Source organism: Theropithecus gelada, chromosome X (genome assembly GCF_003255815.1).
Source record: "Theropithecus gelada isolate Dixy chromosome X, Tgel_1.0, whole genome shotgun sequence".
Classification (NCBI taxonomy): domain Eukaryota; kingdom Metazoa; phylum Chordata; class Mammalia; order Primates; family Cercopithecidae; genus Theropithecus; species Theropithecus gelada.
The window spans coordinates 6,324,478-6,396,566 of record NC_037689.1 but is presented as its reverse complement, the minus strand read 5'-3'; the positions used below and the strand labels follow the sequence as shown (position 1 = coordinate 6,396,566).

At 42.7% G+C, this 72,089-nt stretch overlaps 1 long non-coding RNA gene, 1 other non-coding gene and 1 pseudogene across 4 annotated transcripts in view; 2 read left to right on the top strand and 1 right to left on the bottom strand.

The window, feature by feature from the left end:
- Positions 1-29,791, top strand: part of LOC112616030 — a 30,664-nt gene extending 873 nt beyond the window's left edge. Inside the window, exons 3-5 of one of the 3 annotated variants that reach the window (XR_003117537.1) lie at positions 4,127-4,244; positions 4,857-4,994; positions 28,141-29,791. This is a non-coding gene — a long non-coding RNA (uncharacterized LOC112616030). The remainder of the gene's footprint in view (positions 1-4,126; positions 4,245-4,856; positions 4,995-28,140) is intronic. The other 2 variants (XR_003117538.1, XR_003117539.1) reach the window with 2 other exon arrangements.
- A 5,375-nt stretch (positions 29,792-35,166) lies between these two features.
- Positions 35,167-35,227, top strand: LOC112616714. The gene has a single exon (XR_003117744.1). It is a non-coding gene; the product is annotated as a U7 small nuclear RNA (small nuclear RNA).
- Positions 35,228-46,574: 11,347 nt separating this feature from the next.
- Positions 46,575-47,689, bottom strand: LOC112616289 (annotated as a pseudogene).
- Positions 47,690-72,089: the final 24,400 nt, after the last annotated feature.

Here is a 72,089-nt window from a genome sequence, read left to right as displayed (position 1 = left end):
TTTACCCCCGAGGACATGAGCTTAGCCTGGGGCTCCGACCTGTTTTGTGGGTTAAAAAATGGAACCTGGCTTTGGGTTGCTTCTGGTCTCATTGAAGAGAGAACTATTTGCTCCCCAGCCTACTCTGTTAAACAAGTAGAGACACCCAAAGTGGGGAGCAACTTAGATTAAAAACCACTTTTTAATAACCCCTTATCCTATATGTTAGTCACCAGAAGAAGCCCACAGATCTCCTGGTTACATCTCCATACAGCCCTGGACATCCTATTTTCTATTTTCATCCTGAAATCCTTTGACCAGGCCTTAAGGAACTCACCTTCAGTTATCAGCAAAATTCCCTCCATTCTCATCCTGGCTTCTGAATACTCCCTTTATTTTCTTGCTATGCTTTGGTCGTTCTCATACTTGTTGGACCCAGCATTGCTTTTTTAAAAATAAGGTATATTTTGAAATGCTTCACTTTTCTAAAATGAAATGGATAGAAAATAGAATCTGTCTACACACATAATTCCCTGAAAACCAATATAATGCCTTAATTGTAATATAGAGAGTAGTAAAGGAAGAGTAATGTATATTACATTATACATATATATGCAAAGACTGGGATATGACTCCACTAGAAGACATAATGAAATGGTCTTACACTTAAAGATAGTGACAGCTACGAGTGTGTTGATGGGTGATTCAGAAGCCACAGGTAGAGTGATACAGTTTTCCTAAACAATGAACAGTTCTTCACAAAGTTCTAAACAAAATAATGTGGAATAGTTTCTTAGTTTATATGGTTGTTAAATTTCTGGAAAAATCAATATATATTCATATCCATGATCAGACCCTCTTAATCTCCCTGACCTTATCTCCCACCGCTCTCCCTGCCTTGCTCACTCTATCCACCCATGCTGGCCGCGTTACTATTACTTGAACACCTTACGCATACTTCCACCTCAGGGGTTTTGCATTCCGTGTATCAGGAATGCTTTTTCCTCAAATACCCACGAGACTGAGGCCCTTGCTTCCTTCAGGCCTCTACTCAGCTGTCACTTTCTCAGAGGGCCCCCCTGACCATCCTGTTTAAAATTGCAGCTCTCCCCTAATATGCCCCTGCTCTGTCTGTTACATGGTATTCTACACCTTTTTCACAGTGCAGCATTAACTGCTTAGTATGTTTGCTGTTTTTTGTCTGACTCTCCCACTCAGTTATAAGCTCCAGAAGGGCAGGGATTTTTGTCTTTTTTGTTCTATGATATATTCCTATTACCTAAAATAGTGCTTGACACCTAGTAGACTTTCTCAATGAATGTTTGTTGAATGAATAAAAGAACAAATGAGGCCGGGCGCGGTGGCTCAAGCCTGTAATCCCAGCACTTTGGGAGGCCGAGACGGGCGGATCACGAGGTCAGGAGATCGAGACCATCCTGGCTAACACGGTGAAACCCCGTCTCTACTAAAAATACAAAAAACTAGCCGGGCGAGGTGGCGGGCGCCTGTAGTCCCAGCCACTCGGGAGGCTGAGGCAGGAGAATGGCGTAAACCCGGGAGGCGGAGCTTGCAGTGAGCTGAGATCCGGCCACTGCACTCCAGCCCGGGTGACAGAGCGAGACTCCGTCTCAAAAAAAAAAAAAAAAAAAAAAAAAAAAGAACAAATGAACAGATTTTTCACCTACATGACTGGTGAGATATTCTAAAGTTGTATGAGATGTGGTATGATTCTTTGTGGTGTGGAGCTGTCCTGTACACTGCAGAGGGCTGAGCATCCCTGGTCCATAGCCGGGGTTGTCACTGATGATCTCCAATTATTGTCACAGTCAAAAATGCCCCCAAACAGGACCGGGTGTGATGGCTCACGCCTGTAATCCCGGCACTTTGGGAGGCCAAGGTGGGCAGATCACTTGAGTCCAGGAGTTCGAGACCAGCCTGGCCAACATGATGAAACTCCGTCTCTACAAAAAATACAGAAATTAGCCAGGTGTTGTGGTGCACGCCTGTAGTCCCAGCTACTCGGGAGGCTGAGATGGGAGGATTGCTTGAGCCCAGAAGGCGGAGGTTACAGTGGGCCAGGATTGCACCACTGCACTCCAGCCTGGGTGACAGCAAGACCCTGTCTCAAAAAAAAAAAAAAGAAAAAAGAAAAAAAAAAAAACAATAAAAAATGGGTCGGGCACATGGCTCAAACAATAAAAAATGGGTCTGGCACTGTGGCTCACACCTGTAATCCCAGCACTTTGGGAGGCCGAGGTGGGTGGATCACCTGAGGTCAGGAGTTCGAGACTGGCCTGGCCAACATGGTAAAACCCCATCTCTACTAATAATACAAAAATTAGCCAGGCTGACGTGATGGCGCATGCCTGTAATCCCAGCTCCTGGGAAGGCTGAGGCAGGAGAATAGCTTGAACCCAGGAGGTGGAGGTTGCAGTGAGCCAGCCTGGGCAACAAGAGTGAAACTTCGTCTCAAGAAAAAGAAAAAAAGAAAGAATGAGTGTCCCAAAACACCCTTTAATTGTCCAGCCCCCACCTTTCAGTGAGAACCACTGCTTAAGTAACAGCCTGGCTTTCCCCTGAACACTCTCTCCTCCCGGCAGCCCTCTCATACCCCTCTTACCGGGACACTGGGTGGTGAGGGTGAGGGTGGGTGTGCTTGCTTCTAGTTACCCTTTCCAGACATTCTCCCTCCTTAAACAACTCTTTTTTCATTTAAGTTTTTTTTTTTAGACGGAATCTGACTCTGTCACTCAGGCTAGAGTGCAGTGGCACAATCTTGGCTCACTGCAGCCTCCGCCTCCTGGGTTCAAGTGATTCTCCTGCCTCAGCCTCCCAAGTAGCTGGGACTACAGGCATGCACCACCACGCCTGGCTAATTTTTGTAGTTTTAGTAGAGACAGGGTTTCACCATGTTGGCCAGGCTGGTGTTGAACTCCTAACCTCAAGTGATCCGCCCACCTCGGCTTCCCAAAGTGCTGGGATTACAGGTGTGAGCCACCGGGCCCGACCAAGAATTCTTAAACCTAAAATAATTTCAAACTTAAAAAGCTTCAAAAATTTTACAAGAATTCTCATATATTCTTCACTTAGATTCCCCACATGTTAAGAAATTATATAATTACAGCCTGGGCGCGGTGGCTCACGCCTGTAATCCCAGCACTTTGGGAGGCCGAGGTGGGTGGATCACCTGAGGTCGGGAGTTTGAGACCAGCCTGGGCAACACAGTGAAACCCCGTCTCTACTAAAAATACAAAAATTAGTAGGGTGTGGTGGCGCACGCCTGTAGTCCCAGCTACTTGGGAGGCTGAGGCAGGAGAATTGCTTGAACACAGGAGGCGGAGGTTGCAGTGAGCCGATATCATACCACCGCACTCCATCCTGGGTGAGTTGCAGCGAGCCGAGATCGTACCACTGCACTCCATCCTGGGTGACAGAGCGAGACTCTCTCAAAAAAAAAAAGAAAAGAAAAGAAATAAATTATATAATTACAGTTTAACTATCAAAACTAGAAAATTAACATTGGTACATACAGGCATATCACAGGTTCAGTTCCAGACCAACACAATAAAGCAAGTCAGATGAAGTTTTTGGTTTCCCAGTGCATATAAAAGTTGTGTTTACACTGTACCATAGTCTATTAAGTGTACAATAGCATTGTATCAAAAAAAGTATTTACCTTAATTTAAAAATACTATATTGCTAAAAAATGCTAAAGATCATCCCAGCTTTCAGCAAGTTGTAATTTTTTGCTGATGGAGGGTCTTACCTCGATGTTGATGGTTGCTGACTGAGCAGGGTGGTGGTTGCTGGTTGGGGTGGCTGTGGCAAATTCTTAAAATAAGATATCAATGAAGTTTGGCACGTTGACTCTTCCTTTCACAAAAGGTTTCTCTGTAGCGTGTGATGCTGTTTAATAGCATTTTACCCGCAGTAGAACGTCTTTCAAAACTGGAGTCAGTTCTCTCAAACCCTGCTACTACTTCGTTAACTAAGTTTATGTAATAGTCTAAATCCTTTGTTGTCATTTCCACAGTGTTCACAGCATCTTCACCAGGAGTAGATTCCATCCCAGGAAATCACTATTTTGCTCATCCATAAGAAGCAACTCCTCATCCACTAACTTTTTTCTTTTTTTTTTCTGAGACAGGGTCTTGCTCTGTCACCCAGGCCAGAGTGTAGTGGTGCGATCACAGCTCACTGCAGCCTCGACCTCCCAGGCTCAAGTAATCCTCCCACCTCAGCCTCCCAGGTAGTTGGGACAATAGGTGCATGCCACCACGCCCAGCCAGTTTTTGAAATTTTGCAAAGGTGGGGTCTTGTTGTGTTGTCCAGGCTAGTCTCGAACTCCTGGCCTCAAGCAGTCCTCCTGCCTCAGCCTCCAGAGTAGTGGGGACCACAGGTATGTGCCACCATGCCCAGCTATTTATTTTTTTTTAATTTTTGTAGAGACAGGGTCTCACTTTGTTGCCCAGGCTCCATTAAAGTTTCATCATGGTCCTGGCACGGTGGCTCATACCTGTAATCCCAGCACTTTGGGAGGCCAAGTCTGGTGAATTGCCTGAGGTCAGGAGTTTGAGACCAGCCTGGCCGGCATGGTGAAACCTTGTCTCTACTAGATATACAAAAAAATTAGCCAGGCATGGTGGCGGGCACCTGTAGTCCCAGCTCTTCAGGAGACTGAGGCAGGAGAATCCCTTGAACCTGGGAGGCGGAGGTTGCAGTGAGCTGAGGTCGCGCCACTGCACTCCAGCCTGGGCAACAGAGTGAGACTCCATCTCAAAAAAAAAAAGTTTGATCATTAGATGGCAGCAATTCAGTCATTTCTTCAGCCTCCACTTCTAATTCTGATTCTCTTGTTATTTCTACCATCTCTGCAGTTGCTTCCTCTACTGAAGTCTTGAAACCCCTGAAAGTCATCCCTGAGGGTTGGAGTTAACTTCTTCTACACTCCTGTTAATGTTGATATTTTGACTTCCTCCCATGAATCACAAATGTTCTTAATGGCATCTAGAATGGTGAGTCCTTTCCAGAAGATTTTCAATTTACTTTTCCTGGATCCATCAGAGGAATCACTGTCTATCTATGGCAACTATAGACTTATGAAATGTATTTCCTAAATAATAAGACCTGAAAGTCAATATTACTCCTTGATCCATGGGCTGCAGAATGGATGTTGTGTTAGCAGGCATGAAAACAGCATGAATCTCCTTGTACATCTCCATCAGAGCTCTTAGGTGATCAGATGCATTTTCAATGAGCAGTAATATTTTGAATGGAATCTTTTTTTATTTTTATTTTTATTTTTTTTGAGACGGTGTCTCGCTCTGTTGCCCAGGCTGGAGTGCAGTGGCCGGATCTCAGCTCACTGCAAGCTCCACCTCCCGGGTTCACGCCATTCTCCTGCCTCAGCCTCCCCAGTAGCTGGGACTACAGGCGCCCGCCACCTCGCCCAGCTAGTTTTTTGTATTTTTTAGTAGAGACGGGGTTTCACCGTGTTAGCCAGGATGGTCTCGATCTCCTGACCTCGTGATCCGCCTGTCTCGGCCTCCCAAAGTGCTGGGATTACAGGCTTGAGCCACCGCGCCCGGCCCGAATGGAATCTTTTTATCTGAGTAGCAGGTCTCAACAGTAGGTTTAAAATATTTAATAAACTAGGCTATAAACAGATTTGCTATCATCCAGGCTTTGTTGCTCCGTTTATAGAGCACAGAGTATATTTAGCATAGTTCTTAAGGATCCTAGGATTTTCAGAATGGTAAAATGAACACTGGCTTCAAGTTAAAAGTCACCAGTTCCGTGAGCCTCTAACAAGAGAGTCATCCTGTCTTTTGATGCTTTGAAGCCAGGTATTGACTTCTTTCTAGCTATAAAAGTACTAGATGGCATATTCTCCCCGTATAAGACTGTTTCAGCTACACTGAAAATCTGTTGGCCAGGTGCAATGGCTCACGCCTGTAATCCCAGCACTTTGGGAGGCTAAGACGGGCGGATCACCTGAGGTTGGCAGTTCGGGACTAGCCTAACCAACATGGAGAAACCCCGCCTCTACTAAAAATACAAAATTAGCTGGGCATAGTGGCGCATGCCTATAACCCCAGCTACTCGAGAGGCTGAGGCAGGAGAATCACTTGAACCCAGGAGGCAGAGGTTGCGGTGAGCTGAGATCATGCCATTGCACGCCAGCCTGGGCGACAGAGCAAGACTCCGTCTCAAAAAAAAAAAAAGAAAAGAAAGAAAAGGAAGATCTGTTGACCGGGTATGGTGGCTCACGCCTGTAATTCCAGCACTTTGGGAGGCAAAGGTGGGCGGATCATGAGGTCAGGAGTTTGAGACCAGCCTGGCCAACATAGTGAAACCCCGTCTCTACTAAAAATACAAAAATTAGCCAGGTGTGGTGGCGGGCACCTGTAATCCCAGCTACTCGAGAGGCTGAGGCAGGAGAATCAGTTGAAACCCAAAGGCAGAGACTGCAGTGAGCCGAGATCGCGCCACTGCATTCCAGCCTGGGCAACAAGAGCGAAACTCTGTCTCAAAAAAAAAGAAAAAGAAAATCTGGGCCGGGCGCGGTGGCTCAAGCCTGTAATCCCAGCACTTTGGGAGGCCGAGACGGGCGGATCACGAGGTCAGGAGATCGAGACCATCCTGGCTAACACGGTGAAACCCCGTCTCTACTAAAAAATACAAAAACTAGCCGGGCGAAGTGGCGGGCGCCTGTGGTCCCAGCTACTCGGGAGGCTGAGGCAGGAGAATGGCGTGAACCCGGGAGGCGGAGCTTGCAGTGAGCTGAGATCCGGCCACCGCACTCCAGCCTGGGCGACAGAGCCAGACTCAGTCTCAAAAAAAAAAAAAAAAAAAAAAGAAAATCTGTTGTTCACCAACTATCTTAGGTAGATTTTTCTAGATAACTTCCTGCAGCTTCTGCATCAGCACTTGCAGCTTCACCTTGCACTTTTATGTTACGGAGATGGCTTCTCTCCTTAAACCTCATGAACCGACTTTTGCTAGCTTCCAACTTTTCTTCCATAGTTTCCTCACCTTTCTCAGCCTTCATAGAATTGAAAAGAGTTAGGGCCTTGCTCTGAATTAGACTTTGGCTTAAGGAAATGTTGTGGCTGATTTGATTGTCTAGCCAGACCACCCAAACTTTCTCAATATCCATAATAACACAGTTTCACTGTCTTATCACTCATGTGTTCACTGGAGTAGCACTTTTTATTTCCTTCAAAAACTTCTCCTTTGCATTCACAACTTGGCTAACTGTTCAGCACAAGAAGCCCAGACTTCGGCCTTTCTCAGCTTTCAACATGCCTTCCTCACAAAGCTTAATTATTTCTAGCCTTTGATTTAAAGTGAGAGCTATTGAAGGCTGGGCGCAATGGCTCACGGCTGTAATCCCAGCACTTTGGGAGGCTGAGGCGGGAGGATTGTGTGAGCTGAGGAGTTCGAGACCAGCCTGGGCAACATGGCAAGACACTGTCTCTAAAAAAATGAAAAATAAAGTGAGAGACGTTGAGACACTTCCTTTCACTTGAATACTTAGAAGGCATTGTGGGGTTATTAATTGACCTAATTTCAATATTGTTGTGTCTCGGACAGGGAGGCCTGAGGAGAGGGAGAGAGATGGAGGAATAGCCAGTCATTGGAGCAGCCAGAACATACGTATTTGTCAGTTCAGGTTGCCATCTTACATGGGTACAGTTCATGGTACCCTAAAACACTTACAAATAGTTACACCAAAGATCACTGATCTAGGCAGGGTGCAGTAGCTCACGCCTGTAATCCCAGCACTTTGGGAGGCCAAGGCAAGTGGATTGCTTGACCTCAGGAGTTGAAGACCCCAGCGTAGGCAAGATGGTGAAACTCCATCTCTACAAAAGATACAAAAATTAAGCTGGGCCCCATGGCGTGTGCCGCTAGTCCCAGCTACTCAGGGAGGCTGAGGCAGGAGAATCGCTTGAGCCCAGGAGGCAAAGGCTGCAGTGAACTGAGATAACGCCACTGCACTCCAGCCTGGGTGACAGGAGTGAAACCCTGTCTCAAAAAAAAAAAAAAAAAAAAAAAAAATCACTGATCAAAGATCACCATAACAGATAAAAGAAGATTTGAAATGTGAAAATTACCAAAATGTAAGACAGAGACACTAAGTGAGCACATGCTGTTGGAAAAATGGCATTAATAGATTTACTCAATACAACTTTGCCACAAACCTTCAATTAGTAAAACACACAGTATCTGTGAAGTGCAATAAAGTGCAGCACGATAAAATGAGGTATTGCCTGTACTCTTAACGAAACTACAGAGTTTCTTTAGATTACATCAGTTTTTCACTAGTGCCACTTTTCAAGGATTCAGTTCAGGCTCCCACATTACCTTTAGTTATCATGCCTCCTTAGGCTCTTCCAATATGGAACAGTTCTTGAGTCTTTGTCTTTTATGATTTTGATCATTTGGAAGACTCCTGGACAGTTATTTCATAGAATTGGGGTTTGTTTCTAGTTTCACTGTGATTATATTCAAGTTATGTAATTCTGGTGAGAATACCGCAGAAGAGAAGTTATGTCTTCAGTGCTTCCTATCAGGAGGCATGTGATGTCATTTTGTCCTGATACTGGTTTTGTTCACTTTGAGTCCTTGTTTAAAGTGTTTAAGGTGGTGTCTGTCAGGTTTTTCCCCTATAGTTCCCCTTTTTTCCTTCATAATTAATAAGTGATTTAATATGTTGGGATTATATAAATATCAACAACCCTGTTGTAAATCTCTTATCATCAGAATATACCATCAACTACCACTTTGTATCATCATATACAGACATACACACATATCTGCCCCTGTCATTACCATTTCTAGATGAGTTTAGCTAAGATCTCACTGTCATTCTCTTTAACACTGGTCCAATCCTAATTCTTGGTGACTTTAATATCTTTGTAGCTGATCCTTCTAATATTTTCATCTGTTAGTTCTGTGATTTGCCACCCTACAATGATCCTGCCTTTTAACCCCACCTCAGCTACCTACTCCAATAGTCTGACCCTTGTTTTTTCTTTGAGATGGAGTCACCAGGCTGGAGTGCAGTAGTGCGATCTCAGCTCACTGCAGCCTCCGCCTCCTGGGTTCAAATGATTTTCCTGCCTCAGCCTCCAGAGTAGCTGAGATTACAGGTGCCTGCCACCACGGTCAGCTAAATTTTGTGAGACGGCATTTCACCATGTTGGCCAGGCTGGTCTCGAACTCCTGACCTCAAGTGATCTACCCGCCTGGGCCTCCCAAAGTGCTGGGATTACAGGTGTGACCCACTGCGCCAAGCCTGACCCTTGTTCTTGTCAGTACCTGTGACTGCATTGTTTCCATATGCTCAGTTTCAGGCATCCTCTTCTCTAGCCAGTGCCTCCTATTTTTCTAGCTCACACCTACTGGTACTCCAACTCCAGCAATCCCTCAATCCCACTGGCACTGAACACTTTCACTCCCCTTCACTTCCTCCATGCTCCCATGTCCCTCCTTTAATCAGCTTAGATTCCATGGCCCACCGTTACAGTCATTCCTGGGTGGACAGTCTCACTTCCCTCCACCTTCTGTCACTTCAGCGTACTTACCATCCACTTTACCAGGCACAGCCTTAGCCCTGGTTAAATCCAGCTCTCTACCTGCTCCATTGCATTTCCTCTCCTACCCTCCTAGATGATGATTGTTTTGTACCTTCTCTGCTGAAATCCTCAACATTTCCTTTCCTGTCCTTACACTCAGGCTTCCTACTTGACTGAAAACATGAAAACCATTGGAATAAAACATCTGCATATTCCCACCACCACATCCAACTACCACATAGCATCTGTATCCACATACTCTGCCTTCTCTCTGTTCTGGATAAGGTGCTCCTACTGTCATCAAAATCCAGTCTCTCCACTTTGGCACTCAATCCCATCCTCTCTCACCTACTTGAGGGCATGGTTCCTCCAGTTTTCCCCTTTCTCTACAAGATCATTCTCATTAGCACACAGACATTCTATTACTTCATCCATCTTTTCGTTGTAACTTCATTGAGATACATGTCACATACCATCTAATTCACCTTTTATTTATTTATTTTTGAGACAGGATCTTACTATATTGCCCAGGCTGGACTTGAACTCCTGGGCTCATGTGATCCTCTGGCCTCAACCTCCAGAGTAAAATTCACCCTTTTAAAGGGTACTGTTAAAATAATAATAAATAATATTATAAATAAATAAAAGTATACCATTCAGTAGTTTTATTTATTTATTTTTATTTTTTGAGACAGACTCTCGCTCTGTCACCCAAGCTGGAGTGCAGTGGTACAATCTCAGCTCACTGCAGCTTCTGTTTGCTGGGTTCAAGTGATTTTCCTGCCTCAGCCTCCCAAGTAACTGGGATTACAGGTGCACACCACTATGCCTGGCTAATTTTTGTATTTTTAGTAGAGACGGGGTTTTACCATGTTGGCCAGGGTGGTCTCAAACTCCTGACCTCAAGTGATCTACCCGCCTCAACCTCCCAATCGTGATCAATTTTAGAACATTTTCAACCCCGCACCCCCACCAAAGACGCTTCATACTCATTAGCAGTCACTTCCCATTAGTCTTCTCCCCAGTCCTAGCCACCTACTGTCTAGAGATTTGACTATTCTAGATATTCCATATAAATGAGATCATACAAGATACTGGTCTTGATGGCTGGCTTCTTTTGCTTAGCATAATGTTTTGAGGTCCATCCATGCTATTGCATGTATCATTCCTTCCTATTGTCATAATATTCTGTTGTATGGATCTACCTCCACTCCCCAGTTGGTCAGTTCAGTTGCTTTCATGTTGGCTAATATGACTAATGTTTCTCTGAATGTGGAGTGGAATTACTGTCATATGGTGGCTCTATGTTTAACTTTTTTTTTTCTTTTTGAGACAAGGTCTCACTCTGTCGCCCAGATTGGAATACAGTGTCCCAATCTTGGCTCACTGCAACCTCTGCCTCCTGGGCTCAAGTGATCCTCCCACTTCAGCCTCCTGAGTGGCTGGGACCATGGGCACATGCCACCACATGTGGCTAATTTTTGTATTTTTTGTAGCGATGGGGTTTTGCCACATTGCCCAGGCTGGTCTTGAACTCCTGGGCTCAAGTGATCTGCCTTCCTCGGCCTCCCAAAGTGCTGGGATTATAGGTATGAGCCGTGGTGCCCCGCCTTATGTTTAACTTTTTGAGGAGCTATCAAACTGTTTGCACAAGTGGCTATGCCATTTTACAGTCCTATCAGCAATGTATGAAGGTTCTAACTTCTCCATATCCTCATCAGCACTTTTCGTTTGTCTTTTTTATTATAGCCATCCTAGTGGGTATGAAAGTGGTGTCTCATTATAGTTTTGATTTTCATTTCCCTAATAACTCATGATACTGAATGTCCTTTTATATGCTTGTATATCTTTGGAGAAATGTCTGTTCAAATTCTTAGCCTATTTTTAATTGGATTATGTGTCTTTTTATTATTGAGTTGCAGGACTTCTTTTTTTTGGAGACGGAGTCTCACTCTGTCACCCAGGCTGGAATGCAGTGGCGTGATCTCGGCTTACTGCAACCTCCGCCTCCTGGGTTCAAGCAGTTCTCCTGCCTCAGCCTCCCTCAGCTGGGACTACTGTAGTCCTCAGCTGGGACTACAGGCACACAATGCCACACCCGGCTAATTTTTTTTTTTCTTTTGTATTTTCATAGAGATGGGGTTTCACTGTGTTGCCCAGACTGGTCTCGAACTCCTGAACTCAGGCAGTCCGCCTGCCTTGGCCTCCCAAAGTGCTAGGATTACAGGCATGAGCCACCACGCCTGGCCAGGACTTCTTTATGTGTCTGGATATAAGTCCTTTGTCAGATAATATGAATTGTAAATATTTTCTCCCATTCTGTGGGTTCTTTTCATTTTATTGATAGTATCTTTTGATGTACAGTAGGTTTTAATTTCAGTAATGTCCAGCTTACCTATTTTGTTGTCACTTGGGCATTTGGTGTTATATCCAATAAATCATCCCCTAACTCAGGGTGACGAAGATTTATTCCTATGTTTTCTTCTAGGAATTTTATCGTTTTAGCTCTTACATTTAGGACAGTGATCCATTTTGAGTTATTTTTGTTTCAAGACAGGGTCTCATTCTGTCACCCAGGCTAGAATGCAGTGGCACAATCACAGCTCACTGCAGCCTTGACCTCTTAGGCTCAAGTGATACCCCCACCTCAGCCTCCTGAGTAGCTGACACTACAGGTGTGAGCCATCACACACAGCTAATTTTTGTATTTTTTGTAGAGATGAGGTCTCCCTATCTGCCCATGCTGGTCTCGAGCTCCTGGGCTCAAGTGATTCTCTTACCTTAGCCTCCCAAAGTGCTGGGATTACAGACATACTGTACCCAGCCCATTGCGAGTTAATATTTGTGTATAGTGTGAGAGTAGGGGTACAGGTTTATTCTTCTGACATGGATATCTAGTTTTCTCAGCACCTTTTGTTGAAAAATATTCTTTTTACCGTTGGATTGTCTTGGCAACCTTGTCAAAAATCAGTTGACCATAGACTGAGTATGGTGACACCCATCTGTAGTCCCAGATACTAGAGAGGCTGAAGCAGGAGGATCACTTTAGCCCAGGAGTTCAGGGCCAGCCTGGGCAACATAGTGACACCCCATCTCTGAAAAAAATAAAGAATTGACCATAAAACATAAACATAAAGGTTAACTTCTGGACTCTTAATTCTGTTCCATTGATTTGCATGTCTGTCACTATGCTAGACCACACTGTCTTAATTACTGTAGTTGTAGCAAGTTTTGAAATCAAGAAGTGAGAGTCTTCCAACTTTGTTCTTTTTCAAGATTGTTTTGGCTATCCTTGCATTTTCATACGAATTTTAGGATCAGCTTTCCAATTTCTTTCTTTTTTTTTTCTTTTACAGATAGGATCTTTCTCTGTTGCCCAGGCTGGAGTGCAATGGTGTGATTATACTTCACTGCAGCCTTGAACTCCTGGGCTCAAGTGATCCTCTTTGCTTTTTTTTTCTTTTTTTTTTTTATCTTTGTAGAGACAGAGTCTTGCTTTGTAGCTCAGGCTGATACCAAACTTCAAACAATCCTCCTGCCTCATCCTCCCAAAGTGCTGGGATTACAGGCATGATCTACCAAACTCAGCAGCTTGTCAATTTCTTAAAAAAAAAAAAAAAATAGCAATAACAGCTGAAATTGTCATAGAGATTATGTTGAATCTATGTATCAACTTGGGGAGTATTGCCATTTAACAATATTGTCTTCTAGTCTGTGAACATGGGATTTATTTAGATCTTTAATTTCTTTCAGGAGTGTTTTATAGTTTTCAGTGTACAAGTCTTACAGTTCCTTTGTTAAATTTATTCCTAGGCATTTTATTCTTTTTGATACTACTTTAAAATGGGATTTTTTTAATTAAAAAAAATTTTTAATCTCCTCATGCTTTTATCTCAGAGTCAGGGGTTTGTTTTTTAGAGACAAAGTCTTGCTCTGTTGCTCAAACTAGAGTGCAGTGGCTCCATCATAGCCCACTACAGCCTTGAACTCATGGGATTACAGGTGTGAACCACTGCACCTAGCTGGACTTTTTCTTTTTTTTCTTTTTTTTGAGACGGAGTCACTCTGTCGCCCAGGCTGGGAGTGCAGTGGTGTGCTCTCGGCTCATTGCAACCTCCGCCTTCCGGGTTCAAGTGATTCTCCTGCCTCAGCCTCTGGAGTATCTGGGATTACAGACACCCAGTACTACACCCAGCTAATTTTTTGTATTTTTAGTAGAGATGGGGTTGCACCATGTTGGCCAGGCTGGTCTCAAACTCCTGATCTGCCCGCCTCGGCCTCCCAAAGTGCTGGGATTACAGGCATGAGCCACTGCGCCCGGCTATTCCTAAGTATTTTACCTTTTTTTCTGTAGCTATTATAAATGGAATTGCTTTCTTGATTTCTTTTTCAGATAGTTGGTTGTTAGTGTATAGAAATGCTACTGATTTTTGTATGTTGATTTTGTATCCTGCAACTTCACTGAATTTATTTGTTCTAACGGTTTTCTTTTTCTTTTCTTTTTTTTTTTTTGAAACAGAGTCTCACTGTATCACCCAAGCTGGAGTGCAGTGGCATGTTCTCAGCTCACTGCACCCCTGTCTCCTGGGTTCAAGCAGTCCTCATGCCTCAGCCTCCTGAGTAGCTGGGACTATAGGCATGTGCCACCATGGCTGGCTAAGTTTTATATTTTAGTAGAGACAGGGTTTCACCATGTTGGCCAGGATAGTCTCGAACTCCTGACCTCAAGCCATCTGCCTGCCTCAGCCTCCCAAAGTGCTGGGATTACAGGCATGAGCCACTGCACCCGGGCTTGTTCTAACAGTTTTTTGCTGGAGTCTTTAGCGTTTTCTATATTTAAGATTGTGTCATCTGCAAATGGGAACAATTTTACTTCTTCCTGTCCAATTTGGGTGCCTTTTATTTCTTTCTCTTGACTTATTCCTCTGGCTGGAACTTCTAGTATCCTGTAGAAAAGAAGTGACAGGAGTTCCTCATCTTAAAGGAAAGGCTTTCAACTTTTCACCATTGAGTATGATGGTAGCTGTGGGTTTGTTATATATGGTATTTATTTATTTATTTATTTATTTATTTATTTTTTTTTTTTTTGAGACGGAGTCTCGCTCTGTCCCCCGGGCTGGAGTGCAGTGGCCGGACCTCAGCTCACTGCAAGCTCCGCCTCCCGGGTTCACGCCATTCTCCTGCCTCAGCCTCCCGAGTAGCTGGGACTACAGGCGCCCACCTCTGCGCCCGGCTAATTTTTTGTATTTTTTAGTAGAGACGGGGTTTCACCGTGTTAGCCAGGATGGTCTCGATCTCCTGACCTCGTGATCCACCCGTCTCGGCCTCCCAAAGTGCTGGGATTACAGGCTTGAGCCACCGCGCCCGGCCAAGGTATTTATTATGTTGAGGTACATTTCTCCTATATCTAGTTTTTTGAGTTTCTATCATGCAGGGATGTTGAATTTTGCCAAATGCTTTTTCTGCATCTATTGATGTACGATTTTTATCCTTCATTCTGCTAATTCGCATGGTTGAACCAACCTTGCATCCTTGTGATAAATCCTACTTGATCATAGTAAATGATCCATTTAACATACTGTTAAATATGGTTTTCAGTACTTTGTTGAGGATTTTTGCTTCTGTTTTCATCAGGGATATTGGCCTGTAATTTTCTTTTCCTCTAGTGTCATTGTCTGGCTTTGGTATCGGGGTAATGCTGGCCTAATAAAAAGAGTTTGGGGTCAGGCGCAGTTGCTCACACCTGTAATCCCAGCACTTTGGGAGGCCAAGGCGGGTGGATCACAAGGTCAGAAGTTTGAGACCAGCCTGACCAACATGGTGAAACCCCATCTCTACTAAAAATACAAAAATTAGCCGGGCGTGGTGGCATGCGCCTGTAATCCCAGCTACTCAGGAGGCTGAGGCAGGAGAATTGCTTGCATCCGGGAGGTGAAGGTTGCAGTGAGCCAAGATTGCGCCACTGCACTCCAACCTGAGTGACAGAGCAAGACAATGTCTCAAAAAAAAAAAAAAGAGTTTGGAAGTATGCCTTCTTCAGTTTTTTGGAAGAGTTCGAGAATGACTGATATTACTTCTTTATTTTATACATTTTATTTATTTATTTATTTTTGAGACAGAGTCTTGCTCTGTCACCCAGGCTGGAATGCAGTGGTGCAATCACAGCCCACCGCCTCAACCTTCTGGGCTTAAGCAGTCCTCCTGCCTCAGCCTCCTGAAGAGCTGCAACTAGAGGCATGCAACAACCTTACCCGGCTAAGTTAAAATTTTTTTTTTTTTTTTTTTAGAGATGGGGTCTTGCTATGTTACCCAGGCTGGTCTCAAACTCCTGGCTTGAACTCAAGCAGTCCTCCTGCCTTGGCCTCCTAAAGTGCTAGGAGTACAGGCCTGAGTCACGACACCCGGCCTAAAACATCTTGTAACTGGCTATTTTAAGCTGTTAAGAACTTAACTTTGAGTGCATTAAAAAACTCTACACTTTCACTCCACCCCCTCACCACATTTTATGGTTTTGATGGTATAATTTATTTCTTTTTGTAATGTGTATCTGTTAACAAATTATTGTAGATATTATTTTAATAATTTTACCTCTTAACCTGTATACTACATGTATAAGCAATCTACACACCACCATTACAGTATTACAGTGTTCCAAATTTGACTGTATACTTACTTTTACCAGGAAGTTTTATACTTTCATATGTTTTCGTGTTACTAATTAGCATTCTTTTCTTGCAGCTTGAAAAACTCTCTTTAGCACAGAGGTGTCCAAGGGAACAAATACAGTCGTGAGTTCTTAGTTTCTGTTTCTAGTTGAGCCAGTAAAGCCCCTTCCTCATCCCTTTTTTCTGCTTATCACTAGACACAGAAACTAAAAACCATGGCTTCAGGCTGCTAAAAACTTAAAACAAAACAGAACAACAACAACAAAATAAGGCGGGTTAGACAAGCTAACTTTAGCATTTCTTGTAAGACAGATCTGGTGGCGATGAACTCCCTCAGCTTTTGTTTGTCTTGGAAAGTCTCTTGTCTCTCCTTCATTTCTTGCTTTTTAATTATTATTTTTTAAATTTCAGTTGGTTTTTGGGGAACAGGTGGTGATTGCCTACATGGGTAAATTCTTTAGTGGTGATTTCTGAGATTTTGGTGTACCCATCACCCAAGCAGTATACACTATACCCAATGTGTAGTCTTTTATCCCTCACCCCCTCCCACCCTTTCCCCCGAGTGCCCAAAGCCCATTGTGTCATTCTTATGCCTTTCCATCCTCATAGCTTAGCTCCCACTTGTGATTGAGAACATACAATGTTTGGTTTTCCATTCCTGAGTTACTTCACTTAAAATAATGGTCTCCGATTCCATCCAGGTTGCTGCAAATGCCATTATTTCATTCCTTTTTATGGCTGAGTAGTATTCCATGGTATATATATTACCACAGTTTCCTTATCCACTTGTTAGCTGATGGGCATTTGGGCTGGTGCCATGTTTTTGCAGTTGTGAATTGTGCTGCTATAAACATGCGTGTGCAAGTGTCTTTTTCATATAATGACTTTTCCTCTCCTTCATTTCTGAAGGGCGGCTTTGCTGGTGCAGTCTTTTTGGTTGAAAGGTTTTTTTCCTTCAGCACACTGAATAGATTATTTTACTTTTTCATGGCCTATAAAGTGTCCACTGAGAAATCTGCTGCTAGCCTTATTAGAACTCCTGTACCTGTTATTTGCTTCTTTTCTCTTGCTACTTTCAAGGATCCTCTGCTTGTCCTTGATTTTTGACAGTTTGATTACATGTTTTTGTATAGTCTTGTTTGAATTTAATTTGATTGGAGAACTTTGACCTATGCCTGGATATTTTGTATCTTTCTCCAAACTTGGAAAACTTTCTGCTATTACTTTTTAAAGTAAGCTTTCTGTTCATTTGTCTTTTTCTTCTCCTTCATGAACTCTATAATTCAAAAATTTGAAGCTGTCCTATAAATCCCATAAGCTGTCTTATTTCTTTTTCATTTTTCCCCCTATGACTGTATGTTTTCAAATAATGTGTCTTCAGGTTCACAGATTCTTTTTTCTGCTTTATCAGTTCTGAGTGGGATATCCCACTCGGGGATATCAACAGAGTACCTTGTGAGCATGAGATGATTATAACTATGAACTTTAACAAGACTTTATCTTTGACCTTTTGGCAATCTTCTTCTTGCCCATGGGCAGCTGTCATTTGCAGGGATAGCAATCAATTCCAGCCACCAGAGCATGGCTGTAGGGGTGCCCTTATCAACATTCTTCATGGTGACAGCTTTGTGTCCAGAGTAGCATTCAGCCAGGACCAGTACCACTTTCCCACATTTCATGAACTTGCCCATTTCAACAGCAACCAACCAAGCCTATAGCAGAAAACACAAAAAAACCAAAAAAAACCTAATTTTTAAAATAATTTCAGTCTCTCTGTTAAATGTTTCATTTTATTCATGTTTTCATGATACCATTGAATTGTCCCTGCATATTTTCTTGAAGTTTTGAGCTTCCTTTATATAATTATTTTGAATTCTTTGTAAGCCATTTCATAAGTCTCCTCTTTTTAGGGTCAGTTACTGGTGCTTTCTTTTGTTCCTTTGGTGGTGGTGTGTTTCCCTTTCCCTGATTGTTCTTTTTTTTTTTTTTTTTGAAGCAGAGTCTTGCTCTGTCACCCACCCACTCCAGGCTGGAGTGCAGTGGCGTGATCTCAGCTCACTGCAACCTCTGGCTCCCTGGTTCAAGCTATTCTCATGCCTCAGCCTCCCGAGTAGCTGGGATTACAGGCATGTGCCACCATGCCCATCTAATTTTTGTATTTTTAGTAGAGATGGGATTTCACCATGTTAGCCAGGCTGGTCTCGAACTCCTGACCTCAAGGGATCTGCCCGCCTCAGCCTCCCAAAGTGCTGGGATTACAGGTGTGAGCCACTGCACCCAGTTGATTGTTCTTTTTAAAAACAAAACAAAACAAAACAAGATTTATTTTGAGACAGAGTCTCACTCTGTCACCCAGGCTGGAGTGCAGTGGCACAACCTCGGCTCACTGCAACCTCTGCCTCCCAGTCTCAAATGACCCTCCTGCCTCAGCCTTCCAAGTAACTGGGACCACAGACATGCGCCACTACATCCAGCTAATTTTTTTGTATTTTTTGTACAGACGGGGTTTCGCCACGTTGCCCAGGCTGGTCTCGAACTCCTGAGCTCAAGCAATCCACCTGCCTCGGCCTCCCAAGGTGTTGGGATTACAGGCGTTGAGCCACCACGCCAGGTTAAAAATTTTTTTTCCTTAAAAAATAGAGACAGGGTCTGGCTATGTTGCCCAGGCTGGTCTCAAACTCCTCGGCTCAAGCAGTCTGCCTGCCTCGGCCTCCCAGAGTGCTTGGGATTATAGACCTGAGCCACCATGCTTGGCCTCCCTGATTGTTCTTGATCCCTGTGGCTGTGCATTGGTGTCTGCACATCTGAAGAAGTGAAAACTCATTCAAGTCTTTGCAGACTGGCTTTGTCTGGGAAAGCCCCTCACCAGTCAGCCTGTCCAGAGGTTCTGGACTGGCCATCTGGCATGTTCTGCGGGTGGGCTTGCTGCTGGAGTCCTCACGCAGGCTGGTCTGGTGTCTGGGTTAGCAGGTGGGTGGACCCGATGTCTGGGTCCATGGGGTTTGGCCTGGAGCCTGGATCCAAACAGATGGGCCTGTTGATTGGGTATGTGGCGGTGGGCCTGGAGCCTGGGTCCACAAGGGCACAGCTGGTTCCTGGATCTGTGGGAGCCAACTTCATGTCTGGGTCCACAGGGGCTGACATGGTGCTGAGGTGGACCTGGAGCCTAAATCTGCAGTGTCAAGCCTGGGTTCTGGGTCCATGGGGGCTGGCCTGGATCCTGGGTCTGCAAGGGTGGTCCTAAAGTCTCAGTCCACGAGAGTTGGTTTGGCACCAGAGCTTACTAGGGTGGGCCTGAACCCTGGGTCAGCTAGAGCCTTTGACCATGAGGACCAGCCTGGAGCCTGGGAACTGTGTGGTGCTGGGGCAGGTGTGGAGCCTGGATTCACTAGACCCAGCCCAGTACTGGGATCTACTGGGATAGGTCTGGACCCTGGGTCTGTTGGAGCGTGGGGCTGCAGGGACCAGCCTGAAGGGTGGGGCCACAGAGATCAGCCCACCACTGGGCAGGCCTAGAGTCTGTGTCTGTGCGTGCCAGCCTGGTACTTCAATCTAGAAGTGCTCTCCTGGTGCTGGGGCAGGCCTGCAGCCTAGGGCTATGTAGGTCGACCTGGTTCTGGGCTGGGCTGGAACCTAAGGTGGGCCTGGAGCCTGAGACCACATGGCCTGGCCTGGCACTGGGTGGGCCTGGAACCTGTGTCCACAAGGTCTTGTTGGATGCTGAGTCTGCAGGTGCTGGCCTGATGACTAGTGCTGTGGGGGCTGGCCTGGTGCTGGGGTGTGCCTGAAACCTGGGGCCATGGGGACCAGCCCCATGCTGGGGGTGGTCTGGGACCCATGGCCACCTGGGCTGGCCTGGCCCTGGAATATGCCTGGTACCTGAGTCTGTGGGGGCTGTCCTGGCACTGGAGTGAGTCTGGAGACAGACTGCCAGGCAGGCCTGGAGTGTGAGGCAGTGGAATCTGGTCTGGTGCTGGGGCAGGCCTGGAGGCTTGGTCTACAGGTACCAGCCTAGAGGCTTGGGCTGTGGTTGCCTGCCCGGTGCTGGATTTGACTGGGGCAGGCCTGGTGTTGGAGTCCAAGGGAAAGCCCAGTGCTTACTTCCTTTCTCTTCCGGCGAAAAAAAGTGTCTTCTTTCCCACTGCACTGCCTGGGGTTGGGGGAGGGGTGGCATGGATAATGTGTAACTGTTTTTCCTACCCTCTTCAATGTGTCTTTTCTTATTTCTGTGCTACACCCAGGTGCTGTCAACTCTCACCTGGTTTCCTTAGCTCTCGTGAAGTATTTTCGTGTATGGATTGTTTTTCAAATTGATGTTTCTGTTGGGGGATGAGCACTGGAAAGTCCTGCTCTGCCATCTTGCTGCCATCTGGACTCCCAAGGTTTGTTGTTGATCTGTTTTTGTTTTTGTTGCTGTCGTAGTTCTTTTTCTTGTTGCTGTTTGTTTGTTCAGTGACTTCTCTGAACTCATTTTGTGGATTCGGTCTCCCCCTGCATTATGTGGCCTCTGAGTTGCCCGCCAGCAGCCTTTTTTCCTTTCAGTTCTTGTTTTTCTTTTTAAGCCTGGATTCCTAGGGGTCACACCTGGTGAATAAATATAATTTGGTGGTCAGCTAGTGATTGGTCAGAATATATCCTTAAATGCCTTGCCTGTACATCTTCCAACCCTTGCCAAGAGGATCTGTGTTAAGAAAGCATTGCCTTCAAAGTCCAGCCAGTGTACGAGACAGCCTTCGCTTTCACTTTCTACTTGCGCAGGGCCTCGCAGTCAGCCAGAAGTGAGTGGGTTGGGTCCTCTCCTATCCCAGCTCTTTCCTTGGCATGCATATAGCCTTGAGTATATGCACAGCCCTTTAGATCCCTAGGAGTATGTCAGAGCTTTTCAAAGTTTCCTATGGTTGTCTCATTCTCTAGGATTTCCTGTAAAATTCTCTAAGTGGTCAGATTTCTCCAACGTCTGGAATTTGGTCAGCTTTTGGATCCTGTACCACTGAGCTAGGGAGGGCTGGGGAGGGAGGATGGGGATCACCACAAGTGAAGTGTTGTAGACCTCACTGTCTTGCCAGGATTCTGTAGCTTCTTTGGATGATGATTTTCACTTTATTCTGTGGCTTTGGTTAATTGCCAGAGTTCTAAAATGGTTGATTTGAATTGATTTGACCATCTTTTCATTGTTTTAGAGGGAAAGTGAGTTCCTCGAAGTCCTCGCTCTGCCACTCCTATCTTTTAAAAAAGCTTTAAATCCTCTTCATCTCACATGCCCTTGCAGTTATGACTTCATTTCTCATTTCCCCTAACGGCAAAACTCTTCAAAGAGGTTTCCTTCCTCACTTTCTCTACCCTTCTCCTATATGCTGTTCATATAACATGTATTAGATATATGATAAAAGAATAGGCAGGGCGCGGTGGCTCACACCTGTAATCCCAGCACTTTGGGAGGCTGAGGCGGGTGATTCACTTGAGGTCAGGAGTTGAAGACCAACCTGGCCAACATGGTGAAATCCCGTCTCTGCTAAAAATATAAAAATTAGCTGGGTGTGGTGGCAGTCACCTGTAATCCCGGCTACTTGGAAGCCTGAGGCAGGAGAATCGCTTGAACCCAAGAGGAGGAGGTTGCAGGGAGCCAGGGTCACGCCACTGTACTCCAGCTTGGGGGACAGAGTGAGATTCCATCTCAAAAAAAAAAGAAACAATATATACATTATATACACAAGTTATAAATATAATAATATGAAAACTCAAGAACTCACAACCCTACCCAAAAACATTAATGATATCATCTACCCATGTGTCATTTTCTGTTCCATTCCTCACCTTCCCCACCACTCCACTCCTGAAATTCCTACTCTGCTAAGCCTTGTGCTTAACATTCACTTACCCTTTTTCATATATGGGATTTTTTTTTTCATATTTGTTGGGATGCTTAACCAATACATTGTTTATTTGACTCGGTTATGAGCCTTGTAAAAATAGTATCATACTGTGTGCGGGGTTTTTTGTTGTTGTTGTTTTGTTTTGTTTTGTTTTTGAGATGGAGTTTCACTTGTCTCCCAGGCAGGAGTACAGTGGTGTGATCTGGGCTCACTGTAACCTCTGCCTCATGGGTTCAAGCGATTCTTCTGCCTCAGCCTCCTGAGTGGCTGGGATTACAGGTTTGCACCACCACACCGAGCTAATTTTGTATTTTTAGTAGAGTTGGGGTTTCACCATGTTGGCCAGGCTGGTCTTGAACTCCTGATCTCAGGTGATCCACCCGCCTCGGCCTCCCAAAGTGCTGGGATTACAGGCGTGAGCCGCCACGCCTGGCCCTGTGTGGTCTTCTGAGACTTAACTTTTTTCACTCAATATTATGTTTCTAAGATTCACCTATGTTGTTGCATGTAGCTAGAGTTTGTTTACAGTATTCCCTTGGATGATCATAAGACACATTATCCATTCATCCATTGTTGGACATTTGGGTCATTTCCAGCTTTTTGCTATTATGGACAGTGCTACCATGAGCATTCTTAGGTGTATGTCCTGGGACACATGCACACCCATTCTTCTAAGGTATATAGACCTAAGAATGCGATTGTTGGTTAATAGGTCATCCAAAAGTTCGGCTTGACAGGATTATGCCAAACTGGTGGTACCAATTTACACTACTTTCAGAAATGTATAAGAGATCCCATTGATCCACATCCTCAGACACTTGATATTGTCCTCCTTCTTATTTTTTGTTATTATACTGAGTGTAAAATGGTATTTCATTGGGGACATATTAGCATTTTCTTAGTCATTAATGTGATCGAGCATCTTGTAATGGTCCTTAGCCACACATTTCCTCTTCTGTGAAAGGACTGTTAATATCTTTAGCCCATTAAAATTTTTCTGGGTACAATGGCTCATGCCTGTAATCCCAGCACTTAGGGAGGCCGAGGCAGGCAGATCACTTGAGCCCAGGAGTTCGAGACCAGACTGGGCAACATGGCGAAAACCCAGCTATACAAAAAATACAAAAATTATCTGGGTGTGGTGGTGCATGCCTGTGGTCCCAGCTACTTGGGAAGCTGAGGTGGGAGGATGGCTTGAGCCCAGAAGGTGGTGGCTACAGTGAGCTGAGATCACGCTACTGCACTCGAGCCTAGGTGGCAGAACTAGACTCTGTCTCAAAAAAAAAAAAAAACTTTTTTTTTTTTTAGATGGGTTCTCACTACATTGCCCAAACTGGTCTTAAACTCCTGTGCTCAAAGGATCCTCCTGCCTCCATTTCCCAAGTAGCTAGGATTATAGATGTGCATCACTGTGCCTGGCTAAATCATTTTTTATTGATTTGTGGGTGTTCTTTGTGTGGATCCTCATCATTGGTCAGTTGTATGTGTTGAATAGCTTCAGTAATTTTGAAGCTTTTTTAATGGTGTCTTTACATGAGCAGAAATTCTTTTCTTTCTTTCTTTCTTTCTTTCTTTCTTTCTTTCTTTTTCTTTCTTTTTCTTTCTTTTTCTTTCTTTTTCTTTCTTTCTTTTTTTTGAGACGGGGTCTCACTCTGTCACCCAGGCTGGAGTGCAGTGGTGGAATCACAGCTCACTGTAGCCTTGACCTCCCTAGGCTCAGGTGATCCTTCCACCTCAGCTTCCCGAGTAGCTCGGACTACAGGCATGTGCCATGCCTATAAATTAGCCATACCTGGCTAATTGTTATTTTTTATTTTTTGTAGAGACAGGGTGTCCCTGTTGCCCAGGCTAGTCTTATTTTTCAGTTGAACAAATCCATCTTTTCTGTATTATAGCCAGCAATTTTTTGTCTTGTCTTCTCTAACCTACAGTTATAAACATTTTCTTTATTTTCTTCTAATAAAAGTTTTAAAAGTTTACCTTTCACATTTAAGTCCAAATGGAATTGGTTTTTGTGTGGTATAAGGTAGGGAGCTGGTTTCATTATTTTCCATATGGATAATGTAATAATCTGAGAAGCTACCTCTGGCCTGGAGTATCAAAGTTCCATATCCATATAGATCTGTTTCTGGCCTCTCTTTGCTGTTGGCCAGCTTATTGTCCCTGAACCAGTACTGTACTGCCTTAATTACCTTGCCTTCATAATAAATCTTGATATTTGATAAAGCAAAATCTTCCCATCTTATTTTTCTTCAGAAGTATCATGTATTCTTAGCCCTTTGTTATTTAATTAATTAATTTATTTATTTTGAGATAGGTTCTTGCTCTGTCACCCAAGCCGGAGTGCAGTGGTGTGATCTCGGCTCATAGCAGCCTCGACCTTCTGGGCTCAAGCGGTCCTCCCACCTCAGCCTCCTGGGTAGCTGAGACTATAGGTACATGCCATTATGCCCAGCTAATTTTTGTATTTTTTGTAGAGACAGGGTCACCCCATGTTAACCAGGCTGGTCTTGAACTCCTGCACTCAAGCAATCCACCCACCTTGGCCTCCCAAAGTGCTGGGATGACAGGCGTGAGCCACCTTGCCCGGCCCTCCTTTGTTATTTTATTTTATTAATTTAGTTATTTGAGACAAGGTCTTGCTCTGTCACGCAGGCTGGAGTGCAGTGGTGCAGTAAGCTCACTCACTGCAGCCTCAACCTCCAGGGCTCAAGCAGTCCTCCCACCTCAGCCTCCCAAGTACCTGGGACTACAGGGGCATGCCACCACACCCAGCTAATTCTGGTATTTTTTTGTAGAGACAGGGTTTCCCCATGTTCCCCAGGCTGGTCTCAAACTCCTGGCCTCAAGTGATCCTCCTGCCTTGGCCTCCCAAAGTGCTGGGATTACAGGGGGGGTTACCATGCCCGGCCCCCCTTTGTTTTTTTTTAAACACATTTCAGAATCAACTTGTCATGTTCTATAAAAATGTTGGAATTGCAATGAATCTGTAGATCATGTTGAAGAGAATTGATGTTTATGGTGTTGAGTCTTCCTCCCTAAGAGCATGACATAGCTCTCTATTGTAAATAAATTATTGAACGTCTTTTGGCAGAGCTTTATATTTTTCTGCATAAGGTCTACATATCTTGTGTTAGATTTATTTATTGGTGCTTTATGGGTTTGCTGCTATTATAAGTGGGATCTTTTATTGTATTTTTTATCTCTTTTGCAGGTATATAGAAATGAAGTTAGCTTTTGTATATTAGTACTATAACCATTTGCCTTATTACACTTTTCATTATTTTATTTATTTATTTATTTATTTATTTATTTATTTATTTATTTATTTTTGAGGTCTCATCTTGCTCAGTCATCCAGGCGGGAGTGCAGTGGCGCGATCTCAGCTCACTGCAACCTCCGCCTCCCGGGTTCAAGCGATTCTCCTACTCAGCCTCCCCAGTAGCTGGGATTACAAGCACAGGCCACCACGCTCAGCTAATTTTTTGTATATTTAGTAGAGACGGGGTTTCACCATGTTGGCCAGGCTGATCTCGAACTCCTGACCTCACATGATCCACCCGCTTAGGCCTCCCAAAATGTTGTTTTTTGTTTGTTTGTTTGTTTTTGTTTTTTGAGATAGAGTCTCGCTCTGTCTCCTAGTCTGGAGTGCAGTGGTGTGATCTCGGCTCACTGCCACCCCCACCTCCCAGGTTCAAGCAATTCTCCTGCCTCAGCCTCCTGAGTAGTTGGGATTACAGGCTCCCACCACCATGCCCGGGTAGTTTTTGTATTTTTAGTAAAGACGGGGTTTCACCATGTTGGCCAGGCTGGTCTCGAACTCCTGACCTCAGGTGATCTGCCCGCCTCGGCCTCCCAAAGTGCTGGGATTACAGGAGTGAGCCACCACGCCTGGCCCTAAACTTATTTTTAAGTAGGTTTTTATTCTGGAATAGTTTTAGATTTACAGAAAAGTTAGTTAAGAGATAGTACAGAGAGTTTCTGTATATTCCTCACTGTAGTACATTTATCAAAAATAAGAAAGCAACATTGATATATTACTACTACCTAAACATCAGACTTTACATGGCTTTATCAGTTTTTTTCACTGGGGTCCTTTTTTTGTTCTGGGATCCAATTCAAAATATCACATTGGATTTAGTTGTCATGTCTCCATAGTGTCCTCTGGTCTGTGACAGTTTCTCAGTCTGTTCTTGTTGGTTTTTTTTCCTCCCCCCCCCCCAGAAGTCCATTAAGCTGAGAATGTCCTTGTTTTCATGACCTAACAGTTTTAAGGAATACTGTTGAATGTTCCTCAGTTTGTATTTGTCTGAAGTTTTGCTTATATTTAGACTGGAGTTGTTTTTGGAAAGAACACCAGAGTTTAAATGCCTTTCTTATCAGATCGTATCAGAGGTACCTGTATCCATTGGCATCCCTGGTTTTGTGAACCTTCATCCCTTGGTTAAGGTGGTGTTTGCCGGGTTTTCCCCCTGGCAAGTTGCTGCCTTTCCCCTTTCATAGTCTGTTCTTTGGAAGAATCTAGCCCACCCGCAAGGAGGCGGGAAGAATTGAGCTACAGGTCCTGGAAGGAGGGGGTGTATCTGTGTATATCATTTGAAATTCTTCTGTAAACATTTGTCTCTCATCCCTTATTTATTTACTCTGTCACTAATATCAGTATGAACTCATGCATTTTTATTTAATAATTTGAGTTATAAATCTAATACTGTGTTCTTTGTTTTGTTGGTCAAATCAGTCCAGTTGTGGCCACTGGGGACTCTTGCCAGTTGGCTCCTGTGTCCCTTTCACATACTCCCATCTTTTGGTTTTGAGCACTGCTTTACTTGCCAGCACTTGGAAATGCTCCAGACTCATCTTGTATTTTCCTCTCTCAGTCCTGGAATCAGTCATTTCTCCAAGGAGCCCTGGTTCCTTTTAAGGTGTCTGTATATTCTTTTATGTTTTCTATGGTGACAACCATATCAGCTATAAATAATGACAGTTTTGTCTTTTGCTTTCCAATCTTTATGGCTTTATTTTTCTTGTCGTACTGAGATGACCAGGACATCTAGTACAATGATGACAGCATGCATCTGTGTCCTGTTGTGTATTTTAGAGGAAACACCACTAACTTTTCCCTAGTAAGAATGATACTGTATTTGCTATAGACCCTACAGGTTTTATCAGGTTAAGCAAGTTCCATCCTATTACTCTATATTAAGAGGCTTTTATTTTTTTAATAATGAAAGGGTGTTGAATTTTTACCAAATGCCTTTTCTGTTTCTTATGATAATTATATTTTTTTCTCCAATAATCTGATATGTGGTAAATGGCATTTATAGATTTTCCTTATGTTAGACCATCTTTGCTTTTCTTGTATAAACACAGCTTGGTCATGGTCTTTCATTTTTTATACAGTGCTGGACTCAGGGTGGTAAACAAAAGTTTAGAATTTTGCAACTGTGTCCATGAATAAAATTGGTCTTTACTTTTCCTTTCTTAGGCTGTTCTTAATGGCTTTTGGCATTAAGGTTCTGCTGGTATAGAATGATTCAGAGTGTTCCCTCTTTTACAATATTCTGGAAGATGCTTTGTAACTTTGGAATGATTGGTTTGGTAGAACTCCTGCAAAACCATCTTGGTCTAATGTTCTCCTTTTTAATACTGAGTTACTATTAAACTTCTAAATTAAAATCTTTTCAAAATTGTAAGTAAGAGGGTTGAAATTTGCTGCCATGTTTATTTTATAAGCTTTATGCTTGAAATGGCTACACACAAATCCTGAGCAAGACTTTTTAATGATGCATTCTTCAAATTCTTAACAGTCGCCATCCATAAATGTCTGTCTTTGTACAAGTAGGTGATAAAATATTTAAAGCCAATTTTTAAATGTTTCAAAGATGTTTAACAATCGGAATTATATCTAACAGCTTTTCTTTTTGTTTCACTGACAAGTATACTGTTAAAACTTCTCATGACGATGTGAGTAGATTTCAAATCCAGTTGAACGCTTTCATATTAACAATTTCAAAATAATGATGAAGCTCTTATTTGCAGAACATGCATCATTATTAGAACCATCACCCTGCAGCTAGCTTGGATACCATTAAAAGGGCTCACCAGCTGCAAACGGATAAAAGTATCTGATACTCGGGAAGACAGAGTTTCAGGGTTTCTACCTGGAGCTACACCCTCCAGAAGCCCCTCCTTGGCCTCCCTGCACCCAGCCCCATCCCAGCCAGTCACAACTTGGGCTGTACGTGGTGTTTCTTGGAAACCGGAACACAGACTCCTCCAGCAGCTCCACAGGCCCCTTGTCCTCAATGAGCAGAAGACTACAGGAGCTGGCTACTGAAGAGGCTGTCCAAGTGATAGAGCACCTTCTTGGCCCTGCTTAGCACATTTACTGCAGAGCTGGATGCTACTTATTTGTGCTCACCACCTTCAGGGACTGCAGAGGGATTTGTCAGACCCTACTTCACTAAGGGCCACCCTCTAAGGATCTCCAGAAGAGGCTGCCCATAGAGAGAAGTGGCCTGCCTAGGGTCTCCACTGCCTCAGGTCCTACCCGGACACCTCTAGGGCTGAGGGGATCAGTATCTCTTCACCTACCTGTAATCCACATACCAAGTGGAAGAATCTGCCTGCTATTTTTTGTTTGTTTTGGCGGGAAGAGTTTTAACTACTGCTGTAATTCCTTTAGTAGCTATGGAACTGTTGAGGATTTCTTTTTCTTCTTGAGTCGATTTTCGTAAGATAACAGTTTTCTAGGAGTTGGTCCATTTTGTCTGCATTTTCAAATTCATTGGCATAAAGTTTCCTTTTTATTCTCTGCTGTGTATAAACTGTAACGATGTCTCCTTTTTCATTACTGATATTGGTTATTTGTGCCTTCTCACTTTTTTTCTTGATCAATCTCACCAGAGGTTTATCTATTTTATTAGTCTTTTCAAAGAACCAACTTTTGGCTTTGTTGCTCCTCTCTATTGTATCTTTGTTTTCTATTTCTTTAATTTCTGCTCTTATCTTTTTTGATCTCCTTCCTTCCACATTTTTTGGGTTTATTCTGTTGTTCTTTTTCTAATTTCTTTAACTGGACATTGAGCTCATTAATTTTCATTCTTGCCCATTTTCTAATTTGTGCATTTAAGGATATAATTTCCCTCTAACTACTGCTTCTCCATAAGTGTAGATATGTAGTATTTTCATTATTGTTCAGTTATAAGTATTTCATTTCCATCAAGGTTACTTCTTTTACCTGTAAGTTATATAGAAATGTGTTTTTAGATTTCCAAATGTTTGGGGATTTAAAATTTTACCTCTTTGTTATTGAAATCTGTCTTAATTGCATTATGGTCAGAGGATGTGGTTCGTGTGATAACAACTCTGAAATTTTTTAGACTTGTTTTATGGCTTAGTATGTGACCAATATTTTTGAATGCTTCCTATGTGCTAATTTATAAGAATGTGTGTTCTCTAATTGTTGAATACAGAGATCTGCATATGTCTATTATCAAGTTTGTCAACTATTGTTCAATTTTTACTTATCTATACTAAGTTTTTGGTCATGATCTACCAATAATTGAAAGAGGTGTGTTAATATTCAACTGTGATGGTGGATTTGGCAATTTCTCCTTGTAATTCTATCTCATTTCTTGCTTTATATATTTCGAGGGTGTTCATTAGGAATATTCAAATTAAGAATTGTTATATATTCCTGATAAATATGTAATGACCCTCTCTATTCCTGATAATGCATTTTTCTTTGAAACCTATTTTATCTTATATTAATGTAGTAACACAAATTTTTCTTGTTGGGATTTGTGTGGTATATAATTTTCCATCCTTTTACTTTTGAGCATTTTCATGCCATCATGCTTTAATTACATCTCTTGGAAACAACATATAACTGGACTTTTAAAAAAATCTAATCTGATGATCTCTTTTAGTTGGCAAGTTTAGTCTGTTTATATTTACTGTGATGTATTTGGGCTTGTTTCTACCATCATACTTTTTTATTTCTGTTTACCACCACTACCTTTTTCTATGCTTCATTTTCTCTTTTCTTGCCTGCTTTTTTAGTTTTGAGATTTGTTTTCTTATTCAATTGTTTCCTCCCTATTTTAATTTTTTTTTCTATTCTTTCTGTGGTTACCCTTATAAAGTCTAAAGTTAAACAATATTTTAGCCTCCTTCTTGAAGAATGCAGGAAGCTTAGAAACCTTCAACTCTAGTCATTCCTCTCCTGACTACATACTATTGTTTTCAAATATGTTAGTTTGTTCCTTTTTATAAACCTCACAATTATACATCTTTATCAGTATTACTTTATATAGACAGTGTTTGTTTGGACTTACATGCATACATTCTTGTATCGCAGACCATCCTTTGGGATCATTTTCTTTCATTATGAATATAGTGTTTTAGTGGGTTGTTTTTTTTTTTTTTAAGTACAGGTCTCTTGATGTTAAATTCTTCCAGTCTTTCTTATATGTAAATGTCTTTATTTTATCCTCATTCTTAAAAGATAGTTTGTTACAGGTATTTTTACTCAACACTTAGAATATATGGTTCCATTCTCTTTTGGCTTTGAGAAGTCTTTATTGCTATTAAGAAGTCGACCATCAGACTAATTGCTGGTTTTGTGTGTGTGTGCATGTGTGTGTAGTAGAATGTGCAGAGGGTCCTGCAGCTTTACTCTAACATGTTTACATACGTTTTTTTTTTTATTTATTCTACTTTGGAAATGTCATGCTTCGTGGCTCAGTGGATTCATGCTTTTCATCATTTCTGGGAAATTCTCAGCCATTATCTCTTCAAATATTGCCTTTCGTTTTTTCTAGTTTTTCTTTCTCAGAATACAGTTAGTCATATTTTGGACCTCCTCATTCTGTCTTCCGTATCTCATAACATCTCTGAGATTTTCTATCTCCTTGTCTTCCTGCATTTCATTCTGGATAATTTCTTTAGGTATATCTTTCAGCTTACTGATTCTCTTTTCAATTAACTTTAATCTGCCCATTGAGTTTTTTATTTCAAAAGTTATATTTTTCATTTGTACAAACCTCATATATTTTACTTGCTAATCTGCCTAGTCATCCCTAATAGTCTCTTATTGCTTGGTCATCTTTGTGATTACATCTGTTACTACTACTTTAAAACATTTTATATACTTTTTGTTCAACCAGTAGTCACTGTTTGCATGAGTATGACATTGTAAATATTGTTCACATCAAAACTACAGAGTATATTCTGATTACATATCCTTTGTTGTATACCCTTTGGTTTTCCTTGGAGCTAATAATTGTGTATTTTGTTTTCTTTTGCTTAGTGTTCTAGTACCTATTACTATTCTTCTCTGAAATTCTTTATACAGTCCAAATCAGATCATGTCCTTCCACTATTCAGAATTCTCCCATGGCTCCCACCTCCCTCAACAAAAGCCAAAGCCCTCACCATGGCCCAAAAGTCCCTGCATAATCTGGTTCCCTTTACCTCTCTTACCTTGTCTCCTATCACTCTCAGTATCACTCACTCTTCTCCAGCTACACTGGCCTCCTTGCTGTTCCCCAAGTGTGCTAGATACCCTTCCTTTTCAGGGCCTTTGTACTTGTTCTTCTCACTGCCTGGAACACCCTTCCTCCCAAATAATCTGATGAGTTGCCCTAGTACTTCCAGTGTGCTCAAATGTCACCTCCCTAGAGAAGTGTTTCCTGATCAACATATCTAAAATCGCCCCATCACATGCATTTTCTATCCCTTTATCCTACTTTACGTATGTTTTTCTACAAAGCACTGATCACCACCTGGTCTATTTTATATTTATCTATTGTGGTTAGTGTTTGTCTCTCTTCAGTAGACTGTAAGCTCCATAAAGCAGGGACTTCTGTTTTGTTCACTGCTGTATCCCCAGTGCCAAAAACAACAGTGCATAGTAGATACTCAATAAATATTTGTGGAACAAACTGAATGAATGGATGAATGACTTAATTGTTAATGTGGAGGATAGAGAGATAAACGCCTGAGGAGTAGGCTAGGCACAAAGGCCTTGAATGCCATGCTAAGGAAGTTGGATATCATTTTTCATAAGGTTGGAGGCTGTGAAGAAGCAGTGAGGATAGCTCCTGGGTTCTTTAGGGAAGCAAGTTCTCAGTTGGTAGGGTTGTGGCAAAGCCCCATATTTTCTGACTGGCTGTACGCCCTAGGGCTCCTGAAGGCAGGCCTGCCTTTTACCCAAATAGCCCTCAAACTGCTGTGTTGTCATGCTGCCTGTTACCTGGTGAAAAGTAAAACCCCAACTCTCATCAGGCTTTCTGATCCCAGCTGTCACCCCCCTTTCTCTTGCGCTGCGAGGAACTGTTTCCTGGTCCCCAGGCCAAGCAGACCACTCTCATTATACTTCACCTGTGGTACTTGGTGGTCGGTAGGGGGGCTGCAGGGGATAGCGTGGAAGCTGGTGTGATGATGAGCTCATAGTAAGTGTTGTTATAATGGGAGATACCTTAGGAGGGTAAGTTACAGCTCAAAAAGTTTTTTTTTAATTGTTGAAGTGAGAACAGGCTATGTGGGGTTTTAGTCCTGACTTTGCCCCTAACCCTACTGGGGCCTAGTCTGGCTCCAGTGTTTCTGCCTGCCCATGACTCTGGATACTAATTCTATTGTCTAATGTGTGACCTACTCTCCTATTTCTGTCACCTACTAATTTCATCAGCATGCCATCAGAATTATACAGAATGCCATGTATAATTAGCTCCCTGTGGCATGCCAGTAGAGACCTCCCTATCCAGGCCAACATCAACTTATTAATCATTAGCACACTGAGTTTAACTAAACATCCACCTAGCTGTAAGTTCAGTTGAGCAAAATTTGACCACTTAGTATGTGTCAGGCCTCCTCCTGTACACTGAAGACACAGAGATGAACGAGATGTGTTCCCAGACACAGAACCGTAAATTCAGGGCAGTGTGGTCAGTGCAGTAACACTGGTAGGAAGAATAGACTGTGAGAGCCCCTAAGGAATACACAACCCAGCGCAGGGGACCAAGGAAGCTTTCTTGGAAGAGATGGCATATGAACTAAATCTTAAAAGATTTAGTTTAACTTTCTAATGTTAAACTGCCCTTGCATTTCTGGGATTAAACTCAACATTTTTATGTTGTATTAAATCTTATTCATTCTGGATGTGGTTTGCTAATAAACTATTTAGGATTTTTGCATCTTTAGCCATCTGTATTTGTCTGGTTAAGGTTATAGTGATCTCATCCAATAAATAAATCAGTTTTCTAGGAATTGGTCCACTTCATGTAAGTTTTCAAATTAATTATATTCTCTTATTTTTTAATTTTTACTATATCTTTTATGTCGTTCATATTATTTGTGCCTTTTCTATTTTTTCTTGTAAGTTTCTCCAAAGATTTTTTTTCAGCGATTGGCCTTGAAAAGCTTACCATACATATTTAACCTAAAGTCCAAAGTTAAACATACTCCCCACCCAAACAATTCACAGACTTTATAAATCTTTAATGTCTCCCAATTTACATGTTATTATGTCTACTATTTTTGTTCCTCCCTTATTAAGGATGACACTAACAATATCATTTTATGCAAACATTGTTTGCTTAAATACTCATTTACCTTTTATTTTCCAACCTTTCTTCTTTTACCTCAGATGTCATTTTTTGGGACGATATTTTTTCTTCTCCTTTTTTTTTTGAGATGGAGTCTCACTCTGTCGCCTAGGCTGGAGTGCAGTGGCATGATCTGGGCTCACTGCAAGCTCCGCCTCCTGGGTTCACACCATTCTCCTGCCTCAGCCTCCCGAGTAGCTGGGACTACAGGCGCCCGTCACCATGCCTGGCTAATTTTTTTTTTTTTTTTTTTTTTTTTGTATTTTTAGTAGAGATGGGGTTTCACCGTGTTAGCCAGGATAGTCTCAGTCTCCTGACCTCATGATCCACCTGCCTTGGCCTCCCAAAGTGCTGGGATTACAGGCACGAGCCACTGCGCCCAGCCTGATTTTTCTTCTTCTTGAAATACATACAGAACTTTAGAAAATCCTTTAGTGTAGATCACTTAATTGGAAACTCTTAGTCTGTGTTTATCTATAAATGCCTTTTTTTCCCTTTATTCTTCTTAAAAGATGGGTTTGCTAGGTACCTACTTCTAAATTACCTTTTTTAGAAGGATATTAAACACTGACACGAAGAGGACATTATGACACTCTCATCTGGTTTCCGTTATTACCGTTGCAAAGTCTACTGTCACTCTAAGTTTTTTTTTGTAGGTGTTCTTTTTCTCTGGCTGCTTTGAAGGTCCTTTGGTTATTGGTTGACTCTATAAGATCTTTTTAGTTGGTGTTGTCTTGCAAATGTTCCTTTTTATAGCTTCCTAATCTTGCCCTATGAATGCAGTGTTTTCTTGTTGCTCTGATGATATTAAATAATAATGTCTTTTTAAAAAGTGTTCTCCCTACAATTTTATGTATTTATTTATTTATTTATTGAGACAGAGGCTCCAGACCCAGGCTGGAGTGCAGTGGCACGATCTCATCTCACTTCAACCTTCGCCTCCTGGGTTTAAGTGATTTTTCTGCCTCAGCCTCCCAAGTAGGTGGGATTACAGGTGCCTGCCATCACACCCGGCTAATTTTTAGTACAGACAGGGTTTCACCGTGTCGGCCAGGCTGGTCTTAAACTCCGGACCTCAAGTGATCCACACACCTTGGCCTCCCAAGGTGCTGGGATTACAGGCGTGAGCCACCGTGCCCAGCCCTACATACTTTTTGTTTCCAAACATATATATTTCGTTGTCAGCAGCAGTGAGAAACTCACTGACACCAGATTTGGCCAAAGGCACCACAGATAACACAAGCATGACATATTCTGAAGCCTTAGAAAGAATCTGTATGAATAATGGGCGGGGGGGGCTCTACTGTGTGCAAACATGGGTCAGTGCCACAGTTCTGTCACTTGCAAGTATGTTAGTGCAGTGGACTTGAGCCAGACTGCCTGGATTCAAATCCCAGAGCTGGTCAAGTCACTTGACCTCAAATTTCTGTAGTTTCTTCTGTAAAAATGGGGATAGTAGTGTTACAGGTCTTTCAGAATTTGTCTAGCAGGCATTCTGGTTTTTGCTGAAAGCCCCCTTAAAAAATAAATAAAACAAAAATGGGGATAGTAGTAATATGTACTTCATAGGATTATTGAGGGTATTAAATGGGTTAGTCTACATAAAGTATTTAGAATAATGCATGGCATGTAGTAAGCACTGTATATGTGTTTGCTATTACTACCATTATTACTTTTGCGACAAGGGGATTGAAGGAAGAAGAGCTTCTATGGTGCAATGAGGAAAGGAGTATATCCTGCCCTGTGTGTTCCCCTAATATCTTGGATATAAAAGCCATCCACAAAAAAACAAGGTCAGGAATTCAAAGGGGTTATTTGGGCACCTTAGAGTGTGGGATATCAAGTAGGCAGTCAGAATGGGATAGAATTCTTCAGTGAGAAGTATTGGCTATTTCCTTTTTGGAGCAGAGCAGTACCATATGGGAGAACGGTGACAGAGGGATAATCTAGGCTCAGGGGATTTCTTAAGCAGTTAATAATGCTTTCTCTCTTAGGAACTAACCTGTCAGGTACTGAGAGGCTTTGAAGATGGCTCTTCAGGTTGGGGACACGCCTTTGTTAAGGGGCAAGACTGCTGCCTGGAGTTGATTCACATACTCAGAGGTAGGATTGACCACATAAAGAAAATGCTTTCAAGTCTTTGTTCTGAATTTTCTTCGACCCTCCGTAAGTTTGGGGAAAGTCCCAGCCTCAGTAACCACCTCAGTAACCATCCCAGACACAGTGTAGAGGATATGAACAGGCAGAGTGGGGCATCTGGAAAACAGGTGCATCGTGGGGAGGCCAATCTGAGGAGCCATTAGCATTAAAATGGAAAGTTCAAGAGATACAAAAATTCTAAAAAAACTTTATCAAATCAAATCCAATAATGTATTACAAGGATAATGAATTATAACAAAATGGCTTTTATCCCAGGAATGCAGGATTGGCTTGGCATTAGAAAATCAATCATGCAATTCAACGTATTAACAAACCAAAAAGGAAAACCCATATGATTATTGCAATAAATGCAGAAAAAGCATTTGACAACATCTGACATCCATTCCTGAGTTTAAAAAACAAAAACTCTTGGCAAATGAGAAATAGAAGGGAACTTCTTCAATCTGATATGGGCATCTGCAAAATAACCCACAGCTAGCATTATATTTACTGGTGAAAACTGAGTGCTTTCCCCCCAAGATCAGAAACAAAACAGAGATGTCCACTCTCACCACTTCTATTCAGCATTATACTGAAGGTTCTAGGCAGTGCAGTCAGGCAAGAAAAAGAAGCAAAAGGCATCCAAATTGGAAAGGAAGAAGTAAAACTGTATTTACAGAAAATGTGATCATCTATGTAGAAAATCCAACTGAGTCCACCAAAAATAAAACCCTACTAGAACTAATAAGTGAATCCAACAAGTTTCAGGTTATAAGATCAATATACAAAAATTAGTTGTAGATCCATATACCAGCAATGAACAATTGGATACAGAAAATTTTAAAATACCATTTACAATAACATCTAAAAATGTGACTTAGGAATAAATCTCACAAAAGATGTGGGAGACCTATACACTTGTATTGCTGAGAGAAAGAGGAGCCAAATTAATGAAAAACATTCGTGGCTTGGAAAACTTAGTATTGTTATTATGTCAATTCTCCCCAAATTGATCCATAGATTAAATGTCATTCCTATAAAAATCTCAGCAGGCTTTTTGCAGAAATTGACAACCTGATCCTAAAATTCCTATGGAAAGACACTACAGAGCCTGGTACAGTATGTGGAAACCCTGGGTAGGGTTCAGCTTTCCCAGAGAATTAGGATTATCAGTGGAGCACATATAGAGAGGAAAAACAGTGACAGGGCCTCCAGTTGCAAACAGGTCTACAAAGGATATGAGCAAGCAATTTCCTGAAGTGGAAAACCCAAAAAGCTAACAAGCCTAATAAAAGATGTTCAAATGTATTAACAGAAAAGTCTAAAATAAAACTACAGTGAGATTTTACTTTAGATTTCACAAACAGACAAAATTTTAAAAAGCTGGATCATGCCAAGTCCTTTAGTGGGGATATGGGGGCATAGGGACCCTCTTGCATTGGGAGTGGGGACTTTGGCAGCCATCCCAGAGATGAATGTGACACTCTCCCCATGGGCCCTCCAAATAAATTCTCACACAGGTCCATAAAGGGTCATGTAGAAGAATGTTCATTATGGTGTGGTTTGCAACAGTGGGAAGTCGAAGGCATGCTGGGTGTCCATCACCAGGGGCATACACAGGGAGATAGCGATGGGTGCATTCCACAGAGGACCTCTTAACCTTTACACCAGTGAGTTAGATGTACACAGGGCAACACGATGATCTTCAACACATAGCACTGAGTGAAAAAGAATGAACCGTATAACAATACTACTCAAAAGTTACAAATATATGCACATATACACCAAATACACACCTTACAGAAATGCACACAAATGGATGTAAGTTAAACACTTTTGAAAAATGCCTATGTCAGGGAGAGGGGAGGAATGGGAGCGTGGATGACAGGGAATAAATAAAACGAGAAAGCGGTGGAATTGCCAGGCACAGTGGCTCACACCTGTAATCCCAGCACTTCGAGAGGCCGAGGTGGGCAGATCGCTTGAGCCTAGGAGTTCAATTCCAGCCTGAGCAACATAGTGAGTTCTCATCTCTACAAAAAATACAAAATTAGCCAAATGTGGTGGTGCATGCCTGTGGTCCCAGCTACCAGAGGGGCTGAGGTGGGAGGATCGCTTGAGCCCAGGAGTCTGAGACTGCAGTGGGCCAAGATTGCATCACTGCACTCCAGCCTGGGTGACAGAGTGAGACCCTGTCAAAAAAAAAAAAAAAAAAAAAAAAGAAAAGAAAAAAGAAAGAGGGGAGGAGAAAAAAACAAGCAGAAAGTGTCTGTTCCCTTGGCTTAGTCACCCACTCACCATGGCATTCATCCTTTAGAGTCTACTCCACTGAGGAGGAAACAGCCACACCTACACTCTGTTAACCTGAGGTCAGAATGCCCAGGTGAGCCTGGCTCAGACGATCTGTACTCGGCTGATTTTGAGTACGTGCTGCTGCGGCTCCTGCACACCCTCCCACCAGCACTGCAGCTGCCTGGAGCAGGTGTGGACATGCATTTCACCCCACAGAAGTTGCCTGCTGTGATCTACTATTAAGGGTGGGGGCTGGTCACAGAGTTTGGAAGTAAAGAGTTAGAGCGGCCCACTCCCCATCAAACCATATGGTAACCAGACCATATGGTAACTAATTTCTGGTCCGCACAACAGTCCTGCTAGTGCCCTGACTATGCTGAGACATGGGTGTATTTTCCTGGCCTCATTTAGAACCTTACCCTCTGACTTCCCCAGAAGCAGCTCTTGTAAACTCTTAGGGAAACTGAAGCCAGACTCACTATGACTGAGAGATTCTCTTCAGCTTATCCTCTCCTGGACTCTTCACCTAATTGTACCAATACTGCCCCTTCCCACCAGCTAGATGCATGCTTGCCATTTGGTTTTCAAAACAAAACAATACCTTGTTCAGTGATACATACATAGGAGGTGAAATTTTCTCAAAAGCAGGCCAGGCACAGTGACTCATGCCTATAATCCCAGCACTTTGGGAGGCTGAGGCGGGCGGATCACCTGAGGTCAGGAGTTCGAGACCAGCCTGGGCAACATGGAGAAATCCCGTATCTACTAAAAATACAAAAATTAGCCGGACGTGGTGGCATGTGCCTGTAATGTCAGCTGCTCAGGAGGCTGAGGCAAGAGAATCACTTGAACCCAGGAGGTAGGTTTTGCAGTGAGCTGAGATCGTGTCATTGCACTCCAGCATGGGCAACAAAAGTGAAACTCTGTCTCAAAAAAAAAGAAATTTTTTTTTTTTTTTTTTTGCAAAAATTGAGGAAATGAGACCATAAAGGTCAAGGTAGTGGTTTCTTCTGGGCAGGGGAAGGAGATGAGGAATCCACAGTTGGCTTCTCAAACTCTATAATGTTCTAGTTCTTAAGCCAGCTGGTGGGTAGATGGGTGTTTTCTTATATGTCTTTAAACTGAACATGGAAGTTTTCAGAACTTTTTTCTATGTTGAATACATTTAAAAGTTTGAAAGCAACACAAAGAGATTTCAAACCCGATAACATTTGCATTTATCAGAACACATAGAATCAAAGAGAATGACAATAATCACATTGGAATATCTGCCTATGAGGGGGAGGGTGTTGGAAACGGGAGTGAGGAATGAAGGTAAAGTAGAGTAAATACATGAATAAGTAAATAAAAAGATATGCATTTTACTGATCAAAGATAACAATGTAATATGACCAGTAGAGTATAGCTTCCTCCACCTTCTACACCTGAGATTCAAAGGAAAAATAAATACTGAACATGATCAAGAAACCGGACCTAATAAATCTGACTGATCCAAAACCAACAGGTACAAACTTAAATCACCTGAGTACCCAAAAGATTATTATAATCAAGTAAATCATTGCAACAGAAAGTTTTCTGAGGTGAAGGATTTTGAAGGCTCCTTCAAAAGTTGGTCATTTCTCCAAAGTTTTGGCAGGATTGCTTCCCAACATTCCTAAAGGATTCAGATGGGGCCCTCGGTTCATTAGCCCATTTCACAGTAAAACTCAAAACCCAGTGGAGAAAGCAGGGGACTGAACTCATGTCCCTACAAGAGCAAAAGACCAAACCTTCATACCTTAGAAGTACAGCCCCATGTTGAACCATGTCTTGGAAATTGCCTCTGTAGCTTCAACACAAACAAAAACCTGGCTGTTGGAAAAATGTGTTTGATTTAACCTCAGCCATCCTTAGACTACAAAAGAATCATGGGGGTTATATTGAGTCTGCTTGGATCACCCCTAGCCACACTCTTCCTCCTTTTGTCCCCTAATCCTAGTGTCCCTATCTCCACTGATGAGCAAATGGACATTTCCCCTCAACACTGAGGTCACGTATTCTGCCTTGTCTCTGCACTCAGGTTGCCTCACCAGACCTGCTGTGGGCTGCAGTTTTAGTTGAGATCATGTTAGTTAGTTAGTTCTTATCTTTTGAAATGGCTTTCTGTTACCATAGGATGCTTCACTGAGGTATGTGCCTTCCTGCCTAACCTTGTACGTCTACTGACATATCAGATAGACGTGTTCCTTGCAAACTAAACGTAGTAATGTGCTGCAGGCCAGTTGGAGTATCACCGGATCTCCGCATGCCATTTGTGTCACCCTGGTGTGACCCACAGTAACTGTCTTTATGGGTTAAGCCTTTCCTGAAGTCCCAGCCAACTTGTGGACAGCTGACTCTAACAAGGGAGGGCAGCTGCTTAGGATGCTCCCGTTAAAATCAAAATCACACAGCACCTGTTGCCATCTTCTAGCCCTAGTGTCCACTTTCCATACTGGCAGAAGAGGGAAATGAGCCTATCATCAATGTCCTCCTCAAACTGAGTGTCTTAATGCCAACCCACAGTTTATACAGCAGCCCTATCCTCCTGGTAAGAAAGTCAGCCACATTTATTTCTAAGAGCAGATGGGTCTGCCATCATGATCAGGACCACATTAGTGAACATATGTCACCCCTGTTCATCCCAGACTTCTGAATCCACCATCATCCCCTCTGTGAATCCAGTTCAGGCTTCTTTGGGGTTGAGCTGACCGACACTATTTCTCTGTCTTAGGACATCCCAATTCCCCAAAACTCTGTTTTCACCCACCATCAGCAACAGATAGTTTGTTTCTTTTTGTTTGTTTGTTTGTTTGAGACCGAGTCTTTGCTCTTGTCGCCCAGGCTGGAGTGCAATGGCACAATCTCAGTTCACTGCACCCTCTGCCTCCCGGGTTCAAGCGATTCTCCTGCCTCAGCCTCCCGAGTAGCTGGGACTATAGGTGTAAACTATCACGCCCGGCTGATTTTTGTATTTTTACTAGAGATGGGGTTTCACCATGTTGGCCAGGCTGGTCTTGAACTCCTCACCTCAGGTGACCCGCCTGCCTCAGCCTCCCGAAGTGCTGAGATTACAGGCGTGAACCACTGTTCCCGGCCTTGTTTTTTGTTTGTTTTTGTTTTTTGGGGGTTTTTTTGTTTGTTTGTTTCATTTTTAGGCAGGGTCTCACTCTGTCGCTCAGGCTGGAGTGCAGTGACATGATCATGGCTCACTGCAGCCTCGGACTCCTGGGCTCAAGGGATCTTCCTGCCTCAGCCTCCCAAGTAGCTGAGATTACAGGCGAGAGCCACCACACCCAGCATATATATATATATAAAATATATATATATATATATATATATATATTATAGGGGTTTATAGGCGTGAGCCACCGTGCCTGGCCTGTATCTTGGTTTTTTAATTTTCTGGTTTTTTCTTGATCATTGGCCAGAAGTCTGTCTCTCTTATTAGTCTTTTCAAAGAATCTGCTTTGGTTTGCTTGATTTTCACTGCTGTCTTTTGTTCTCTATTTTATTTCTGCCTTATTTCTTTCTTCTTTGAATTTATTTTTATTTATTTATTTTTTTGAGACGGAGTTTCACTCTTGTTGCCCAGGCCGGAGTGCAATGGCACGATCTCGGCTAACCACAACCTCCGCCTCCTGGGTTCAAGTGATTCTCCTGCCTCAGCCTCCTGAATAGCTGGGATCCCAGCACTTTGGGAGGTCGAGGTGGGTGGATCACCTGAGGTCGGGAGTTAGAGACCAGCCTGACCAACATGGAGAAACCCCGTCTCTACCAAAAATACAAAAATTAGCCAGGCATGGTGGCGCATGCCTGTAATCCCAGCTACTCGGGAGGCCGAGGCAGGAGTATCACTTGAACCCATAGCTGGGATGCCCAGGTAATTTTGTATTTTTAGTAGAGATGGAGTTTCTCCATGTTGGTCAGACTGGTCTTGAACTCCCGACCTCAGGTGATCTGCCCGCCTCAGCCTCCCAAAGTGCTGGGATTACAGGCGTGACTCACCCCGTCCGGCCTTTGTTTCTTTGAATTTAGAAATATAAACAATGTGCCATTGGCACAGAAACAGAAAAGTAGACCAATACAACAGCATAGATACAGACACGTGTATATAAAAACCTAATGTATAACAAATCAAGGGAGAAAAGACAGTTGCTTAGTTAAAGGTGTTGAGAAAACTGGCTCATGACAGAGAACAATAAAACTGGATCCCTTCCTCATGACATGTACAAAAATGTATTCTAGGGGACGGGCATGGTGTTCAACGCCTGTAATCCCACCACTTTGGGAGGTCATGGTGGGCGGATCACTTGAGGTCAGGAGTTCGAGACTGGCCTGGTCAACCAGACATGGTGAAACACCATGTCTACTAAAAATACAAAAAATTAGGTGAATGTGGTGGCATGTGCCTGTAGCCCCAGCTACTCAGGAGGCTGAGGCAGAAGAAGCGCTTGAACTCAGAAGGCAGAGATTGCAGTGAGCCAGGATCGTGCCACTGTACTCCAGCCTGGGTGACAGAGCGAGACTCCATCTCAAAAAAAAAAAAAAAAAAAAAAAAGGATTCTAGGTAGATTGAAGACCTCAATGTGAAAATAAAACTGTAATGTTAATAGAAATTGTAGGGAGATGTCTGTGACCTAGGGGCTTGGACAAAATTTTAAGACTATAACCCATATGCTGAAGAGATGATTGGATTATAGCAAAATTAAGGATTTATGCTCAATAAAAGACACTATGGACAAAAGTAAGAGATAATATGCAGATTGGGAGAGGATATTTGCAATGTATAAACCAACAAGGGATTTGATACCTAGAATATAAAAAGATTTCCTGTGAATCAGCAAGAAGAGAGGTTGGGTGTAATGATTTACACCTATAATCCCAGTACTTTGGGAGACCGAAGCAGGAGGATTGCTTGAGGCCAGGAGTTTGAGACCAGCCAGATAATACAACATGACCCTGTCTCTAGAAAAAAAAAAAAAATTTTTATTACCTGGTTGTGGTGGCACACGCCAGTCATCCTAGCTACTTGGGAGGCTGAGGCGGGAGGATCACACGAGCCCAGGAGTTTGAGGTTACAGTGAGCTGTGGTCATGCCACTGCACTCCAGCCTGGGTGACAGGCGAGACCCTGTTTGTAAAAACAAAACAAAAGAAGAAGGAGGAAGAAGGAGGAGGAGGAAGGAGGAAGGAGGGGGATGGGGAAGGGGAAGAAGGAAGGGGAAGGACAAAAGAAGAAGGAAGAAAGAAGAAGAAAGGAGAAGAAGACAGCAATGCCAATAGAAAATTAGCCAAAGCACACAAGCAATTTGCAGAGGAAGAAATTTGAAAAGCCAGCAGTATATGATGAGGTGTTCAAGATCTTTGCAAATCTGAAGAATTAAAATAACAGTGAGGTATCACTTTATCAGCCCGACAAATTTAAGAAGCAGGGTAATGCCAAGTGGCGGTGGGGGTGTAAGGACCTACAAACCCTCCTGCATGGCTAATGGGAGTGTGGACTAGGGCAGCTATTCCGAAGAGCTGTCTGGAAGTACCTTGTCAAATTAGATATGCATTTACTGGGTCAGGTGCGGTGGCTCACGCCTGCAATCCCAGCACTTTGGGAGGCTGAGGCAAGTGGAGAGCCTGAGGTCACTCAGGAGTTCCAGACCAGCCTGCCATCATGGCGAAACCCTGTCCCTACCAAAAATACAAAAATTAGCTGGATGTGGTGGTGCATGCCTGTAATCCCAGCTACTCAGGAGGCTGAGGCAGGAGAATCGCTTGAACCCGGGAGGCAGAGGTTGCAGTGAGCCAAGATCACACCACTGCCCTCCAGCCTGGGTAACGGAGTGAGACACTGTCTCAAAAAAAAAAAAAAAAAAAAGTAAATGCATTTACTGTATGACCCAACAATTCTGTTCCTGGGTACAATAAATCCCAGGGAAGTACACAGATATATAAGGGGCCATATGCAAGGGTGTTCATCACAGCATTAAGCACAAAAAGGGCAAAAACAAAATGTATGTCCCTCCAAATTAGAAGTTTCCAAGGGCAAAAAAAGCACAAGTCTTCTCTCATTAGTTTCCTAGCCTGTGTGTCCAGGTACCCTACAGTGCTGCATTTCAGTTCCAGGGGTGAGAGTTATCAATAGTTATAATTTTTTAAATAATTATAAATGTTTTTAAAGTATCTCTAACATTTGCAACTGTGTTTTTCCAGTTTAAAATTATTTTGAAGGCCAGGCATGGTGGTTCACGCCTGTAATCCCAGCACTTTGGGAGGCTGAGGCAGGTGGATCACTCGAGGTTAGGAGTTCGAGACCAGCCTGACCAACATGATGAAGCCCCGTCTCTACTAAAAATACAAAATTAGCCAGACGTGGTGGTGCACGCCTATAATCCTAGCTACTCAGGAAGCTGAGACAGGAGAATCGCTTGAACCCGGGAGCCGGAGGTTGCAGGGAGCCGAGCTTGCGCCATTGCACTCTAGCCTGGGCAACAAAAGCAAATAAGTAAAATAAAATTATTTTGAAATTATATTTGAACAGTGTGTTGTTTCACACAGTTCCCTCTTTGAACATCTTGGTCCAGTGCAAGATCTAGTGTGTGGTTCCTACTACCAGAGAGGAGTTGTGAGGGGCTGCAGTATACAGCACTTCTCTGACCTTCTGTGGGAATCATTCGACTTAACCTGATTTTTGCCTTGCTCCTGCTCATCAAGATACTTTGTTGGTGTGCATATGTGTAGTATTTAAACACTTATTAGATTCAATCTGCTCTTTTCACAATTTTTTCTGGTAACATGGAAGCTGTATCTTTTATTATTAGAATCAGCATCTATTATTAGGCGCTGCTTTAAAGGAACGTAACTGATTTCATTTTCTTAGTTGTTATTTACCCCATTCTTTTATCTTCCCTTCCTCCCTTCCTCTTTCCTTTTTTCTTTCTCTCTGTCCCTCATTCTTTCTTGCTCTCCCTCTCCCCAATTTCTCCTTCTCCCACTCTCTATTATTGGATTCTTTTTTTTTTTTTTGAGACGGAGTCTCACTCTGTCGCCCAGGCTGGAGTGCAGTGGCCGGATCTCAGCTCACTGCAAGCTCCGCCTCCCGGGTTCACGCCATTCTCCGGCCTCAGCCTCCCAGTAGCTGGGACTACAGGCGCCTGCCACCTCGCCCGGCTAGTTTTTTGTATTTCTTAATAGAGACGGGGTTTCACCCTGTTAGCCAGGATGGTCTCGATCTCCTGACCTCGTGATCCGCCCGTCTCGGCCTCCCAAAGTTCTGGGATTACAGGCTTGAGCCACCGCGCCCGGCCTGGATTTTTTTTTTTTTTTAACGGCAGCACTTTTATTTTTCCTTACACAATGACGTGTTGCTGGGGCCTAATGTTCTCACATAACAGTAGAAAACCAAAATTTGTTGTCATCTCTTTAAAGAATTGAGAATTATGTACCAAAAAAACCTTACATAAATTAAAAGGATGAATATATTTACAGGTGTAAATCCAAACCGCTTCCAACTCAAGGCAAGTAACTGTTCTTGCAGGAAAACATCAGCTAAGAAAGGAAACTGGGTCCTATAGCTTGGACTTTCCAACTCGGACAGACCAGAAGGACAGAAACAACTGGTTCAGGAGCCCTTGCCAGCCTCTAGAGAAATCCCAGAACACTCAGCCCTGACACATTAATACCCTGCACATATTGGAGACTGCTGGCCACGCAGACTCACCAAGCCACAGACTTGTCTTCCACAAGCACATTCTTACCTCAGCCACAAAGTGGCCAAACCACGTGTACTAAAGGTTGAAATCAAAGACGTGTACAGGGTATTAAACACATACCAAGGGGAACAGTTAACTTGATTATAACTTGAATAGAAAGTCAAAATCAGCAACAAGTCTACAATGCAGTGCTGATATCAGATACAAGCTTCAAGGACAAATTTCTTTGTGTGTGTGTGGTTTTTTTGTTTGTTTGTTTTTGTTTTTTGTTTTTTGTTTTTTGTTTTTTTTTTTTGAGACAGAGTCTCACCCTGTTCCTGTTGCCCAGGCTGGAGTGCAGCGGTGCAATCTCGGCTCACCACAACCTCCGCCTCCCAGGTTCAAGCGATTCTCCTGCCTCAGCCTCCCCAGTAGCTGGGATTATAGACGAATGCCACCATGCCTGGCTAATTTTTGTATTTTTAGGAGAGACGGGGTTTCACCATGTTGGCCAGGCCGGTCTCAAACTCCTGACCTTGTGATCCACCCGTCTAGGCCTCCCAAAGTGCTGGGATCACAGGCATGGGCCACCACACCTGGCCACAAATTTCTTTTTGAAGGCTTATTCCAGTTTTGTGAGGCTAGCATGAGGTTTATGCATTTGCCAGGGGCAAATTTATACTCCTGAATTAACCCATGCAGCAAACGCTGAACATCTGCTTGCAGTCCATTTAGAGGCATTTGCAGTGGAAGATGGAGGGGCCAGACTCGTCATACATAGCTAATTGCTAATCCACATCTGCTAGAAGGTGGACAGTGAGGCCAGGATGGAACCACCGATCTACACCGAGTACTTGTGCTGTGGGGGCATGATGATCTTGATCTTCATGGTGCTGGATGCCAGGGCGGTGATGCCAGGGTACATGGTGGTGCTGCCAGACAGCACTGTGTTGGCATACAGGTCTTTGCGGATGTCCACGTCATACTTCATGATGGAGTTGAAGGTGGTCTTGTGGATGCTGCAGGATTCCATGCCCAAGAAGGAAGGCTGGAACAGTGCCTGCAGACACCAGAACCACTTGTTGCCGATGGTGATGACCTGACCTGGCCGTCAGGCAGCTCGTAGCTCTTCTCCAGGGAGGAGGAGGAGGATGTGGCAGTGTCCATCTCCTGCTCAAAGTCCAGGGCGATGTGGCACAGCTTCTCGTTGATGTCGCACACAATCTCCTGCTTGGCCGTGATGGTGAAGCTCAGTGAGGATCTCCATGAAGTAGTTGGTCAGGGTCCCAGCCATCCAGATCCAGACGCAGGATGGCATGGGGGAAGGGCATGGCCCTTGTAGATGGGCACCATGTGGGTGACCCTGTCTCCAGAGTCTATGACAATGCCAGTGATGCGCCCAGAGGCTTAGAGGGACAATACAGCCTGGATGGCCACATACATGGCTGGGGTGTTCAAGGTCTCAAACATGATCTGAGTCATCTTGTCTCTGTTGGCCTTGGGATTTGGGGGGCCTCGGTCAGCAGCACTGGGTGCTTCTCTAGGGCCATGCACAGCTCGTTGTAGAGGGTGTGGTGCCAGATCTTCTCCATGTCGTCCCAGATGGTGATGATGCCATGCTCGATAGGGTACTTCAGGGTCAGGATGTTGCGCTTGCTCTGGGCCTCGAGGCCCATGTAGGAGTCCTTCTGGCCCATGCCCACCATCACCCCCTGGTGCAGGGGGGTGCCTGATGATGGAGATGATGGAGGTGAACACAGCTCCGGGGCCATCCATCCCCAACAAAGCCAGCTTTGCACATGCCAGAGCCATTGTCAATGACGAGCGTGGCGATCTCTTCTTCCATTGCAACCTGTGGAGGAGCGGGGCGGCAGAGCCATGGGAGGACATGGTGTACGGGCTGGTGGCAGCAAGTGAGTGTATTACTGGATTTTGAAGTTAACAATTAGCCAAATACTGATTTTTGATGGAAATTCATTCTGAATTATTTTCTTTTTTTTAAAAAAAAAGAAAGCATATAACAGGAGAATTACTTAATTAAATTGATTCCTTGGCTCGGTGGCTATGCCTGTAATCTCAGCACTTTGTGAGGCCGAGGTGGGTGGATCAGTTGAGGCCAGGAGTTTGAGACCAGCCTGGGCAACATGGCGAAACCCCATTTCTATTAAAAATTCAAAAATTAGCCAAGCATGGTGGTGCGTGCCTGTAGTCCCAGCTACCCAGGAGGCTGAGGCATGAGAATTGCTTGAGCCTAGGAGGCAGAGATTGCAGTGAGCCGAGATTGTGCCACTGCACTCCAGCCTGGGCAGCAGAACCAGACCCTGTCTCAAAAACAAAAAATCTGTCTAGGCTGGTCATGGTGGCTCATACCTGTAATCCCAGCACTTTGGAAGGCTGAGGCAAGTGGATCACCTGAGGTCAGGAGTTTGAGACCAACCTGGCCAACGTGGTGAAACCCCATCTCTACTAAAAATACAAAAATTAGCTGGGCATGGTGGTATATGCCTGTAATCCCAGCTACTCGGTAGGCTGAGGCAGGAGAATGACTTGAACCTGGGAGGCAGAGGTTGCAGTCAGCCTAGATTGCACCACTGTACTCCAGCCTGTGTGATAGAGTGAGACTCTGTCTCAAAAGAAAAGAAAAAAAAAATCCATACATGAGTGTAAGTAATACTTTGTGAATTTTTAGACTTTTTATTAACCACCGGAGAATATTTATTACACCTGGGTGTTTTTTTTTAAAGAATACTGTTTTTATTCTGAAATATGTAGACCGTTTTGCATATATCAGCCAGTGTCCCTTACATAATTTATTTCATGTAAATAGTTACTATTTAATCTTTCCCATGTAAATCTCAGTTCAGCCACTTAGTGGATCCAAGTCTCCAGGCAGCTGCCTTAGTCTTTCTGTGTCTCAAGTACTTCTAATCCATATTGTAGAGTGAGGTGAATTTATAGATTTCAAGATCTATAAGTTCTATAGATCTATAGATGAATTTATAGATTTCAGGATTATACCTGGGTTTTTAAAAATGTTTCAATGCAATTTATTTTAAAGCACTCTTAATGCATTTAAGTTTTATTTTTAAATGCATTAAAATTTAAATTTTTGAACATTTAAAACATTAATTTTTAACATTTAAAATTAATTTTTCTTTTTGGTAGATACTGGGTCTCTCTATGTTGCCAGAGCTAGTCTTGAACTCCTGGCCTCAAGAAATCCTCCCGCCTCAGCCTTCCAAAGTGCTGGGATAGAGGCACAAGCCACCATGCTTGGCCAAAATTAATTTTTGAGCCCAACATGGTGGCCCACACCTGTAGTCCCAGTTACTCAGGAGGCTGAGGCAAGAGGATTGCTTGAGCCCAGGAGTTTGAGTTTGTGGCGCACAATGATTGTGCCTATGAATAGCCATTGTACTCAAGCCCGGGCAATATAACTAGACCCCATCTCTAAATAATAGTAATTTTTTAGAACCTAACATGTAAATTTAATTTATACAAATATTTATTTTAAAATCTGTATTAGGGTTCTCCAGGGAAACAGAATCAATAGGATATATATGAGAGAGAGAGCTAGAGAGAGAGAAAGACAGACAAACAAAGATTCATTGTAGGGAGTCAACTCACATGATTGTGTAGGTTGACAAGTCCCAATATCTGCAAGGTGAGTTGTCAGGAGGAAGACCCAGGAGTACCAATGGTGTAGTTCCAGTTCAAAGGCTGGCAGACTCAAGACCCAGGAAGAGCTGATGTTTCCGCTTAAGTCTGAAGGGAAGAAAACGCTGATATTCTAGTTTGAAGGCAGGCAGGAGAATTCACTCTTACTTCGCGGAGGGTAATCCTTTTTGTTCTAGTCAGGCCTTCAACTGATTGGGTGAGGCCCACCCACATCAGGGAGAGCAATCTGCTTTACTCAGTCTACCAATTTAAATGTTCCTATGTTCCTATCACCCAGGAACATCCCCAAAGAAACCCCAGAATAATGTTTGACCAAATATCTGGGTACCCCAAGACCCAGTCAAGTTGACACATATAATTAACTATCACAAATCCATGCCTTGTGAACTTGGCACCCATATAACACCTCCTTAAACCATATTTAATCGTCAAATGAAGACCATAACAAGGTCATAATTCCATCTAACATGATAAAACTATTCTGCCTACAACCGAAAGCACACTAACCATTTCCCCAGCAAAAGAGGTAAAGTCCTTCACTGATGTTTACTCTTTTCTTTGATATCCTGTAACTTAAATACAATGATGTAAAGTTAACAATTCTTAAATACTATTATTTAAAGCCAATACACCTTATGTTACATGATAAGGGAATAAGAGAGGGAAGAAAACATAAGTATTTGATATATATAAACAAATATATTCATAACAAAATAAGGAGGAAATATGACAATTGCAGCCCTTGTTTCTGTAACTAGTCACATGATAACTGATATTTATAACTACCTTCTTCCGCTACCCATTCCATATTCTGTTTACCTTCAGCAAGCAACTCAGCTAGTCATAGTTCTTTACTGGTAGGGTAACCCAAACCTTCATTGCTGTAAAATCTGTTAGTAGTTCTGCCTAGATTGGGTTGTTGTCATTTTCCATTGATCTTAGTCATAAGGGATGGTAACACTAAGAGATTCTCTAGAGGATTTCCTGTATTCTAGAATACTCTTCCTTCCCTCCATTGTGGAGTAGTAGTCCAGTTTCCCCTTGGTAGACAGGATCAATCACTCCAACCAACACCAGAACTCCCTTCTTTGCCTTAAACTCTAGCTCAATGGAATCGTCGTGTCTCCTGGTGGAAGCATTCCTCCCTTTGGAACTGAAACCTCTAGGCTAGCAGACCAAAAGGTCTCTGTAACAGGAGGAGAAATTTTGCTAGTGGGTCACTAGGGTTGATGGGGACCCATTGATTTCCACCCATTGATTCATGGATCTGTGAATCCTGGCTGTGGGAGAAACAACACCATATATTAGATACAGATTCAGAGTATATAGAGACTTCTGGAGAATCTTACCCTAGCCCTGCAAGGTATTGTAACCTAGCTGGCACTGTAACTGAGTCTTCCAAAGTCCATTCCACCATTCTTTCAAGCCAGCTATTTCAGGATGGTGGGGAACATGGTGAGAGCAGTGAATTCCATGAGCATGGGCCCATTGCTGCACTTCTTTGGCTGTGAAGTTAGTTCCTTAACCAGAAGCAATGCTGTATGGAATATTATGATGGTGGATAAGGAATTCTGTAAGACCATGGATGGTAGTTTAGGCAGAAGCTTTGTGTGCATGGAAGGCAAACCAGTATCTAGAGTGTCTGTTCCAGTAAGGACAAAACATTGCTTCCTTACTGATGGAAGCAATCCAGAGTAATCAACCAGATAGCTGACAGATCTCCCCAGGAATTATGCCATATTGGAAACTCAGGGATAGTCTCTGCTGGTGGTAGATTAGACACTCAGCAGTGGTCATAGGTTGGCTTTCATGAGTGGGAGTGCATGTTGCTGAGCCCATGCATAACCTCCATCCCTGGCACCATGGCCACTTTGTTCATGAACCCATTGGGCAATGAGGGGATAGCTGGGGAAAGAGGCTAACTGGTATTCACAGAAACGATTATTCTGTCCACTTGACTCTTAAAATCCTCCTCTGCTGAGGTCACCTTTGGTGAGGATTCACATGGGACATAAATATCTTCACTTTTTTTGACCTTCCACATAAGGAAGTCTATCCATATACCTTTTCCTCAGATTTCCTTGTCACTAGTTTTCCAACATGTTCCTCCCAAGTCCCTGACCATCTAACCAGACCATTCGTCACACCCCACAAATCAGTATATGATTGCATATCTATCCCTTTCTCCTTCCAAGCAAAGTGAACAACTAGGTGCACTGCTTGGGAGTTCTACCCACTGGGAGGATTTCCTTTCACTGTCCTTCAGGGATGTCCTAGGAAGGGGTGATAGTGCTGCAGCTGTCCACTTTGGGGTGGTGCCTACATACCATGCAGAACCATCTGTAAACCAGGCCCAAGTCTTCTCTTCCTCTGTCAGCTGACTGTTGGGAACTCCCCATGAGGCCACAGGTGCAGACTGGGAGAGAGAAGACTGTGTATCAGGAGTGGAAACCATGAGCATTTGGGCCACTTCTTCATGTAGCTTGTGCCTTCAGGGCCTGCTCAGGCCCCATCATATATTTACCACTTCCATTTGGTGATGGAGCACTGGTGTGCACACCCAACTTTATGGCTTGCTGGGTCAGATAACACCCAGATCATGATGGGCAGCTCAGGTCACATGGTAACTTGGTGGCCTATGGTCAAGTGTTGTTTCTACTAAAACCCAGTAGCAGATCAAGAGCTGTTCTCAGTAGGAGAGTGGTTATCTGCAGGAGATGGCAAGTCTTTGCTCTAAAATCCTAAGGGCCTGAGCTGTGGTTCACCTATGGGGGCCTGCCAAGAGCTCCAAACAACATCCCTAAATGCCACTGTCATTTCAAGCACCACTGTCATTGGATCTGCTGGATCATATGCCTCAAGTGGCAGAGCAGCTTGTAGAACATCCTGGAGCTGTTGCAGAGCCTTCTCTTATTCTGGAGCCCACTCAAAACTAGCAGCTTTTCAGGTCGCTTCATAAATAGGCCAGAGAAACAAAGCCATATGAGTAATATGTTGCCTCCAAAATCCAAGGAGGTCCTACATATTAGTCTGTTTTCACACTGCTAATGAAGACATATCTGAGACTGGGTAATTTATAAAGGAAAGAGATTTAATTGACTCTCAGTTCCACATGGCTGAAGAGGCCTCACAATCGTAGTGGAAGGGGAATGAGGAGCAAAGTCACATCTTACATAGTGGCAGGCAAGAGCTTCTGCAGGGGAACTCCCATTGACAAAATCATCAGATCTCATGAGACTTATTTGCTACCACAGAACAGTATGGGGGAAACTGCCCCATGATTCAGTTGGCTCCACCTGGCCCCACCCTTAACACGTGGGGATGATTACAATTCAAGGTGAGATTTGGGTGGGGACACAGTCAAACCATATCACCCTACTAGGTGGTGTGCCTCATTTTTTGGTTTTAGGAGGGCCCAGATGCAACAACTTACCCTTCATTTTAGTGGGAATATCTCTGGCCAGGCACAATGGTTCATGCCGGTAATCTTAGCACTTTGGGAGGCCAAGGCAGACAGATCACTTGACCTTAAGAGTTTGAGACCAGCCTGCACAACATACCGAGACTCTGTCTCAAAAAAATTAAAAAATCAGCTGGGCATGGTGGCTCATGCCTGTAATCCCAGCACTTAGGGAGGCCGAGGCAGGCAGATTGCTTGAGGTCAGGAGTTCGAGATCAGCCTGGCTAACATGGTGAAACCCCGTCTCTACTAAAAATACAAAAATTATCTGGGCATGGTGGTACGCACCTGTAGTTCCAGTTACTTGGGAGGCCGAGGCAGGAGAATCACTTGAACCCGAGAGGCAGAGGTTGCAGTGAGCCTAGATTGTGCCACTGCACTCCAGCCTGGGCAACAAGAGTGAGACTCCATCTCAAAAAAAGCAAACAAAAAAAAAAATCAAATAGAAGGAGTATCTCAATATGCCCGACACCACTGAAGCCCTAGGAATTTCACTGAGGTAGAAGGTCCCTGGAGTTTTTTTCGGATTTATTTTCCACTCTTTGTCATGCAACTATCTTACCAATGTCTAGAGTAGGTACTAGTTCTCACTAAATCCAATCACCATAATCTCATTGATATCATGGACCAGTGTGATATCTCTTGAAAGGGAAAAATGATCAAGATGCCACTGGGTGCAGTGGCTCATGCCTGTAATCCCATCACTTTGGGAGGCCAATGCAGGAGGATTGCTTGAGCCCAGGAGTTTAAGACCAGCCTGGGCAATGTATTGAGACCCTGTCTCTACAAAAAAAATTTTAAAAATTAGCCACATGTGGTGATACATGCCTGGGGTTCTAGCTACTCGGGAAGCTAAAGAGGGAAGATTGTTTGAGCGTGGGATGTCGGGGCCGCAGTGTGCTCCGATCATGCCACTGCACTTCAGCCTGGGTAAGAGAATGAGACCCTGTCTCAAAAAAAAAAAAGATCCCTGTGAACTAAATTATGACATAGTGTTGGAGAGTTGATGTATCCCTAATGTAGGCAGTGAAGGTGTATTTCTGGCCTTTTCAAATGAAAGCAAACTGCTTCTGATGGGTTTTATGGACAGGGATGGAGAAAAGGGCATTTGCCAGATCAATAGCTGTATACCAAGTACCTGGGGATGTGTTAATTTGCTCAAGCAGTGAAACCACATCTGGCACAATGGCTGCAATTAGAGACACCACTGGGTTAAACTTAATCTAGTGTCATCCTCCAAGATCCATCTGTCTTCCACACAGGAGAAATAGGAGGGTTCAATGGGGATGTGGTGGGAATCACCACTGTAAGAGTTAAAGCGGAAAGAAACACAAAATGTGGCTTAACAGTTAAAGACAGATTTATTTTAGAGAAAATAAACCTGAGAGGGGCTTCTGGCCAATTTCAGTCAGGAGCACTTTCTCTTACAGACTAAGAGTTATATATTGGTTTTAGGGTGAGGGGGCTTATTACAAGCTTGGAATGTTTCTGTGTGGGGGAGAAGTTTTACGGTGGAGTTAAAATGTCTCTGGGCAGAGGGGAGGTTATCTTTGGGCTGACATCTTTCCGGCCAGAAGAGATTTATCTCGAGGCTGGCATCTTCCCACCCAGAGGGGGTTTATCTGAGGGCTAGCATGTCTCTGGTTGGGGAGGAGTTCGGGGTGTTTCTGGTTGGAGATGTTGTTTGTGGTTTACGGTCGTGCTGACCTTAGCCATTACGCTGATGCCCTTTGGATTTAGGCAGTTTTTTATTAAGGTGAATTTTAAAATGACAGTGCTTGTTCAAGATGGCAGTACTCCTGCTCTGTCAACCACACCTGTATCTTTCAAGTCCTTAATGTTGGCACTAATTTCTACAGTCCCCTAGGAACCTGGTATTGCTTTTGATATATTATTTTCCTAGGTAGAGGCAGTTCTATTGACTTCCACTTGACCTTTCTCACCACAATAGCCCTCACCCCACAGGTCAGACAACCAGTGTGGGATTGTCAGCTGCTGAGTATATCTGTTTCAATTACACATTTTAGAACTGGGGAAATAACCACAGCACGGGATTGGGTATCCACTTGGTCCACTGTGATATTGACATGAGCTAAAATTCCATTCATACTGTAACCTCCATAAGCCACTATTCTGATGTGATCACAGTGATATTTTGGGTCTCCTGGAGTAAATGTCAAAGCCTGTCTCCAGTAATTCCCAAAAGGTCTGATTATTTCCTTTTCCTCAATGCAGTTATCCTAGTTAAAGGCTGTAGGTACCCTTTGGTGAAGGCTGAAAGATACAGCATAGATTTTAGATAGTTTTCTGGGGTTCTTACTCAAGGAAGACTCAGTCTCCCCTTCATTCAAGGTATTCTAGGTCTCTAAGCTGGCTCAAGCCTGGAAATATTTTTTTTAATAGAACATCAAATACCAAACTAAATTTATTTTGCTAAGAGAAATTGATGAACTAAAAGAGAAATAAGTACAGTCTAAATTTTAGATATATGGGGAAAAACCCTGAGATTACTAATTATGTATCACAATCCTCTTATGTACATCCTGAAAATGATGGTATCAATATAATACGTACAGTGGATTTACATTTTAAACTTGATCTGTTACCTTTGAATATTTGTCTTACACTGAAAACAAATTCTGACATCTTCAGGAAACCAATATGAATAAGCTAAATATTGACTTAAAATAGTTAAACCCCTTAATAACTTCCTTCAAATAGTTTCTATTATTTCACTGCTTAAGTTCAGCGTTTGAATAACAAAGGTAACATAAGTACTTAAGATCTCAAAGGCCCATTACATTCTATTAATAACGACCAAACAACGTATTTACTGAAAATAGTATTTTTTCTTTGCCTTCCAGTTTTACACTTTTTAAAAACACAAAATTGGACAAGATCAAATAACTAGGTGGTAAAACACTGACTTTAAAAAATTACATCTTTAAACCCATGAGACTCATAATTCAAAGTATGGCCATTGGGGGCAACCTATAAACCTTTGACCCTTTCTTAACACTGACACTATGTGACTGACTTTTCACAAAGAAAACACAAATGCCATTAAGAAAGTGTATTTTTCCTTGACACACTCTGCAGTCTTGGTTAACAGACTCTGAGGCTCCAAACATGTAAACAGTTTATCCTGTATTATGAAAGAGCAAAGTTGTGATAGCAATATAATGAACAATAAAGTATAGTTCTCCCAAGAAAGAGCTAAAGATTGAGAAGTGCTGCATTCTTGAAGTCGGTTCAGTTTTACCCAAGCTTATTTTAGGTAATCAAAACCTAGAGCAATGAGCTTAGGTGAAACTTATTAAGGAATACTGAAAGCTAGATTTATTTGCTGCATTTATCTTCATTGTGGACAACACGATTAGAAATCCCAGAATCAGAGATGAAAGCACAGTTTTTCCTGAGATTCAATACTATGCCGGAACCCCACCCCCACCCCCTTGAAAACCAATATATTCCATTTCAGCCTTCACAGGTCGACTAATAAAAAAGTCTCATAATTCAGGCACACACTTTGGCCAAGTTTAGCCTTATCACATCTAAAAAAAATTCATGTATAAAACAAGTTTCAGTTCAAAAATATAGTTTACTTTTTAAGAAGAACCTGCAGGAAATATGAAAATAATTAAATCTGGTAGAAAGGAACTGTTACACCTGCCTGTAATTGAGGAGGCCGAGGCAGGCAGATCATTTGAGCTCAAGAGTTCGAGATCAGCCTGCCTAATGTACATTATAGTGTCATTAGGTACAGCCGTTCTCCAGGCAGCTTGTTTTACTGTTTAGACCGAGGTACTCAACACAGATTTCCTAATTCATGTTACTAAGAGGCACCCTTAAAGTGCTCCATTTCCATTGCTTGGTGCTCCAAAAACCATGCTGGCCCTGCTGCCCTGTCCTTTCAAAGAAGCATAATGGCCAGCTATTCTGGACAAAGAGCGAGATCTTTGGAGATTTTTTCTTCTAGAAGATTAAGAGATCTTTAAGACTTATAGGTTCAGACATACATTCATTACAACAGTCTAGATTGCTTCAAAATATGAAATGAGGCCGGACGCAGAGGCTCACGCCTGTAATCCCACCACTTTGGGAGGCCGAAGCGGGTGGATCACGAGGTCAGGAGATCGAGACCATCCTGGTTAACACAGCAAAACCCCATCTCTACTAAAAATAACAAAAAATTAGCTGGGCATGGTGGCAGGCGCCTGTAGTGTCAGCTACTTGGGAGGCTGAGGCAGGAGAATGGCATGAACCCAGGGGGCGGAGCTTGCAGTGAGCCGAGATAGTGCCACTGCACTCCAGCCTGGGCGACAAAGCAAGACTCCATCTCAAAAAAAAAAAAAAAAAAGAAAAGAAAAAAATATATATATATAATGAAGCTGAAATTAACTTTTACATTTAATTTTATACCTCAAATTTCTATATCACTAAGATGCCAATGTTTTAATGAAAAAGAAAATAGAGTATAAAATTCAGTATCACCTATTTGTCTCAACTACAAGTACAGTGAGTATTAAACAACAATGATAATATGGGAACGAAAACTTGTAGATTTGCCCAAATTAACTTTATTTCTCCAAATTTGAGGTGTATGGCAAGCTGAATGTTTGTTCTCTCTGCAATTGTTAGTTACATTATCAGCTTAACACTTTCAAACACTGCGGGAGGCATTTCTCTGTTCACACAGACTTAAGCACATATATACTGAGCTGTAAATAGTTTGCCTTCCACGTTTGGTCTCTATTGGACTGAACGAAGGGGGGCGAACATGGGAATAAAATACAAGAGACAAAAGAGTATATTTGGAAGAAGGGGTCAGGGGGTACCTTGCCTCTAGTGGACAAGGGCCCTGAGCTTTACACAGCCCTCCATATTTATTAGGCAAAAGAACGAAATAGCGGGGTGATGGGGGTGTGATTGTCGGGTGTCAGTCGGCCGTTTGAACTACACACACCCAGGGCAGTGGGGCCAGCACAAGCTGGGGCCAAAACAAGCTGCTTGGAGAACAGCAGGCTTTGAACTACATCCTTTAAATAGGCGCTAGTTTTCTCCGTAGGTAACTTCAAAGAGCCATCAGGGAGTGATGTCCCTCAGCAAACCTTTTGGTGGCAGGACAATGTGAGTTTGCCCACATCCTGCATTCATGATAAACAGTTTGCTGTTTGATCATATAGCCTCCAGTGAAATGCTGAGTTGGTTACATCCCACGGGCCTTCAGCTCCCTGCATATCCCCCTTTTTGTTTATGTGTTAATGGAAAGAATATAAGTCCAGGCTGGGCAGCTCTTATTATCCAATTGGTGGTCCATCAAATTTTGCAGAAAATGTAGCATTAGAGCTGTGTCGTGACTCTTATCGGCCCTCTCTCTGTCTTTGCACTCAGGCTCAGCTGGCTCATGGCTCGTACCAGAGGGACCAGGCCCATGGTTGGCCATCCTGGGTTCCTCCAGTCTCCCGTTCCATGGTTGCATGCACAGTTTGTCCATCTCCTGTAAACACACAAGCATACCATCTTCCCCAGATCAGTAAATCCACCAGACCTTTCCATTGTCCTTCTTTTGGGGATTTCCATAACACTTTCGGATAAACTTTCCTCTTCCTCTAACACTTGCCAGTGTCTTTTTGCTGGAGTCTTACCATTCGTACCAGGAGTCAATAAATTTACAGTAAATAAAGCTAAATGTAGTTTTGATTGAGGTGGTAGTTGGCCTCATATGCCCCCTTTTGTCTTTTCAACATGCGTTGTAATGTTTGATGTGCCTGCTCTATGCCTTGTCCTCTAGGATTATAAGGAATTCCTGTTTTATGGGTTATAGCCCAAAGCTGTAAGAAATTTTGAAAAGCATGACTAGTATAAGCGGGTCCACTGTTAGCTTTTAATTGTTTAGGAATTCCCATATAAGCAAATAATGACAGACAATGTTGCTGTACATGACCAGCTGTCTCACCTATTTGGCATGTAGCATGCAGCATATGAGAATAAGTGTCTATAGTCACATGAACATAGCTAAGCTTGCCAAAGGTTGCTATGTGTGTAACATCCATTTGCCAAATTTCATCGGGAGCCAAACCTCGTGGGTTACAGCCTTCTACAGGTGTGGCTCCAGGGAGATGCTGGCAAATAGGACAGGCTTGTATTATATAGCCCTAGCTTGACTGCGAGATAAATGGAACATGCGAGTAAGGGCGGAAGTATTTTGGTGCAGAAGTGCATGAGACGCTTGAGCTTGCTGAAACACAGAACCAATTAGTTTGTCTGCTTTCTCATTACTTAGAGATAGTGGCCGTTGTATGTGAGAGTGAATATGAGAGGCCGGGCGCGGTGGCTCAAGCCTGTAATCCCAGTGCTTTGGGAGGCCGAGACCGGTGGATCACGAGGTCAGGAGATCGAGACCATCCTGGCTAACACGGTGAAACCCCCGTCTCTACTAAAAAAATACAAAAAAAAACTAGCCGTGCGAGGTGGCGGGCGCCTGTAGTCCCAGCTACTCGGGAGGCTGAGGCAGGAGAATGGCCTGAACCCGGGAGGCGGGGCTTGCAGTGAGCTGAGATCGCGCCACTGCACTCCAGCCTGGGCAACAGAGCGAGACTCCATCTCAGAAAAAAAAAAAAAAGAGAGTGAATATGAGAAATATGAAAAGGAGCTGTACGAGAACAAATAATTTATTGAAGTCTTAAAAATAAATTAAGCAGTTCAGGGTCTAGTGTACTTCTCATTGTAGCAGTTTTTATGCAACTGGCTACATTTATAACCTAAGCTGAATCACAGACAATGTTGATAGGATCTGAAGCTGTGAGCTGTAAAACCTGAATGACTGCAATTAGCTTTGAGCGTTGAGCAGAAACCCCAGAGGTCATTATTGTTTTTGGACCTTTTTGGAACAACAAATACTGGTGAATTTTAGGGACTTTTCTATATGTTCTGCATTTAATTGCTCTTTTACCAACAGATGAAGTTGATCTAGTGTCTTATGTGTTAGGGGCCATTGATCCACCCACACAGGTTTGTCACTAAGCCATGCTAATGGTAAGGCAGTGGGCAGAGGAGAACTATCATGATCCCTATCAGAAATCCTGACATTCTAGCCCTTTTTTATTTGTTTTTCCAGTTACTGATATTGGGTTAGGATTTCATTGTAGAAATTTTCTTAAACCTTTTTCCTTTTGATATCCCATGTCTTTCAACGTTTTAAATCCTGGGTTATTAAAGTTTTCATTTGTAAGTCTCATATCCCATGCTGTAAGTAAGTCTCGACCCCATAAATTAATAGCTATATTTGCAACATAAGGCTGAAAAGTGTATGACTGTCCATCTGGACCAAAACAAGATAAAATCTCAGCACTTTGTTGAACACTTTGAGCTGTTCCTATACCCACTAGGGACATAGAAGTTAATTGTAAGGGCCAGGATGGGGGCCAATTGTCTTTAAATATTACTGATACATCAGCTCCCGTATTCATAAGCCCATAAAATTTCTTTTCTTTAATTTGTACTACACAGATGGGTCTATTAGAGGCTATGGGTTAGGATAGACAGATTTCCTGTATAGTTGTGCTCCCAAATCCTTTATTTCCTCGTTTCTCCTTTTGTGGAGAAGGGTGTAATTTGCAGGGAATAAGCAATAATCAGCAATATATTCTCCTGGTTCCAAACCCCAAAGATTTTGTGACATTAAAACTACTTGAATTTCTCCTTCATAATCGGAGTCCATCACTTCTGGGACTACAGTGATGCCTTGCAAGTTAAGATGGCTTTTGCCTAAAATTAGTCCCATGTATCCTGTTGGTAAAGGTCCCCAAATACCAGTGGGAACTTTGATAGGTTTGTCTCCACCAACTAATGTGATTTTTTCCTCTGGTGGGTAGATTTAATTCTACGCTTCCTGGTGTTTCTGGGGTGAGGGAATCAATGTGCCTCCGGGAACCCATTCCTGAAACGGGGTTGAGATCTGTACTGGGAATGCCCTCATTGTTTGTGGGGCCCGGGTTCAGGGCCCGGGTTCAGGCCCCTGTCTCATTTCCTGGCAGGGGGGGTGCCATTTTGATGAAATTTTGAGCAGCACTGATTAGTCCAGTGATTTCCTTTGTTACAGCGAGGACAAAGTCCTCCAGTGGGGTTTTTTCCAGTGGGGTTGGGGGGTGGGGGGTAACAGCATTGTAAGGTCCTTTCTGTCCTGAGATCTGGCAACATTCCTTTTTAAAATGTCCAGTCTTTCCACAATTATAACATTTTCCCATTTTAGGGTTTCACCCTTGGCTTCTTTTAGATTTGTCAACTGCTAGATTAGCCATTGCTTGCGCTAACATTGCAGACCGATGAAGCTCAGTTCCTACATCCTGACAAGCTCTGAGAAAATTTCCTAAGTTTTTTGTACACCTCCCTGGTGCCAGTGCATGTTTGCATTCTCAAAAGCTAGAGTTAAGGTTAGCCACGGTATGAGGAATCTGATGCTTCACTGCCTCTTGTAATCTTGCAAGAAATTGCGCATAGGGTTCCTGTGAGCCTTGCATAATATGTAAAAAGGATTGTACTGGGACTCCCTCTTCAGGAATTGTGGCCCAGGCTTATTTAGCAGCCTGTGCACACTGCTGATAAGCAGTTAACGTTCCAGGTCTGAGTAAGGGCCATTACCTAACAGCATATCCTCTGTAATGTCTCCGTGTCCAGCAACACGGTTCTGTCTAGCCTGGTTTGCACACACTTTTTGTCAATTTAAATTCCATGTCAGATATGCACTCACAGACACACAAGTTCACGCCAAGTGTTTCACATCAAAGGGCAAAAGACGCATAGCACCAAACACAGCTTCTAGCAATCCTAAGGTGAATGGGCTTTGTACGCCATTATTTACCACCCTCACTTTTAATTCCTTTAACAACTTAAACTCTAGTGGAGTGTGTTCATGAATAACCTGCTGTGGATTATTTGGATCAGGCCTTACAGAAATAGGAAAAGGGCAAGGTCCTAAGGGCTCTCCAGCTATGGCAGAAGACGGTAAAATTCTTTGTATTGGGCTATTTCTGCTACCAAAGGAGGCAGTACAGATGTTTCTGCAATTGGAGGAGGTGGTATAGGCCAATTTGTATCCTCCCTCTCCTGTTTTTCATTTTCAATTGGAGCTGTAGGTGGGACAACAGATTCTTTCAGATTTTTAGACTTAGCCTGCTGTCCAGCAAAATAATAAGGAGATAATGGCAGAAGTACAGTACGAATTAAACTCCAAGGGGAGAAAACAGAAGAATCAACTTTAAGACCTTTTGGATGAGCCTGTTTTAATCCTTCTCCTGTCCTATCCCAATTTTCCACATCGAGAGTGCCTGCCTGTGGAAACCATGGGTTATGTGTAATAACCTTTTGTGGCTTCTGCAGGAGGTTAGTGTCTGCGAATTAACCTGAGCTCTAGACTGTCTCAACAGAACTTTAAGCAACTGCACATAATGTTTTTCTTTAATAGACAAATTCTTCCCCTTGTTACCCTGATTCAGAAAACTTTCCGTTCCCAGTACTTCTTTAAAGCACTGCTCCCAGTACCTCTTTATGGCACTGACCTTATATCCACTGCCGACAGACTCGTCCCGGGGTCCCCGTTTGCCTTGTCAAATTCAGTTCCTCTGCTCCAGCAGACCTTCTTCGTTCACGTCCTCGAAGTCCCTGTTCTGGGGCGCCACTATGCCGCTGACCTATTGGACTGAACAAAGCGGGGCAAACGCGGGAATAAAAGACAAGAGACAAAAGAGTATATTTGGAAGAAGGGGTCGGGGGTACCTTGCCTCTGGTGGACAAGGGCTCTGATCTTTACACAGCCCTCCGTATTTATTAGGCAAAAGAGATAGAAATGGGGGTGGGAGGGTGATTTTCAGGTAATTGTCAGTTGGCTGTTTGGTTCACAGCAGGCTTTCGAGACTGCATCCTTTGAACAATAGGCGCTAATTTTCTCAGTAGATAACTTCAAGGAGCCTGGCATTACCAGGGAGTAATGTCCGTCAGCAAACCTTTTGGTGGCGGGGCAATGTGAGTTTGCCCACATCCTGCATTCATGATAAACTGTTTGTTTTCTGATCATATAGCCTCCAGCGGAATGCCAAGTTGGTCACGTCCCACGGGCCTTCGGCTCCCTGCAATTTTATACCTTAAATGTCTATATCACTAAGATGCCAATGTTTTAATGAAAAAGAAAATAGAGTATAAAATTCAGTATCACTTATTTGTCTCAACTACAAGTACAGTGAGTATTAAACGACGACAATACAGTAATGAAAACAGAACTTGTAGATTTGCCCAAATTAACTCTGTTTTTCCAAATTTGAGGTGTATGGCAAGTTGAATGTTTGTTCTTTCAGCAATTGTTAGTTACATTATCAGCTTAACATTTTCAAACACTGCGGGAGGCATTTCTCTGTTCACATAGACTTAAGTACATATATACTGAGCTGTAAATAGTTTGCCTTCCATGTTTGGTCTCTAAGCACTAAATAGGTAGACTTCAAATCAGTCTATGTTACCCAGTGACCCTCTCTTCAGAGGCATCAGTAATGCATTTGGCAAATGTCTCGAAACATGAATTGTAAATTGACATAGGTACAACCTTGATTGTAAGAGTCCCAAATACGTATTTTTAAAAATGTTAACCTTAAGGGGGAAAATTATAATCATCATCAGCTCTATTTCCTGAAAATTCATCTCTGCAAGTCACAGCTCCATATTTACATACAGTTCTGACCCTCTTTTTGGCTGGGCTATGGTCAATAGAATCTGAAGATATATCTCCAGAACCTTTCATTTGATAATCAAAAGTCAACTCTTCTCCAGCATTTTTGGTTCTCGTGGAAAACAGTGCTATTCAGGGAAGACGAGTATTGTTGTAGGAGTTATTAAGAAATTATTTTAGGCAGATAGAGAGTAAAAGGGTCCTTGGGAAGTTTTCGTTTTTTAAAGCATCTCCGGAAAAGTTTCTTGTAAAGCCCCGGCTCTTAGAGCCAGGCTGTAAACCCAACTCCTCCCAAAGTTGGTTCAGCCTATGCCCAGTGATTGGCAAGGACAGCTTGTGAGCTGGAAACAAAATGAAGTTGTTTGGGTCGGATCTCTTTCACTGTCTCACTCACAATTTTGCAACGACAGTTTCAAAAGCTACCTATCACTCCTTTGAAAATACCTTGTACACTGGCGGTTAAGTCATAACCTAATTAAGGCTCATTGGTTTCACCTCTGAGGTTACTCTTGGTAAAGTTCAAAAGCCAAACATCTTAACTGCTTGGCGTGGCTGAAGTCAAGTAAGTAACAAGGGATTTTAAAAGATCTTCTTAAAGAGCGTTTAGCTTAATTAAAAGTGAATATTCAAGTTTTAGGTATATTTAAAAGGCCTTTATGTTTTTCTTTTCTTGGATCTTGTTTTCTGGAAGAAGAAGGTTCTTCTCAGTTGGCTGAATTATTTTTCTCCTTTTTTTTTTTTTGTCTTGCCATTCTTAATACATGCATTAAAGGCCCTGAGATAACTTCTGGTAGCATGGGACTCCTTGGGAAAAACAGAGGAGGTGCCACAGACCCCGTTTTAGGGAAAACCCTGTTTTCCTCATGAAACCCCAGGAATTAAAAGCAAATAGATCCCTCTCAAAATCAAAAGCTCTGTTCTGTTTTGCATTGTGTTATCTGATGGTTTTGAGTTTTGCGGTATCAGAAATTACTCCGCATTGTAAGAGAGCTTTGGTGTATAATAACTAGGTAAAAAATACACTGTAAGGGATGGCTAATAATAGTTATAAATCAGAAAAGCATGCTCTTGGCCACCTGAAAAATAAGGAGACATCCCCACCCCCCACTGGGAGATGAGACTCCCATCAGGGATGGGCTAATTACAAAATAAGCCAGTTGACTTTGGGTTGCCTTGCAATGAAATGCATGGTAGAAGCACTACACTGTCTTCTCCCATAGTATCTATATGGTCTTTTCATAAACTAAGCATTGAAATAAAAGCATAGCAAGGAGGTCTTAAAACACTACTCTGCCTTTTAGTAAAAGGGTTATAAAAAGTTTGTAGAAATTTCACTTCATGGCCAAGTTGGTTAGGATTAGATAGAATGATCTATAAGGTTTTATTTAAACCAATTAGGGTTAACATTAACAAACTAATACAAGGGTAAAACTTGGCTTTAAACAGGATTTCCGTGTCATAGTAAAGGCTAATAAAATGTTTTTGCCTTTCAAGTCATCATTTTGGCAAAATAATTTATGGCAGTCTGGGAATTGTCCTTGCTAATGCCTGGCTTTTTGGATGGTTCATAGGGCCTCTGAAACATTTTTAAAAAGAGGTAAACAGGATTATTTGGCATGTTTAGTCACATGAGATTGCCAAAATGATGTCCAATCTTCTTTAAGTTATATTTTGGTGAATAATACTAATATATGTTCAAAAATTGTACGGGATTTCTAAAATTCTAATGTCTTAAGTATATGCTATCAATCATAATTAAAGGTAAAGTTATTGTAAACCATGGATATACACAAATTTCTTTTGTCAGTCATGTTTTTAATTGTAACTACCCCGGAAATGTTGCCATTCGCAGACAATTGTCTTGTTTTGTTCCTTCTTAAAAGACAGTTTATAATGAGGCTATATTAAGAACTTTAACAGGTTTTCTCAAATGCAGGTTTTTAATAGCTTTACAGATTGTAACATTGGAATAGAGAAAGAACATAGGAAACTTTTAAAGAACTGACATGGTCACAAATATCAAGCAAAACAAGAGTTAACTAAATGAGCTGCACTCAGAAAGTTAAAGCAAGCCTTTTATCTTTTGCTTGGAATACTGCTGATCCTTGTTTTGTTTTTCAGAGTCAAGGAGAAACTTATTTTAAACTATTCATGGCCTTTAATAATTGAGTAAGGTATACTCCTATGAACAAAATTTAGAGCATGTTTATTTCTCTGCCTGGTTCCTCTGGAATTTGGAAACTATCTGTGAGTACTCTTAACTTATGGCAATATAGTTGTTTGCATCGGTGCAATAAGAATCCATTTTTCTTTATCAGCGGGACATAATTGGAAAAACTGGTTATTTTACCAAGGCTTTAACTGAAAGGGTGTGTTTCTCTTTAAGGAATCAAGCTTGACATGCAGAGCCAATAAAAACCCCTTGGGGAGAACTGGCCTCATACCTTGTCTACACAGTCCCTGCACAGGGTTCCTAACCTGTGGTCAGTAAAGAATGTCACTTTCTAACAGGTCTGGAAGCTCCGAGTTTATCTTGGGACCTCAAGAGGAGAGGATCACCCAGTCCACAGGTGTTTGAGGATACAAACCCATTGCTAGGCTCGGCTTTAAAAGTCTTATCTGAAATTCCTTGTGAAACAGTTTCATCAAAGCCAATCCAAAAGGCCTATGTAGAAATAACCATTCTTGCTGCACTTTATGCAAATAATCAGGCCAAATATAAGACTACAGTTTATTCACAATTTGTTTTTACCAAAAATGAGGACTAGAGAGAAAAATGGTGCTCCAAAGCTTATCATACATTTGTCATTAAGTCCTAGTCTCATTAATTGTTTTCAAGCTTTTCGTCTACATTTTAGACTAACCCTGCTTATTCCTGTGAATCAAGTGGTGATCTCCTGCAGCTTGGAAGAAAAAATAAGGGATGGGTAATGTAAAAATCCGGATCAATATACTGGTTCTGGGCAATTATCCTGCAAATTCTGCCAGGTAATAAAAGTGGGTAGGGTGCCCATAACCCGGAGGTTTCTTTGTTTAGGAAAATAAAAGAAAGAAACTTCATAGACCTCCCCAAAGGGGAATTCTATATCTTGACAAGTAAAATTTTAGATGAAAATTATCTACCACACCACACTTATGGAAATTGTTATACTCACTCTATTATTTGCAAAAGGGTTATACACAGTAGCACCTTCTAACTGAAATATTAAACAGAGTTTCCATCGCTGTCGTATTTTGCTTAATTATTATCCTTATAGCAGAGATAATAGTTACTAACAAAAAGGAAGCATGAAAGTTTTACTATCACTGAGTCTGGTAGGACTTTTTATTGGGTTTAGTGACGCAGTTTTAAATGAAACATGCTGCTTTTGGATTTATACCTCTAGTAAAGGAAAATTTACAGGTACTTAAAAATCAAATCAAAATTATTGACAGGCTCAGGGAAAATGCCGGCTTCAGCCTCAAGTGGCTACAAACCCTCTTTAAGAAATTCCAGTCTTCTTTATGGAATTGGTTAACCCCTTTATTAAGCCCTCTCTTGCTTATATGTCTTGTATTGATATTTGGACCCTGTATACACAATACTATAACTCAAATTGTTTCTTCTCGCCTAGAAGCAATCAAACTCCAAATGGTGCTGTAAACTGAACCACACATAGACAGGCCATTCTTCCGAGGACCCTTAGATCAATCCCAGGAGGAGCCCTAGCTGCTGTTCCCCATTTGACGCCCCTTTTCAGCAGGAAGTAGCCAGAAGGAGTCGCCGCCCAAAATCCCCTAACAGCAGTTAGTGTGGTGTCTCCACAGGGAGTAATGTTGTAGGAGTTATTAAGAAATTATTTTAGGCAGATAGAGAGGAAAAGGGGTCCTTGGGAAGTTTTTGTTTTTTAAAGCATCTCTGGAAAAGTTTCTTATAAAGCCCTGGCTCTTAGAGCCAGGCTGGCAACCTTTGATATGCAAATGTAAGCCATTAGAAACTGGGTCCACCCAGGCCTGGCGTGGTGGCTCACGCCTGTAATCCCAACACTTTGGGAGGCCTAGGCAGATGGATCACCTGAGGTCAGGAGTTCGAGACCAGCCTGGCCAACATGGTGAAACCCTGCCTCTATTAAAAATACAAAAAGTTAGCCAGGTGTGCTGCTGCATGTCTGTAATCCCAGCTACTCGGGAGGCTGAGGCAGGAGAATCACTTGAACCCAGGAGGCGGAGGTTGCAGTGAGCTAAGATCATGCCACTGCACTCCAGCCTGGGCAACAGAGCAAGACTGTCAAAAAAAAAAAAAAAAAAAAAAACTAGCCAGGCGTGGTAGCACATCTATAGTCCCAGCTACTTGGGAGGCTGAGATGGGAGGATCACCCTCAACTGGGGATCGCACCACTGCACTCCAGCCTGGGTGACAGACTGAGACCCTGTCAAATAAATAATGTATATATGTATATATGTATGTGTGTATGTTAACCTCATCCTAAAACATCCTCACACAACATCCAGAATAATGTTTGACCAAATATCTGGGCACCAATGGCACATTCGAGTTGACACATAAAATTAACCCTCACAATACCATACTGTACAACTTTTGGAGTAAAGCTGGAATGTCATCGCATTTCTAAGACTAACTCAGTGTCCACAAATGATGCTTAAGTCATGAGGATCATCTCAGATTTAGATTTGGATGCCTGACAAGCCCTCACTCTTCAGCCTAAATGTCTGATTTGCATGGAAAATTATCAAGAGACGCAACAATGCCAAGCAGACTATTCCAGGTCAAAATCGTCAAATTAATAATTCATAAATTATTGTATGTTTTGAAGGTATCACAAAGTTAAAGAAAAGTTGCAAGAACAGTACAGATAACTTTTTTCCGGAACCATTTGAGAGTAGGTTGCAGACCTGGTGCCCCATCATTTCTGAATATTTTAGCGTACATTTTCTATAAACGACTTTTTCCAGCATAACCACAATGCACCCATCAATGTCATGAAATTAATGTTGGTACATTACTACCACCTAGTCCTCTGACCCTATTCAAATTACACCAATTATAATAATTTCTCATAATTTATAGCAAAATGATCCAAACTAGGAGCATGCATTGCATTTTTATGAATGTTTTAAAACAATTAAGTCTGTGTAGTGAGTGAAGCCACAGTGATAGGAAGATGTAAAGGCTTTGCATCTAGAATTTGCTCTGAAAACCCTGAGATTCAAGTAATAAATTATTTCATTTACTGTTTTACACAGAGAAGCCCTCATTTGTAAGAGTTTGCCTTTCTATCTGATTTCCACAGGAAATGATACTATCAATATCATACTCAGAATCTAATTACATACAAGGCACTAACCTCTCACCTGTTTTCAGTTTTGTGTAAAGACAAGGGATCAAAACATCCCTCTCTGCTATTTCATACTTAAGTGTGGGAGCTGATCCAAAGGAAGAACAGTTTCAAAAGTTTGTGAGCAAAAAAATTTAAAAGGTGAAGATTTTTTCCTTGAATGATTCTCACCTGGCAGATCTATGGAAAGATTAGCTAATCTTTGGATCTATGGAAAGATTAGCTAACTTTTTGGATCCCTGAATATAGTTAATAGAAATTTGGAAGGACCATGTCAAAATTAACTAATGTGAACTGACAAAGATTTGGGGTTCAAAGCAAAAATTAAACTTTGGAAAAGTGGGCAAGTACTTAATCAGAAACAAAAAAAAAGGAAAGGTTAGGTGAAAATGGTTTCCAGGTGCTGTTGCTATTATAGTTTGAATCATAAAGAAAAGTTATTAAAAGTCTGCTGTAACAAACCATCATAGACTGGGTGACTTATAAAGAACAAAAATGTATTTCTCACAGTTCCAGAGGCTGGGAAGTCTAAGATTAAGGCATCGGCAGATTCAGTGTCTGGTGAGGGCCCACTTTCTGGTTCACAGATGGCACCTTCTCACTGTCTCCCCATGTGGTGGAAGGGGCAAGGGGTCTGTCTGTCTTGGTACTCTTTTATTAAGGGCACTAATCCCATCCATGGGGCTCCACCTTCATGACCTATTCACCTCCCAAAGGCCCTACCTGCAGATACCATCGTATGGGGGATTTGATTTCAACCTGTGAATTTGGGGGAAGAGGGACAAACATTCGTTTTGTAGCAAAAGGAGTAGAGTAACATCTGCAAATAACTGGAGGAACGAATTGTTCTTTTAAAACTATTAAATTGTTCAACGGGACTTAAATGATTTCAGGAATGAAATGGAAATTCTGGTAATGGGTGGAAACATAGGTAAATTCTCCTTTTCCATTTACCACCACCTGTCTGAACAGCAATCATTTCTCATTAAGAGTCAAGAATTTGAAGAGATCATGAATAAAAAGTCTTAATCAGAAATGGTGTATAGCTGCTTCCAGCATAAAACCTTATATAAAATGCATATTCACAGAAGGTGCTCAAGTATGTCATGAAAAATATGAAGTTTATTTAAATATTTATACAAATTAAAGATTTACTGTGTTCTCTAACAGTGCATATTTTCTTTTTTGTAATAACTAGATGAAATAAATACAAAGTAACACATTTTTACCAAGCCCCCTTCCCATCCGTCTCATCACCCTCAAACTCCCTCCAAATAGAGTCAGAGAAACAGCCAGAGGGATGTCTCCACTGAGACACAGGGAGGACTTGCACCCAGGCAGTTCAGCAGTTCCTGGGCGGGTGGCCTTCCCCATCTGAGTACCCCTCAATGTGCCTGCTCCTCCTGGGATCCTTTCTGCTCCCTTGGGCCTCTGCTTTTGGTCTGCAATGGTTGGTTATGTAGAGGGATCGGTATTGGGGTTGTCCTAAGCCAGGCTACAGGTTGAGCAGGTAGCCACATAGGCCACATAGCAGGACAGGCCCAGCTGGGGACTCTGATATCTGCAGTTAGGGGTGGCAGGAAGTAATGGATGCACAGGCGCTGACTCGGCCTGATCTTAAGCCTTAGTCTAGGGGAAAGGTCTGGGTGTTTGCCTGCCTTCCTATTTGGAGCTGATCCCAGGACCAAACAGGATGCCATCGTGCAAGGGCAGGGAGATGAAGGGAGGCCCTCAGAAGAGAATGAGGCCTGAATGCCAGGTAAAGGGCAGGAAGGGGCTCAATCCCAGCAGCACCTCCTGGTGGTAGTTGGGGAAATAAAATGGCCAGAGAGGAGACTGTCCCTGAAGGCATCTCCAGAGCTTGAGTCCCTCCGCAGCCAATCTGATCTCCTAAACCCCTCTGAACTAGGTCCCCTTCTCCACTTAACCTGCCTCCTCAAGAAAGATAGGATGGGGCTGGGCACAGTGTGGCTCACGGCTGTAATCCTAGCACTTTAGGAGGCCGAGGTAGGTGGATCACCTGAGGTCAGGAGTTTGAGACCAGTCTGGCAAACATGGCGAAACCCCGTCTCTACTAAAAATACAAAATTAGCTGGGCGTGGTGGCACACGCCTGTAATCCCAGCTACTCGGGAGGCTGAGGCAGTAGAATCACTTGAACCTGGGAGGCGGAGATTGCATTGAGCCGAGAACGCGCCATTGCACTCCAGCCTGGGCAACAAGAGTAAAACTCCATCTCAGGGAAAAAAAAAAAAAAAAAAGTGTAGTATTGGCACAAGGATAGAAAAACGAATCTGGCCGGGCGCAGTGGCTCATGCCTGTAATCCCAGCACTTCGGGAGGCCGAGGCGGGTGGATTACCTGAGGTCAGGAACTCAAGACCAGCCTGGCCAACATGGTGAAACTCCGACTCTACTAAAACTACAAAAATTAGCCAGGTGTGATGGCAGGTGCCTGTAATCCCAGCTACTTGGGAGGCTGAGGCAGGAGAATTGCTTGAACCCGGGAAGCAGAGGTTGCCGTGAGCTGAGATTGTGCCACTGCACTCCAGCCTGGGTGACAGAGCGAGACTCCGTCACAAAAAAGAAAAAAGAAAAGAAGGATGAATCCGTGCATATTCGCATACTTGATTTATCAAAAATGTGTCTCTGTAGAGCCATGGGAGCAGGGCAGTCTTTCCAACAAATGGTGCTGGGACAATTGGGTGCCCAGTTAAAAAAACTAAAAATAAATTGGGTATTTACTTCACATTATGTATTTTTTTAAAATCAAATAATTCCCAGGTAGATTATAGACCTAAGTGTGAAAAGCAAAGAAAGTAACAAAGAAGTATATTCTTGACATTAGAATAGTAAAAGATTTCTTTTTTAAAAAATAGAGATGGGGGGTCTTGCTACATTGCCCAGGCTGGTCTCAAACTCCTGGCCTCAATCCTCCCACCTTGGCTTCCTAAAGTCCTGGGATTACAGGCATGAGCCACCACGCTGGGCCTGGGATGGTAAAAGACTTATTAAACAAAACACCAAAAGTACAAAGCATGAAAGGGAAGGACTG